The 72,089-nt window shown below is 45.5% G+C and overlaps 1 protein-coding gene across 1 annotated transcript; it reads right to left on the minus strand.

The window, feature by feature from the left end:
- Positions 1–1,113: 1,113 nt before the first annotated feature.
- Positions 1,114–55,273, minus strand: VBP1 (VHL binding protein 1). Its single transcript, XM_069211693.1, has 6 exons — positions 55,143–55,273; positions 35,566–35,690; positions 25,404–25,470; positions 14,420–14,518; positions 2,635–2,773; positions 1,114–1,535 (listed from the first exon to the last, which is right to left on the minus strand). Exons 1-6 carry the CDS (start codon positions 55,218–55,220, stop codon positions 1,465–1,467), a joined length of 579 nt encoding a protein of 192 aa, XP_069067794.1. The 5' UTR covers positions 55,221–55,273; the 3' UTR covers positions 1,114–1,464.
- Positions 55,274–72,089: the final 16,816 nt, after the last annotated feature.

The raw sequence follows: 72,089 nt of genomic DNA on the forward strand, positions 1-72,089 counted from the left end.
CTCGTGCCCCCGTCACCCAATGACTCTTACCCTACTTAGCTTGCTCTGTTTTAGCGCATTTATTTAATTAAATCTTTTAAGATGGTTGCCTTGTTTTTGGTTAGGCCCATGTTTTACTTTTGCGTTATCAGTGCCACCGCGCTAAGGCGTCAATATCAAGCGACAAAGATAAACTGTAGGTGCTCACATTATGTACTTTCCCTCTTCACGTTTGAGGGAATTGTTTATATAAATTACCATCCCAAGCAGGTCTTATCTATTGTTTGGGAACAGACCTCCGTCAGGGGTCCAAGCAGATCTGTATAAGTATTCCTCACTTGAACAGATAGTGAGAGGGATTTCAACTGGATGCCATCGCTGCTACTGATGCTGAATGTGGCCTTGACGCTGAACCAGTCTTCGTGTCCCTACCAAGTCTGAGCTAGAGACCTCATTCCAAGGTAACTAGAGTTGGTGGGCACTTATCATGGACATGGCATTGGCAGATTAGGTTTATCACACCTAGCTCTCTTTCAGGTTAGGTTCACCTCATTAGAGTATTAGGACATATTACACTTTGTGTCATTTCATGTCATTGCAAGATGGTGGAGGTCTTTGTATTAATAACTCTTGTCTTTACCATTCTGTTTCTTGCACTGTTCATTATCCTAATCATTGCAGCCCATGCAACTTATCGCAGATTGCAGTTTTGTTAAATAAAACCTATTGAAACCTTACTGCATCTTCTTCATTGCCTGTGTTTGATTGAGACATGTTGTTCATGTGAGAAAGGGGTAAACTCTGTTTAACCACGACACTCCCTGAGATGTCACACTCTTGGGTCCATGCATAAAGGCTGCAACAAATCAACTTTTACTGTTTGAGTTTTTGGTGACGTGCTGATTGTGAGCCAGAAGGGTTGGGACGACAGTTGCAACTTGTTGTAGGACTGGCATAGTCGCCTACAAGCACAAGTAGTGTCATCCTTAAGCCAGCAGTCTTTCCCAGAGCAAGAGTCCAACTATGACAAGACTAGACTACACAAAAGGGCAGCTCATGCAAGGCGAGAAGATCCATGTTGTCACATTAACCAAAAATTAGTTTTTAAAATGCATTAAGCCAGAAACACACAAAAATGGTAAAAAATGAAAGCATTTATTTAATTACAATACCCACCTACAACATACATGTTCTAAGTTTTCAAAAATGCACATCACATTTCGAACAAACGTTTTGTACAAAGAGATTGAGCAGGCCGAATATTTAAAGATCTTTTCTGAACAAGATCTCAGATATCTTGCTTTCAAATTTATTCTTGTTTCATGAAGTAAACAAATAAATAAAACAGTGATCAGTAATTTGCCATTTTTTTACTTTATATTTTACAATTCTCTTCAAATTGAATAAATTCAGGGAGTATTGGTAATTAATTTAAAATAAAAAAGGTGTCTTGTACATTGGAACAGTACTTAAAATCGGACACAACTATGCTTTGCTCTTTGTGGGGTCTTCCTTATTTCTTCTCTTTACATCCCAATTATAAACTCTGGCCATATCTGGAAGAAAATCATTTAAGGAAAACAAAATCTCTCCAAAAAACAAATACATGATTTACTATAATGTTTGCATAAAACATTTGTACCTTGTTGCACAATAAAGATTGTGTGCTCATGTTACCTTCCAATACCCATGAATATCTGCAATCAAACAAGCAAAACTGCAGGTATTAAGATGACCTGAAAAGGAAAGATTCTAGTTACCTTGTACTGCAGTGGCTTTTCGTTTAGGTTGAGGAATTAAGTTTCAATTAGGAGTGAATCAAAGGTTGAGTTTATACTGCACATACTACCACAGTTTGCTTTTAGCATGCATCTCTGCCACATGTGCACGTCATTCTTAGCCAGCAGATGCATCTGAAACATTTTAAAAAGTAGAACTCTTTACACCTGGAAAAAAACCTCAACATAATCAACTGACTTTTTTGAGCATTTCATGGACAGTTACATGGGACTATAAATAAACCCTTCCTCAACTCATCCAATGCTCTGCTAGCCCCACCCAAACTTTTCTCCCCACCATGGGGCGGACAAGCCTGTAGTTTGCCCTTGGGAATGCTTTTTTAAAGCTTTTAATCTCCCTTCAATAAAGAAGGCTTGTACTCTAGTTCTCTGCAATAATTCTGGGTAAGTTCAGACAAGGACGTTGACATGCTGAAGCATCCATTTAATGAAATCTAAGTGTGATAAGCCTTCTGTTGCTTTTTAACCAAAAACTAAACTGCAATGGAACATTGATTAAGGCGATGAAGAAAAAAAAACGGTCTTAAATTAGAATGAGAATTTACTTTTAAATTCATTGCCAATTAAATACATTTTTAGCACCACTGGTAACCTCACACAACGTTAGGCTTTCTGCCATTATGAATCCTGCAAATATCACAGGTGACTACAACGTAAAAGAAAAGAGAAAAAAGCATTTATGGTTATCAATTACTGTTGTGATTCAGCTACAATTTTTCCTAGTGTAAGCAGCTAAGAGTGATAATCATCTTACATAAATTGTAACTCAAAGTATCTTTAAATTACGCTAATGATTATATCAATGAACACTGGTAGAATCAGAAGCAAATAACAGCTGCTTTACAACAAAGGATACTGACTTCTGTTGTAGTGAACTGATCTCTAAGAAAATCCAGATCCTCTTCTGCTGAATCCAGGTTTCTCGTGGCTGTTGATAAATTCTTCTCTAACAGAGTTTGAGCGTCATCTATATCGTATTCTAGCATCACATTTGCCTTGGATAAAACACACAATAGGTGTAAAAGTAAAAAGAAGAAAAAAAGAAATGGTTGGGATAAACTAGCTAATCTAAACATGGTCTTGACTCAGGTCAGTGTCATTCTCATGCACTCACAAGAGGATTGCACTTGTAATAAAGCTCATGCATAGTATATTATACAATAAATGTAAAATAGGTTACACTGGAATGGATGTTTGAGAAATCTAAACATCTAAAGACTTGCACTCTGAGTTCATAAAACTAATGTGTTACACAGCCCTACTAAACTCGTAGGAACTGTGTATTGGGCCAACAAGAACTTTACAATAGAGAGACTAACGGCCTTATTACGAGTTTGGCAGTCTTGCAACCGCCAAACTTGTGGTGGCAGTCGGACTGCCGCACTTCAGGTGGTCCAACAGCCAGATTACACCACTGACAGTTGGACCGCCGGGATCACAGATCCCAATTGGCTGGCAGGAGTCCGAGTCATCCACAGGGGTACCCATGGCGGCACAGCCGTCAAGATCACTAGCCCACTTACCACCAGCCTTTCCATGGTGGTTTAACCACCATGGAAAGGCTGATGGAAAAGCCAGAGCTGGGGCCACAGGAGGGCCCCTGCCATGCCCATGGCATGGGCAGTGCAGAGGCCCCCCTACCAGCACCCTCAGAATGCACACTTTCTGTGCTGCAGACAGTGTGCATTTGGAGGGTGCTGCTTTGCGATCGTATTGGCCTCGGCTCCCTTAAGGGGAGCAGAGGCCAGTGCTGTGGCACTTTTTCCATCAGGCTGACCGGCAAAAACATCGCAATACAATGTTTCTGCCGGTCAGCCCGGTGGAAACATCATAATACGACTGGGTGTGGGGGCCGCCGACTTTGGCAGTCGGCTGGTCCCACTGCCAAAGTCGCAGTGAGGCCCTTAGTCTACCTATATCATCAGTAAATGTTGGTTTGTTTTAGCAAGCTCAGGGTATCACATCTAAACCCCTAACCTGACCAAGGTAAGACATTCAATAAGTTCAGCGTGAAAGAACGGGAGGATTAGAATAAAAAAAAATAAAAAATCCACTTGTGAAGATTTCATGATACCGGACATTATATTTGTGTATGTATACGGAATGACTTCTACTGATTCACTGAAAGTCTCACTGTCCTCCACTTGGGCAGGCAAACTGTGCTCATAAACCCTTTAGACAAATATATGCATTCTGAGATTTGGCAGAGGCTGCTCCTTGAATGTGTTCCATCAGTGTTGCTGATTAACCGTTCCATTGTAAAGATGTTTCAGTCTCTTTGGTGCCACTGTATAACTGGTGGTGGCTCAGTTTTCTGTGCAGTGGTAAGCTTTGCATCACTCACAGTGTCATAGTAATTGTCACTTGGATCCATGTACACACCTGTATTCTAGAGGACATAAGCTCAACAGTTTAAGTCCCATGTTTAAGGGCAAGTGGTATACCAGTACTCTGAAGGGTCTTGCTCGCTCCCCCCCCCAAAAAAAGGGTGCATTTCTGGGGCATTCTAGCAAACTGGATCAATAGCTATGTAGATGTGGAGTAATGGTCTTGGGGTACACTGCCAGTTAAGAATTTTGTATTATTCTTACCGATTTTTCACACCATATGACATACTAGGTAATCCACTTGAAGCCACTCCCATTCTTTTATCATTAGGCCTATTCAATGTTCTCTCCCACAGTTTCATATATGACCACTTGAGTAATGATGCAATCACTTTGTGGCGTGTAGAGTTTACAAATTAGTCCAGTGGAACCAACTAATTGGGCAATCAGTGATTCAAGCTGGTATGTAGATATGTGCTTCATGCAAGGGTGAAGTATCCAGTGCTGCAACTGGATATAGAGCCTTGATGCTTCTTCCAGGGAATAGTCCAATTTGCACCATAAAAACGATTTTCCACTCTAAACAAGTCAGTTTTCATACTACATTAGTCTTTGATACATCTGTGAGAAAGGGCCAAGCCGCATGGCCCCCATGAAGTCATTATATAAATAGATCAGAGGTTGGGGAGATGGTAGGGTTGTAAGCCCCCAAAGGGGCAAGTCACACAGTAGTGCCAAGATATTTATTAGAGGGACTGACAGGGGCTGCAACAGCGGTCCAACATTACTTAAACCAATCGCTAAGGTTTGGATGGTTCGCTGGCAAAATATTGAAACCGTAAAATATTGTGATACAAAAATATTGTGTCAGAAATATTGGCACAAAAATATCATTTTCATATACATAACTGAAATGACAACTATTGGAAAAAAAAATGTTTAACATATATAGTTAAACATTTAATATTTTAACATGTAAGAGTAATATATTGTGAATTAAATATATTCAAATTTAAATATATATGTATGTATATGTTTACATAATGTAAAACTATTAAAACAATTTTAATTCATATTTTAATTTACTATTTTTTAAATTGACAAGTATATACAACTATGTATATACATATACACAATTAAAAAGCTTAAACTAAAAAAATTAAGATAAATTACAAATAAAGTAAACAGTATAAAAAACATTTTACTAATATATATATATATATATATATATATATATATATATATATGGAAAATGTCACTTACCCAGTGTACATCTGTTCGTGGCATGAGACGCTGTAGATTCACATGCTGTGCATTATCCTGCCATCTAGTGTTGGGCTCGGAGTGTTACAAGTTGTTTTTCTTCGAAGAAGTCTTTTCGAGTCACGAGACCGAGGGACGCCTCCCTTTCGGCTCCATTGCGCATGGGCGTCGACTCCATCTTAGATGGTTTTCCCCGCAGAGGGTGAGGTAGGAGTTGTGAGTATACTAGATGTGCCCATGCAATGGAGTAGGTATGTATGTACATAATGTGTATTAAAAGAATAGTTATTTACAAATTTACAATTTTCATTCAACTAATAACGGCTACAGGCTCCCGGGGAGGTGGGAGGGCGCATGTGAATCTGCAGCGTCTCATGCCACGAACAGATGTACACTGGGTAAGTGACATTTTCCGTTCGGTGGCATATGTAGCTGCAGATACACATGCTGTGCATAGACTAATAAGCAGTAATCTCCCCAAAATGCGGTGGCTTAGCCTGTAGGAGTTGAAGTTGTCTGAAATAATGTTCTTAATACAGCCTGTCCTACTGTGGCTTGTTGCGTTGCTAACACATCTACACAGTAATGCTTAGTGAATGTATGAGGCGTAGACCAGTTGGCTGCCTTACAAAATTTCCATCATAGGTATATTCCCAAGAAATGCCATTGTGGCACCTTTCTTTCTAGTGGAATGTGCTCTTGGTGTAATAGGTAGATCTCTTTTTGCTTTAATATAGCAAGTTTGAATACATTTAACTATCCATCTGGCGATGCCTTGTTTGGATATAGGATTACCTGCATGAGGTTTTTGGAAGGCTACAAACAATTGTTTTGTTTTACGAAATTGTTTCGTTCTGTCAATGTAATACATTAGTGCTCTCTTTATGTCTAATGTATGTAAGGCTCTTTCTGCTACTGAGTCTGGTTGCAGAAAGAATACTGGGAGTTCCACTGTTTGGTTTAGGTGGAATGGTGATATGACCTTTGGTAAGAATTTGGGATTTGTACGGAGAACCACATTATGTTTATTTATTTGTATAAAGGGTTCTTGAATAGTAAATGCTTGTATCTCACTTACTCTTCTAAGTGATGTGATAACTTGGAAAGTAGCCTTCCGAATAGCTAAGTATTGCATCTCACAAGAGTGCATGGGTTCAAATGGTGGTCCCATGAGTCGTGTTAATACAATATTAAGGTTCCACGAAGGTACTGGTGGTGTCCTTGGGGGTATGATTCTTTTTAGTCCCTCCATAAATGCTTTGATTACTGGGATTCTAAAAAGCGATGTTGTATGTGTAATCTGCAGATAGGCAGATATTGCAGTGAGATGTATTTTAATGGAAGAGAATGCTAGATTAGACTTTTGTAAGTGTAATAAATAGCTTACAATATCCTTTGTGGAGGCATGTAGTGGTTGAATCGGATTAGTGTGGCAGTAGTAAACAAATCTTTTACATTTGTTTGCGTAACAATGTCTCGTTGTAGGTTTTCTAGCTTGTTTAATGACCTCCATACACTCTTGTGTAAGGTTTAAATGTCCGAATTCTAAGACTTCAGGAGCCAGATTGCTAGATTGAGCGATGCTGGATTTGGGTGTCTGATCTGTTGTTTGTGTTGTGTTAACAGATCTGGTATGTTTGGTAACTTGATGTGAGGTACTACTGATAAATCCAACAGTGTTGTGTACCACGGTTGGTGAGCCCAGGTTGGTGCTATGAGTATTAGTTTGAGTTTGTTTTGACTTAGTTTGTTGACCAGATAAGGAATAAGTGGGAGAGGGGGAAAAGCGTAAGCAAAATATCCCTGACCAACTGATCCATAGTGCATTGCCCTTGGATTGAGGGTGTGGGTACTTGGACACGAAGTTTTGGCATTTTGCGTTTTCTTTTGTTGCAAATAGGTCTATGTTTGGTGTTTCCCAGCAGAGGAAGTGATCCTGTAGGATCTGGGGATGAATTTCCCATTCGTGAGTTTGCTGGTGATCTCGACTGAGATTGTCGGCTAACTGTTCTGAATGCCTGGGATGTATTGTGCTATTAGGCGAATGTGATTGTGAATTGCCCAAAGCCAAATTTTTTGTGGTAAGAGACACAGTTGTGACGAGTGTGTCCCTCCTTGTTTGTTGAGATAATACATTGTTGTCATGTTGTCTGTTTTGACAAGAGTGTGTTTGTGGGCTATTAGTGGATGAAATGCTTTTAATGCTAGAAACACTGCCAACAGTTCTAAATGATTTATGTGGAGTTGTTTTTGTTGATTGTCCCATTGTCCCTGTATGCTGTGCTTGTTGAGGTGTGCTCCCCACCCCATCATGGAAGCATCTGTTGTGATCACATCTTGAGGCACTGGGTCCTGGAATGGCCGCCCTTGGTTTAAATTTATAGGGTTCCACCATTGAAGAGATAAGTGTGTCTGGCGGTCTATAAACACTAGATCTTGGAGTTGACCCTGTGCTTGTGTCCATTGTTTTGCTAGGCACTGTTGTAAGGGCCGCATGTGTAATCTTGAGTTTGGGACAATAGCTATGCATGAAGACATCATGCCTAGAAGTTTCATTACAAACCTTACTGGGTAGTGTTGGTTTGGCTGTATGCTTGATGTTATATTTTGGAACGCTTGGACCCTTTGTGGACTTGGAGTGGCAATCGCTTTGTGTGTGTTGAGTGTTGCTCCCAAGTATTGTTGTATTTGGAATGGCTGCAGATGTGATTTCTGGTAATTTATAGAAAACCCTAGTTTGTGCAGAGTTTCTATAACGTATTGCGTGTGAAGAAGACACTGTTGTTGAGTATTGGTTTATATTAGCCAGTCGTCTAAGTATGGGAATCCGTGCATGTGCTGTCTCCTTATGTGAGCGGCTGCTACTGCAAGGCATTTTGTGAATACCCTTGGGGCTGTTGTTATCCCGAACGGTAACACTTTGAATTGATAGTGTACGCCGTGTATTACAAACCTTAAGTATTTTCTGTGAGAAGGATGGATGGGTATGTGAAAGTAGGCATCCTTGAGATCTAATGTTGACATGTAGTCCTCCTTTTTTAGTAAGGGAACCACGTCTTGAAGTGTTACCATGAGGAAGTGATCCGACTTGAAGTGATTCGGTGTTCCGAGGTCTAAAATAGGTTGTAACGTCTTGTCCTTCTTTGGAATTAGGAAATATAGTGAGTAGACGCCGGTTCCTTTCTGATGGTTGGGTACTAACTCTATTGCTTGTGTTTGTAATAATGCTTGGACCTCTATTTGTAATAGGTCCAAGTGTTGTTTGGACATATTGTGTGCCCTTGGGGGCCCATTTGGCAGGAACTTTGTGAATTCTATGCAATAACCATGTTGGATAATGGCTAGGACCCATGCGTCCGTAGTAATGTGTGTACAGTTTTGATAGTATGCGGTAAGTCTCCTCCACCCCCCCCCCCCCCCACTGGTGTTAAGTGTTGGGGTTTTGTGACATCGAAGTCACTGTTTGGTTTGGCTTGTTTTAGGTGTTTGGAACTTTCCCCTTCCTCTTGGGAATTGTCCACCTCTATATGAGCCACGAAACCCTCCCCTCTGGCATTGTGCCTGATGGGTGGGTCTGGTTTGCGAGGTGGAAGGCTCTGGTGTTTGCATTCGAAACCCCCCTCTAAATTGTGGCTTTCTAAATGTGCCTCTGCCCTGTGGGGAGTAGAGCGCGCCCATGGCTTTGGCCGTGTCCTTCTTTAATTTTTCAATTGCTGTGTCCACTTCCGGCCCAAACAATTGTTCCTGGTTAAAAGGCATGTTCAAGACTGCTTGTTGGATTTCTGGCTTGAATACAGAGCTTCGTAACCATGCATGCCTGCGAATGGTTACCGCAGTGTTGACTGTTCGTGCTGCCGTGTCTGCAGAGTCTAATGCAGACCTTATTTGGTTGTTGGATATTGCTTGCCCTTCTTCCACAACCTGTTGGGCACGTTTCTGGTGTTCTTTGGGCAAGTGTTGTATAATGTGTTGCATCTCGTCCCAGTGTGCCCTGTCGTAGCGAGCAAGTAGGGCTTGTGAGTTTGCGATCCGCCATTGATTGGCTGCCTGTGCTGCCACTCGTTTGCCCGCTGCGTCAAACTTCCTACTCTCTTTGTCAGGCGGTGGAGCGTCTCCTGACGATTGAGAGTTTGCCCTCTTTCTTGCTGCTCCTACAACCACCAAGTCTGGTGTAAGTTGCTGTGTTATAAACCCAGGATCCGTTGGGGGAGGCTTGTATTTTTTCCTCCACCCTAGGCGTGATAGGCCTTCCTTTAACTGGCTCCTGGAATACCTGTTTTGCATGTTTGAGCATGCCCGGGAGCATTGGCAGACTCTGGTAGGAAGTGTGGGTGGATGCCAAGGTGTTGAACAGGAAATCATCCTCTATTGGCTCAGAGTGCATTGCTACATTGTGGAACGTAGCTGCCTTTGATAGTACCTGCGTATATGCAGTACTGTCCTCTGGAGGGGACGGCTTTGTTGGGTAACAGTCCGGACTGTTGTCTGATACTGGTGCATCATACAAGTCCCATGCATCAGGATCATCCTGCGTCATCATTGTATGCGTAGGTGACTGCACAGGAGGTGTTCCCACCGGAGACAACTGTGGTGAGTGTAGTGGGGAAGGTTGTGGCGAAAAACTTGGTGTTTTTTCTTTGGCCACCTTCGCCTTTGGCTGCATTTCGGACTCTTGAAATGCCAGTTTTCTTTTAGTTTTAATTGGAGGAAGAGTTTGTATTTTACCAGTCTCTTTCTGTATATGCAACCTCCTTTGCGTATGGTCTGGCTCAACCATACCTATTTCCTGCTCAAATCTGTGTTTTTCATGCATTTGGCTGGAAAGTCCTTGCTCTTCTGTGTAAGAGCTTCTTTTCGGCTCCAAAGCCGCTTTTTTCGGTACCGATGTTTCCGATAAAGTCTCTCGGTTCCGACGTTATTTTTCTCACCTTGGGTGAGTCGAACTCTGTGTCGAGATCGTTCGGTGCCGGAATCTCGACCGGAGTCAGAAGTCTTCGGCAAATCTCTGGCCTTTTTCGGTGCCGATGTTTGGTCACCTTCTTTTCGATGGGTTAAGCCATGGCCTGCTGGCGGTGGCATCCCTTTGGCCTTAACAATCTTTGTGTGAGTTTTGGCGGGGCAGTTTTACTCACTGTTTTCTGCATCGTCGTGGTTCGCTCACTTTCGGAAACGTCAGAGTCCGTCCCTAGGATGGAAATTCTTTCCTCCTCCTCGGCGTCGAGTTGTTCTCTCGGTGTCGACGCCATTTGTAGTCTTCTCGCTCGTCGATCATGAAGGGTCTTTAACTGAAACGCTCGACAGGCCTCACAAGTATCTTCCCTGTGTTCTGGTGATAAACACAGATTACAGACCAGGTGTTGGTCTGTATAAGGATACTTCGAGTGGCACTTCGGACAGAAGCGGAAGGGGGTCCGATCCACTAGTCTTCATCGATGGATGCGTTTGGGCCGACCAGGCTCTGCTGACGAGCGGAAGCCCCGAAGGGCTGCCGGAGCGCTTCTGCGATCGGTGCCGATACGATAACACTAACCCGGTACCGAGCGAGAACAATACAGTCGAATTTTCGATAATTAGCCTACTTCCCCGATTCGAAATACGGAGCAAAGAGGAAAACGTCCGAACCCGATGGCAGAGAAAACAATCTAAGATGGAGTTGACACCCATGCGCAATGGAGCCGAAAGAGGAGTCCCTCGGTCTCGTGACTCGAAAAGACTTCTTTGAAGAAAAACAACTTGTAACACTCCGAGCCCAACAATAGATGGCAGGATAATGCATAGCATGTGTATCTGCAGCTACACATGCCACCAAACATATATACATAGATTATATATATATATATGACACATATATAACAAACATTGGTAATTAAAAAATATAATTAAAAAAAAAAAAACACAAACATAATAGATATTTAAAAATATACACAAAACTATAAGTAATACACATATTCCCACTCCCATGTGTGCAACAGTAGGGAAAGCACTGGACACAGGAGGAGTAAAATGTATTGTTCCCATTCCAGATGTTGCAAAAGTAAGGAAAGAGTTGGACGCAGGAGGGGAAAAAATTAAATATTCCCACTCCAGTTGGCTCAACAGTTGAGAAAGTGTTGGATTCAGGGGGTATAACATTTACTGCTCCCACTCCAGTCAGTGCAACAACAGTAGAGAAATCTCAGGACTCAGGAGGGGTAAAATGTACTAATCCCACTCTAGTCTGTGCAACAGTAGGGAAAGTGTGTCACTCCAAACCCATACCTTATTTTAATACAAGTATTCATTTAATAAAATTAACAAAATTAAATATATACATTAAAAAACAATTAAGATTATAATTTTTGAAAAATTAGTATAAGAATTTTTTTTTTTTAATTCTTGAGTTACATTTCCACACTACAGTCGCACATTTGACATAACTAAATAAAAAATTATAACATTTTTACATATTAACAAATAATGTATAATTAATCAATTATTTGAACTCCCCACCCTATACATCTACAAACCCAACCCGTACCTATAATGTAAATAAAAAAGTTAATTACACAATTTACATTATCATTAATAAATGATTCAACTTTCCACCCTATACTCCTACAAATCCATCAACCCAACCCTTATATAAATTAAAAATATATACAAATTACATAATTTACATACATTTCGCAATAATTATTCAACTTCCCACCCTATACCTCTACAAACCCAACAACCGATACATAAAATATAACATACCAAAATATTTACTTAATTTACATACTTAATAATCAAATAAATAACTCGTTAAATATATAACTTTATTATACTTAATTAACTTCCCACCATATACCCTACATCTATATAAATTACTATTTTACAATTACATTAAAAATATAAGAAACTTAAAACTACAAACTATATATTTAAAAACAATAACAATTGCACAAACAATATAAAACATACAATTAAAATATTGAAGAAAAAAAAAAGAAACTTAAACGATATTTGGAACCTTGAAAGAGAGATTCTTGTCAAAGATATTTTTGAACACAATATTTGTGTCACGATATTAAAAACCTTGATATTTCTGCAAGTCGATATTTTGTCAGAATACCAGGCTTTGATCACTCCACTAAAACGTGGAGTTGCATCACCTCTTAGTGCATATGGACACTGGGGAGTGCCAGTCCCCCTCTAGAAGGAATTCTTGTTGCACCATAAGGGGAGGCCTGGGGCAGGAGCTGCTCCATATGAAATTAAAGATCATTTTCTTCAGCTGTAACAAAACCAGATGTCCTGAAAGAGGTATAACAGCAGGATATACATTTTGATCAAATTAAGTCTTGCCACCCACTCAACAAGCATTGGTGTCCATTTATTTCTCCCAGAAGAGTTTGCAAAAAGGGGATGGGAAATAGTCTGCATTGTAAAGATTTGCTACCTCCAGTGTGATTTCAAAGTCCAGATTTCGCCCCTCTGAAAGGGCATTTCCAAGTGTCAATTCTGCATCTGGGCTGAGGGACAAATTAAGGAACTGACTTATTCAGATTTTTTTCTCTCATCACTGTTTTCAAATCTTGTAGGTGTACTCTGGACATTAAAGAGGTGGGGGTCACAGCAGTTGGGAGCACATCATCACTGAACAGATGTTTTTTTATATTCCCTGTTTTCCTGTATAGTTGCTGAATGGCAGAAGGGACAAGACAAAAGCTTTATGCTAAGGGCAAGTAGGATGGGGATGGTGGACACCCCTGTTGAGTGCGTGTCTGATCAAAGAATGCAAGATGGCCACTGAGCAAGCTCCTTGCAGTAAGCATGCACTAATTTGTCATCACTATGGCCACAAAGGTGGTCTGCACCTGATCTCCAAAAGACTGTTGCTAGTAAATTCCAATCTACCCGGTCGAAGGCCATGTCCAGAGATAAAAGTAGGGTCAGGGTTTTCTTTTGTTGAAGCTTTTTCACCAGATGTATTGTGCATTTAATAATGTGTCTGCCTACCTGCTATAAATCCACACTGATCTGCATGGATCAACACCTGCAGGATTTTCTTAAGCCTGGTGGCAAGAATTCTGGTAAACAACTTAGCATTCATCAGCATGGATGTTATCGCTTTGTATTAAGAGTGTAAACCCTACATCTTACTAGGGTTTCTGAACATAAAGATTGGGGCCTCTCTGATAGAAGGACACACTTTCCTACCTCAACAGAATGATTGAGCAGCCCAGTTAGTTTAGGGACCACTTGCAAGATAGATGCCTTGTGAAAATTCTCATTAAATCCATCCTGTCCTGGGGCTTTATTCTTCACATTTGTGATGGCCTTCTGGAGGTCCTCTTCTAAAATAGAGCTAATCCTTTCCTGTGCATTGGAACGAAAGTGAGTAGTTATGACTGCTGTGTGAACGAGTTCCTCTCTTTAGAATAGAGGGAGCCGGAATTCCTATAGTTTCTTCTTCTTGGATTGCAGCAGTGCCCCTATGAAACCTTAATTTCCTTTAAGTACAACCTCTCTTTAAATCTCACTTGGCACACTAAGGCTGCACCCACTTTGTACCAATCCATTTGAAGCACAGCTCTTATATAGAGTAATGCTAGTCCTGACGTATTCAGATGATTGTTTCTCAGTTGGCCTTTTCCGTTTGCTTCTACCTATATAGGTTCAAGTTGCAAGTGGACAAGCATAGTTTTCAGAGGGGCGAGCAGATGTTCAGTATCAAAATGTCCATGTCACCAAAGGTGCATGAGACTTGACTGTGTGCTGCTGTTAATCTCTGGACAAACAGATTAAGAGGATGATGATTTTAGTATTCTAAGCTACAAGCACAATGGAGGAAACCCCTTATGTCCCCATGGGGTTATATAACTTCCATTACAACCATCAATGTAAGTTTTTTTTACAAAGAATACTTATTAGTTCTTAGTGTCAGTTTACAAGAGCGGCTAAATAATTTTTTGTTTTGAGCATTTATCTGGGACTTTTCAAAAGAAACACGCTTACTAGCAAGTTACAGAGAAAGAAAACAGCACATGAAATGTTGAGACAAAGTGAGAAAGTAACAACTGTACTTACCCCTAACCACAAACAAACTTTATCCGTAGGGGGAACAGATGCTTTACAGTAAAGATTATCAGCCAATAGAAACCTTGTCTCCATTGGATCTGTGGATTCCTTAAAGAAAAAAAGACCATGATTTAAAAATAATAAAAAAAATTAAAAAAACACTTTCTGAAAGCCTTCCCTGAAAATGGACAAATATATAAACTTAATCATAAATCTTAAACAAGTACCACCTACCAATATTCAGCTTGCCACCCAGGTTAATGTGGTTTTGGTAACCAGTGTTGTATACATTTTAATTCCCGTTTCTTACTCACTTATAACTTTCCAATCTACTTCAGCATTACAAACTGGCTTTACACAACAGACATGAACAGTGCCTTCATTACATAGGGCCTCATTATAAGTTTGGCGGTCCCACTGCAGGACCGCCAAAGTCATGGGGAGGACGCCAGGGCGACAACATTCCTCTACCCCCTCTGCTTCTCCCCCCCACCCAAAAGCATATTAAAATGTTCCCATCAGGCTGAACATTGTACAATGCATTACCGACGGTCAGTCCGGTGGGAACAGTGCTAAGATATACGACTCAGCTCCCTTAAGGTAGCAGAGTCCTATTCCATAACACAGAAGATGCCGACCAGCACGCTCGTAATGGGCACGGTCTTCAATGCAGACAGTGCACATTCCGATGGTAACGGACAGGGGGGTCATCACCGTCACTGCCATGGGCAATGCAGGGGTCCCCCCTGTGGCACCCGGCACTGGCTTTCTGCCAGCCTTTTCATGGTAGGTTTCCCACCACAAAAAAGCTGGATGAAAGTGGGGTTGTGATCAGATAGGCCATAGCCGAGTACAACCCTGACCGATGTTATCATACTGGGAACTGTGTTCATGGCAGGGACGGTAGTCTTTAGGCGGGTCCGCCCACCAAAGTGGTAATCCGGCAGTCCAATTGCGAGGCTAGCGGTCCTGGGACCGCCAGCCTCCTAATGGGGCAGATAGAATCTATTTGCAAATATTGATACAAACTGTATGTCACTACACTTTATGACAAAACTGAAATTCCCTAGTACGCAAACCATATGAACCTACTAAGAGCGGTTAGCGAAGTGTTTATTGAATCAGATATGCAATGGGGAAACAATTCCTCCATTTGAGTCTGTGTTGGAATGGTTGATGGATAAGTACCATATTCAGAAAGCAGTGTTGACGCAGCTGTCTCAGTACTGCACCCCTACAGAATAGACTGGGATTTAGGGCAGCATTATCTAAACTGAACTGCCAATGCTATTAAAAATCATTTGATACCTGCTATTAGATGCTCCTGTTTGTTGATTGGTGCATCCTTTAGTTGAGAATCTGTGAGCATTAGGCCCTTGCCTTTCTTTGACCTCACGATTAAGAATGCTATAAAGGATGTGGTGCTTTGAATGCTTCCTGTTCTGTTGAGGGCCCTAGAATTACTTGACGGACCAACAGTCAATGACACATGGGGCAAGGAGACCAGGGATTTCTATGTGTAACCCAGAGCTGCTAAACTGGTGTAGTTTGTTCTGCCTAATGCCACTTTCTGTTTTTGTGCCCCGTTTGATGTGTCATATACGTATATATAATATATATTTTACAGATTTGCGATAGAAACTGTGGTGATAGGATGGACAGAGATGGGGATTTTTTGGGGGGGGTTTCTGTCCCACAAAGCTTTGCAGACCTACAGCCCCTATTTCATTCTTGGAGAACTAAGTTTTAGGGAGTTTCGTTAAGGGGTGGAAAGAAAAAAATAAAAAAAAAGGGGGGGGGGGGTCCAAAAATGAGCTTAAAAATCAATGCATTTTCACATAGACATTTGTATTTTGCATTGTGCAAAAACAGTCAGCTGAATTTTGGCAAAATTTGGCAGTGATGCCCAGTACGTGGTGTAGATGATTTTTCTGGCTACTGCCAGCAAAGAAAACACGTAATTCTTTAGCTATAAGCTATATTTTTTATTAGTTATGTCTGTGAGCGCAATGGTTCACCGGTACAACTTCAGTACATCGCGATGACAAGGGATACTATGGCTAGGGAAAGAGGACTTGTGCAACAGTGAAATGTGTTAAATGCTTGAAGATTGTAATTCTAAAGGGACAGAGGTTCTATAGTTAGTTGCCTTATGTGGAGTTGAAAGTTAGTAGATATAGTTTTTTTTTTTTTTTTTTTTTTTTTATGTACGGAGTACCAAGGTCAGATCGTGTGGGACTCAAGAGTGCTGCAGTACTGAAAACATTTTTGTGTGTGTGTGTGTTTTTTTTTTTAAATAAAAGAACCCAAACTAAAAACGTATTCCTGTTAAGTTGGCGCTTAAAACAGCCCTTTGGTACAACTAACTATTGGGAATTTATATATGTTGTATTTGGTAGATTTTGTTAATGAATAGGTCATTGTCAGTTGTAATGAAATGGACACCATCAGCATGATGCAAGGAAGTATCTGAAAACCGAATGTTGAAGTGATACATAAAGGACATGTTGCAATCTTTTAGGAATGCAGTTTTGTTAATATGCATGCAGATTTTTTCATACTTCCAGCATTTTCTACAAAGTATTTTCATTGGATCATTTGGCATTTATTTGAATACACAAAATGGATGTCAGGAAATAAACTCAAAGGTGTAAAAGTTGCTTTCATGTCAATTTCAATTCTTACACCTGTGATGAGACCAATATCACTGTCTCTGCAATTAATAATCACGACATGGGGATGGGGACAATTACGGAGTGATGAAGTTCGAGGTAGGATGTTATTCCCCCCTAAACCTCCTTCCACCAGCCATGTGATTTCAACATTCAGTATACCTAAATTATGTTGTCTTTCTCTTCGTTTGGTATACTATCTTGCTCAAAAAGTATACCTATGTCTAATTATCCACACAAAGCATTTTCCTTTACCACAATCCAATACCTTCAAGAAGCAAGTACTGAATGGAGTCAAGTGAAAATTCTAGACAATCTGCAACACTGCCCAATCTTTGTCGCATATGCTTCTGGAAGAACTATGCTGATTGATTCAATATGAGATTAGGCTGGTAACACAGCCCAAACAGTAGAATCTCAAACCCATTGATTCCTAGAAAGACTATAAAACTTTGAACATACTACTGAGTAGAAACAGCTGGTTCAGTGGAATTGATGGTCATGTGACCATATTAATCAACAGAATGTAGTAACTGAATGATGTTGCTAGCAACATATTATTAAACTTCTAAAACAAGCATGCAGCCTGCGTGAAAAGATGCATGCACCCTTTCACTACAGGTCACTGCACCAGGGCAGGGTGCAAGTACCGGTGTCCAGAGACATAATGGTAACTCCGAACCTGGGCATGTTTGATATCAAGTATGTCGGAATCATACCCCAACAATGTTGCCAGTATTGGTGGTACGATTCCATGCACTCTGGGAGCTCCTTAGAGGGCAACCAGCTTTGCACTTACCAGTTTGCAGGGTTTTCCCAGGCAGCCCATGCTTCTGCCATGCTACAGACAGGTTTCTGCCCTCCTGCTGCTTGACCAGGCCAGGAAGGCAGAACAAAGGATTTCCTTTGTGAGTGGGAGGCAACACCCCCCCCCCCTTTCGAAATAGATGTTACATGGCTTGGGGGGGTAGGGCGGTAGCCTCCCCAAGCCACTGGTATGCTTTGAAAGGCACATTTGGTGCCCTCCTTGCATAACCTGGTTTGCACCAGTCCAGGGACCTCTAGTCCCTGCTCTGGTGCGAAACTGGACAATAGAAAGGGGGTGACCACTCCCCTGTCCACCACCAACCCAGGGGTGGTGCCCAGAGCTCCTCCAGGTGGCCACTTGATTCTGAAGGTTGAGAGTCTTCAGCCTGCACAAGAAGCAAGACTGAATCTCCCTTGGAGTGAAGGAGTCCCTTCCCTTCATCCGCAGGAACCAACTGCAACAACGACCATCTGTGTGAATCTTCTATCCTGTAATAATGCGTGGATCCTTCATCACAGGTGGTGGTCTGGAGTGGTCCACTTGGTCCTCTCTACCAGCTGTCCAACTTGGCAGCCGGTAAGCCCTTGCATCTCTTTGCAGGACAGCACCCCTGTGCACCGCAACTCTTGCAGCTACCAAGGCTTGTTGGCTCTTCTTCTAAGGCTCCGTGTGGCCCAGGCCTCCAGCACTCTTCCCTGCAAAGCACAGGCTCCTGCCTGCTGCCCCAGCGACATGGGACTCCTCTCCAGGTGCGCAGAGTGGGCCTCACTGTGACTTCTGTGCCTGCTGCCTGTGATATGTCTGTGGGGGCTGCATCCTGGACTTCTGTCTCTCCTCACTGCTGAGGATTTCCTGGGACTACCCTCCTGGGTTGAGTCCCACCCGGACCTTCCTGGTCCTCAGTGGCTCTGCAACTCTTCTTCTGCAACTCTTCTTCTGCCACTCTTGCTCTTTCCAAGACTTGTAGGCGGTTTTTCCGTACCACTGACTGACTGCAACTCTTATTCCGACATGGGACATAGACTGCATCACTTCTGGAACTCGCCTCCTGCTCTGCATAGCCAACTCCTGGTCTTCACCGTCAACCTGGTCCTCCATCTCCAGAAGGGTGGGTAGTGGCTCCTGTCCCAACCAGACACTCCAACTGGAACTGGACTTTTTCCCCTTCATTTGCAGGTCCTCTTCTGGCAAGATCCATCTTCTGTTTCTTCTGGTCTTGCACAGTCCTTTTACAAAGTTAGCTTGGGGTTGGGAAAACCCAGGTACTTACCTCTTCTCTCCTCGTTGCTGGGTGGGGCCTCTAATACTTACCTTTTGGGGTTCCTATTTCCTTCAAGTCCCTTCCACAGATTCCACTTTCTTGGGTTGGGGCCTGCCTTTCGCATTCCATTTACTTAGTAGATGGTTTGGCCTCCCCCCCCTAGGGTCTCGATTATCTTCTGTAATTTCACTATTTTCTATTGCTTTCTATGCCCATTCTGAATTACTAATGTGTTTAATAATGTGTTTACTCACCTGCTGGTAGAGTATTGCTTATACAGTATTTTTGTATTTATTTTACCATAATAAAGTACATTTATTTTTTAACACTGTTTTTTTCATGTGTTTAAGTTATGTGTAACTACAGTGATATTGCATAAGCTTTGCATGTCTCCTAGATCGGTCTTGGCTGCTCATCCACAGTTATCTCTAGACAGCCCTGGCTTACTAGACACTGCCTACACCTCATTAATAGAGGATACCTTGACATGGTATAAGGTGATAACACCATAGGTGTTCACCGTAACACCAGGCTAGCTTCTTACAAACTGTATACTATTTCAGTAAATGCTGGTCTATTGTACGTTGTTCCACTGCATGGAATACAAGTGTACGTCACTCTCCTTACTGTATGCTTTTCTATTGTACGGTACACCATTGCACGCCTTTCCACTGTCGGCCACTCTACTGTATGTAGTGTACTTCATTCCTTAGAGGAACTGGACTGAGACATCAGTAATTGCAACAAAGCCTCAACTACTGCATTGGTTTATGCCAAATCTGTGACGTTGATGTGTAACCCAAGCACTGCACCCAAAATATTAAACCGCAGTGTGCCCAAAGACTCTGGAGCTGCAACCAGTCAAGGCATGACCCAGAACTGCTGTATGACCTAAGACTTTGGCGTGTCTGAAGCAGTGATCCACCATACAATCAGCAAGAAAACGGAGCGTGCATGGCCACCCACATCTGGACCAGAACTGCCCGAGACTGGCTACACCACGCACACACTGAACCAGCCGTGAGAAGATATAGCACTGCCCTGAGCAGCTGTCCCTGACAGCAGCTGCAATACACAGACAACTGGTGAGGAGGCGGAGCAAATACAGTCTTGTGATCAACCCAGAAGAGGGTCAGCGTGCATAGAAGGAACCAAAGAGGACTGACACCGCCCAAGAAGTTCCAATCCATTTATGAACAGAAAGACTCATTGGGTGAGAACCAGTGAACAGAGTTGGAGATTCTGCGTGAAGGAATGAATACAAGGATAATTTGCCCGAGGGCCTATTCACATTGGAACAAGAGCTAAGGAGGAACCACCTAGAACACAAGGAGGTACTGGGGTCAACAGTGAAGTAGTGTTTACCCAATCTAGCACTAGGACACTGAATAGCATTGTTTACATTTTCTTCTGCATATTATTTAGTTCAAGTGTAATTTTCATCCTGACTCTCAAGCTCTGATCTTGACAATCCTGTGGGTTTGCTGAGGGCGGAGATCCCACACACTACTTCTCTAAAAAGCCTGCAACCCCTTCACCATTACTACCACAGAGAGTGAAGTGTTAACTGGGTTGTACTTGGTCCAGTTTGCAGAGATACAGTATGTCAAACCCCAGAACATCAGAGGTAGACAAACTTTACGCCCTCCCTTCCACCCATTTAAAAAAAAAATTAGAATTCAGTAAAAACTTAGGAAGCCTAATCTATATTTGCAGTCATTTCTGAATAGCTATGACAGCACCAGGTATGTTTCAATGGTTGCTATTTGAGCATTAAATCTCTTGGTATCCAGTAAGATACTTGTGGTCAATCCAGATGGATTTATCATATTCTATTTTAGAAAGTGCCAAGAATTTTACTATTTGTCTTAAGTTATTTGGGAGGGAGATAGGGTGCGAGTTTAACCACATACACAAGGTGGCTTAAGCCATGGAAGGCCACGGAGATGATGATACATCCAGAAGTTCAGAGTAAATGTGTAAATGTGATGGAAAACCCATCACAGCTAAGTTCCACAAGCCACTCTACATGTATTTAGAGTGAGATTGAGACGTTGGAAGTATTCAGTGTTAAATTAAAGAGATTAGTAGACATACAATTTTTAATATATTGAAGTTATCTTTGGAGAGGAAAGGTCTTGTTGAGTACAAACGTTCGAGTAAATCCGGTTGTGGTGAATTTACTGGTGAATGCCAGCCCTTTACTCAGCCACCACAACGTTCAACAGATCTATGTAAAAATTAAGCAGCACAGGGATTAGAAACAAACCAGTTGAGACACCTCAAATTAATTGGGTGCACTTAGATGCATTATTCCCAACTACAACCAATTGCTTTCTATTGGTCAGGAAGGAACCCAAGTACCTGACCTATAATGCCCCCATTGGTTTCCAAAATCTGCAGCAACATGTGATAGACTGTCAAATCATGGGTGTTGGGTGCAGGATGTGTAGGCAGCAGGGATGCTGACTATCCAGCACACAATTACGGTCTTTGTATTTTCTGGGCGGCAGCTTTTGTACTGCATCTGCTAAGAAAGCCAGGTTTTCTTATTAGTGTGATTTTATAACAAAATATATAATAATGCATGAAGAACAAGTTACTTACATTCACTAGGTGCAATGTATTTGAAAAGTAGGGTATGTACTTTAAGTTTTACATGTCCTGGTAGTGCAAAACTCATATTTGTTTTAGACTACTGCAAGGCCTACTTCTCCAATAGGATAACACTGGAGTTACCTTATTACATCTCATAAACTGTAATAGCCAAATGGGAACACAGTACCAGTTCATGTTTGGTGTCTTTGGGACTCTAATTAATTTATGGTAAAGTCGGATTTTAAAGTTACATTTTTAAAATGTCACTTTTAGAAAGTTGTCATTTTCCTACCATAGCCCTATGGCACCTGTCTCAGTCATGTGACTGGGTGCAGTGGGGCTTTGTGTATTCCTCCTAGACAGCCACACACAATAGGGAGCTTAGGGTTTCCTGGATGGGCCCTCACTGGGAGGCAGGATTTGAAAGCAGTCCCACTTACACTTGAAAGGCTGTATCCTGCCTCCACCCAAAGGGCTGCATACTCCCTATAGTTAGTCTGCAGCCAGGACAGGGAAGATAGGATGCCTGGGGACTTCAAAAATAATTTCTAGAACCTTCTCCCACCTTCCAGAGGAAGGGCACCAGGTATACATACTCAACCTCAGACACCAACTCTCCAATATACTTCTGGACCTGTGGATACTCTGCCAGGAGGAAGGACTGCTGTGCTGCTGAAAGGATTTCCACTCTGCTGTGCTGACCTGCTGCCCTCTTGCCTGGATGAGAAGGAATGGACCCACAACTCTTAGCCCAGGACCCCAGAGTGACTCCAAGAGCTAGTTGGCTGGTCCCCTTAGCAAAAGCCTCATGGCACAGAACAGGATTTCAACAACCTTGAACCTAGCACCATGTCCCAAATGGTGCCACCCCAGTCCTGGGACCTTTGAAGAGGGTCTGAAGGTGCTTTTGCCAACCACAGCTGTGAACCTCATTGAACCGACGGCAAGCCCAAGAAAGCCTTACTGCACAGCTGCCAGCTCATTCAAACTGAAAGTGACTCTAGGCCCCGCCAAGCTATGCCACACGTCTCCGGAATTGGCACAAAGCCTTGCCACACACCTATATCAGAACCAATATCGGAAAATGCTAAGTCTCGCAAAGAAACGCCACACATACTTTGCACCAGTATTTAATGTAATGTATTCAGCAGACTTAGATGGGTCCAGGTAGCCAGCATACACCTGAACTTGTAACTTTGCCCCCGTCTGGCTCAACCAGATATCCACAGCTGGCACTTTCTGCTTTTTGGCGCGGTTCATTAAAATATTTAAAATTGCATATCTCGGGTTCTGATTGAATTTTTGTCGTTTTTGGTCTTGCTTTATTTACTAAGAATAACTGGTTGGGGAACGGTTGATGGCGGTATGGACTATCAATCTCACAAGAGTAGAATGCTGCATAAGGAAATCATGTACCCGTATAACAATTGTCCTGTGGGACTAATTTTAAAAGTGGTACCTTATGTGTCTTAGAAGGAACCCAGAGTTACTCACATATTCATCAAACCAAAATTAATTACGAAGACCAAACACAGGACTAATATAGTTTGCATCTTGTAATGTTTCGATTCCAATCAAGTGTAACAATCAACAAAATAAGTGCTCATAGTGCAGACAACATAGTGCTCCAATGATTACTATATGTCTACAAAGAACATTTTGTAAAATTCCCAATAGTTGTATTCATTGATTGATTGATAACATTCATTACAGGGTTTGCATACGAGTGTGGAATCTCAAAGTTAAATTACATGCAACAACTAAGAAGAAGGGTTTGTCAATGTTTCGACCCCGTGTCATTGTTAGGGTCTCTTCAGGATGTAGTCATCTGACCAGGACTATCCCAGTCAAATGCTTTAGTGTTGCGGCGTATTCTTTAAGAGCCAGTACCAATCCTCTTCATAACAAATGCAGCAAATCTGGTCACAGACAGGTCAAACCAGTGCCAATATCGAGGCAAAATAACCCATATTGTCATTACAATTTATTCTTCAACAAGAACTGGTGGAGCTACCCTCGCTCTGTTCTGCACCAATGAAGTGTTTGGTATGAAGAAGACTGGATAAGGCACTGAGGTACTGCAGATGTTGATTAAGTTCTGTTAACTATTGTTTTCTTTGGAAAAACAACTTTGTATTAAAAGAGTTGTGTGGTTAAGTGCTTTTCACAGGGAGATTCGGAGGAATCAGTAACTTGCCAGACCATTTTACCACTATGTGTAATTGACACTAAACTGACACCATCAACCGTTTTTGATTTGGAATGGATGGGGAAGTTTGATGCTTGATTAAGGTTAACTTGATACATGCGCTTCATAGCTGCTAGGCCATTGGATATCAACAGGATTTTTTGAATCAATGACTCCTACTCTGTGATAAAATGTTTGGTGGGATTTGCGAGGGGCGGTGCAATTTCAGAGGTGAAAGGGATGTTGCAGTGAATGAGATGTTTAGCCTTTAAATGGCTCAAGTGTAGTGTGTTTGTAAGGAACACGGTACAGTTTATGCTAAACAATGATCAGTGTTGCTTGAATCTAGAAGGGTGATGTGTCAAAAGCAATCAGTGTTATGTGATCACCAGATCAGCGTAGCTGTTGCTATACATGCCAAGGCAATATTGTTCCACGAGGTTGCTTCACAGCACTATGAAAGTCAGTAATATTAAGCTAGAGGGAATTCCAGCTTTACTTTGTCTTTTGTGGAGTATACTCTAAGCTGAGCAGTGCACATAGATGGTGACAAACAGCTGTGTGTACCCCCATAAGATGGATCCAAATCAGGGACACAGATTTACACCAGTAAAAGTGATTTGTAACAAGTGACAATCACAGGCACCATCTCGATATAAGCCTTAGAAACCTTTGCTAAGTATGAACAGTCTGCTGCAGTTTTACCATTATTTCCTGTGTGTTCATATATCACTGTTCTTCATTGCAGGATTCAACGATATAACCAGCAATTGCATTTGTTAAGAGTGACTCAGGATCAACTGGCATCAGGTAACCTAGGTGTGCCAAGACAATGCATGCAACCTTGAGAGGAATTCTATGTAAATAAGGATTTGCCTTAGCCTTACTGATGGTTTGAACTTTCAATAGGTTTTATACAGAAGTGACAGAATAGGATTGGAATTCAATCAAAGAAATATTCCATGGTGTGTCAATTCGCCCGTAATTAACAAACATTGCCGGTTTTTCACCCTATCTTTAGTGTTGGTTGAGGAGAACATTCACAGGGGCAATATGGAGCTGAAATGTGCAACACAGCAGCAAACTGTAGTTACTATAAACAATATATAGTAATGATTTAATATGGTCACCACAAATGCGATGTGCATTGCAGAGGACATGCTCCGCTTTGGCATTAAGTGCATGTACATGTCAGAGACCCAATTAATTAGTATGAAGCAATCTTTCCACAGAATGGACTAATCCGGAGTCTAACAGTTTAGAATAGCACTTAAAACTTGACTAGACTAGTGACTAAGCCATATATAAAACAAACCTCCAAAAAGTTACTCACTCGAAAAATCCCAGTGCTGCGTGCTCTGGTGATTTAATTATATAATCTTAAATATACAAGGAACATGGCTAGAAAAACAGTTAAACACTTTCATATTGAGTTAAGCAACCAGGGAATGGAAATGTAAATTTACCTTTTTCTTCTGCATGTGTTTTAAGATTTCTAATGTTTGCTTAATTTCCGGAATCTGACTTTTTAGCCTGTTGAACAAAGAATATTCCTGTTACAACTTCATATCACAAAACACAGCAACCTGCTCTGCATTTTAAGAAATAAACTCTCGTAATGGCAAGTTAAAGAATGTAAACAAGATGTTAAAATATCTTAAAAACTGCATCTCAATCGTGTGCAGATGAAATGTCTAAACCAAAAAAAAAGTTAGTAAAAAAAAAAAAAAAACCTGACCCGCCCCCACACAACACTTATCCACCACGATTCCAATGACTTTACCAAAGTTGCTTAAATTAAGATTTTCTTTAATATCAGAGGTAAATAATCAGTTACCAACCTCTAACCCCATTTTCTCCAGTGTTGGTATTTTTCATGGATTCACATGCTTGAATTACTCCATGTTGTGAGTGTAAGAATCCAATGCTTTTAAAATTGCAATAAACAGGGTTAAACGACCTTTAGGCCCAACAGTGGTTATAGTAACACACCATCTCCATGGTACCAACTAAAACTTCAATCAATGAATTGAAAGTGCCAATGGACGTAGCCACTACGGATAACCTATCTTGAGATGAAGCTCAAGCCACTGCAGCATCCTTTAATAATCCTGTCCCAACCATCCCTCACAAGCTGCAGCACCCACTATGAACAAGGTCCTTGAAGAAACCAGAGGATCCCACAACATCACTAAATAACCAACACTAACCCTGCTCAGTGCCAGTTTGACAATGGTGCCTGACAGAAGGCCCATCACTAAAGACAGCAGCCAGGCTGCACTGACAAAGGCCCGAGACATCAGAGCCTCTACTGTACCTAGAGGCTGCTGCTCAGAAGCCGGGGAAGGACTGTCCATGGCTGGAACCAGCTAGGCAGCAGGTCCAGATTGCGCCAGGAAAGGCTTTTGGGCTAGATGGAGCACACTCGGTAATTGGCAATCTTCAATAAAATTAATATATTGACCGAGCCCTCGTGTGGAGAGGAGGGGGGGGGGGGGGGGGTTAGAGAGTTTCACAAAGCTATCTGAAGCACTGAGCACCTCTGTAGGGCACTTGATTTAGGATAGCTATTGAGGAGTAAGCAGTATATGTATTGTATTTGTTGGGGGATTAGAGATTAATGAGTGTCCCTGAGGACTGTCTTTCCTCTATCCCATTTAAGTGATCCTTTCCATGTGACCTAGAGACAAGCCTTGATGATTAGGGAGTGCTGTGTTCCAGACGTCATCTTTCTGGATGCCTGGCTTCATTGTTCTACTAATCAGGCCCCAGCTTACTATGGGAAACACTGGGCAGCATGTTCTTGACATCCAGAGATACAGGATGTTTAAGCCCAGAACTAGTGCATCTCCACCTACCAAGTCAGCTGGCCAATACACAGCAGCTTCATCTTATCTCCCTTCGGTTTTACTGCATTGGCACACATGCATCTGATCACTGAAGTCAAACAATCATGCAGGTGCGAGGCACCAATGAGATAATCTGAGTATCATCAACATATGACAAACGATTCTTCGGTCGCTTTACAGGCGAGTGTAGATTTTCAGCCGGGAAGCCGGCGGCGTGTCCGTTTTCCAGTCGCAGATCGGAGTTGGTCGATCTTTCCCCTGCATGGCGTTCTGTGCGTGGATTTCTTCCTCTTAGGCGGCCAGCTTCTCCTTTCAGGGTCCCAGGAGCTGGATGGGCACCACTTGGCAGAGTAGAAGTCTCTCCAGAGACTCCAGGTGCTGGCAGAGAGAAGTCTTTGCTGTCTCTGAGACTTCAAACAACAGGAGGCAAGCTCTAAATCAAGCCCTTGGATTTCTTCAAGATGGAAGGCACACAAAGTCCAGTCTTTGCCCTCTTACTCTGGCAGAAGCAGCTACTGCAGGATAGCTTCACAAAGCACAGTCACAGGCAGGGCAGCGCCTTCTCTCTCAGCTCTTCTCCAGGCAGAGGTTCCTCTTGGTTTCCAGAAGTTTTCTAAAGTCTGTGGTTTTGGGTGCCCTTCTTATTTATACCCAATTTCTCCTTTGAAGTAGGCCTACTTCAAAGCAAAGTCTCTTTTGAATGTGAAATCCTGCCTTGCCCAGGCCAGGCCAGGCCCCAGACACTCACCAGGGGGTTGGAGGCTGCATTGTGTGAGGGCATGCACAGCCCTTTCAGGTGTGAATGACCACTCCTCCCCTCCCTTCTAGCACAGATGGCTCATCGGGAAATGCAGACCACATCCCAGCTCCCTTTATATCACTGCATAGTGTAAGGTGCAACCAGCCCCAACTGTCAAACTGACCCAGACAGGGAATCCACAAACAGGTAGAGTCACTGAAATGGTATAAGTAAGAAAATGCTCACTTTCTAACAGCGGCATTTTCAAACACACAATCTCAAAATCAACTTTACTAAAAGATGTATTTTTAAATTGTTAGCTCAGAGACCCCAAACTCCACATGTCCATCCGCTCCCAAAGGGAATCTACACTTTAATCAGATTTAAAGGTAGCCCCCATGTTAACCTATGAGAGGGACAGACCTTGCAACAGTGAAAAACGAATTTAGCAATATTTCACTGTCAGGACATTTAAGACACATTAGTATATGTTCTACCTTAAGCATACCCTGCCCTTGGGGCTACCTAGGGCCTACCTTAGGGGTGTCTTACATGTAAGAAAAGGGAAGGTTTAGGCCTGGCAAGTGGGTACTCTTGCCATGTCGAATTTACAGTTAAACTTGTACACACAGACACTGCAGTGGCAGGTCTGAGACACGATTACAGAGCTACTTATGTGGGTGCACAACCAGTGCTGCAAGGCCACTAGTAGCATTTGATTTACAGGCCCTGGGCACCTCTAGTGCTCTGTACTAGGGACTTACTAAGAAATCAAATATGCCAATCATGGATAAGCGAATTACATTCACATTTTGTAAAGGAGCACTTGCACTTTAGCACTGGTTAGCAGTGTTAAAGTGCCCAGAGTAACAAAAACAGCAAAATCAGAGTCCAGCATACATCAACAACCTGGGAAACAGAGGCAAAAAGTTAAGGGAGACCACGTCAAGGATAAAAAGTCCAACACTTATCTTCGGTGAATACGCCAATCACATATCCGCATCTTTTAAACCCCCTCAGGTGCTAGACTAGATCGTGAGATTTCTCAGCATTGCTGCCGCATGCCATTGGGTGGCACTGTGTAGTTCCATGTTGACTTGACTCCACTCCACTGGTGAGGCTGGCCCCACATATGCACCACCCCTGCATGTTGACATCTGTTTCTTTCTAGACACTGTCCTTGCGGAACACAGAGCTTACAAACTGATCAGATAAAGTATTCATCATAAAGAGCATTACTGAGGAAAAGTAACTTGTTCTTCTTGTGGATACTTCTAACTACAGAGTCCATGCTTTGTGGATAGATACTTCAAGTACTTCTCAAAATGGTGGGTCTGTGGAACGGCTCAAACCAGAAAATTCTGCAGAACTGGTCGGGCATAGTGCCCTTCCCACTGGACAGCGAGGCAGAACTGCTTTGGGAACCTATAGAGTGACACCCACATTGCAAACTAACAGATACCCATAACAGCCTATCCGTGCGCCAACACAGAGGTAGAGTGTTGGCTCTATCCACCTTAATATGGTTCTCATCTGACCTGCCTTACCATTATTCCCTCCAGTAAACTCCACAAAGTGCTGACTGTCCACCCGACGGTCTTTGGTATGATTGGTTTAAAAGCTCAAGGCTCTTTTGGGGTCCAAGTAATGGAATCTCTCCTCCTATTGTGAGAAAAGGTGTAGAAAAGTCTCTGCACAAATACCACCCTACATCAAAACACAGTTTGTCCAGGAAAAAGGTGATGTGCGGTTGATGAACGTTTTGAGAGTTGGTAGATGCAGACAGCTGTACATCATAAGTTAAGGTCCCACTGTGGCAACACAAGGTTTTGTGACAACATATGGACAAGACATCTAAGAAAATGTTTCAAACAGGTAATTTAAAAAAAATAACAAATGACAGCTGGTCCGGTAAAGGCAAAAAGACCGAAAGAGCTGAAAAATAACCATGAACAGTGCCCATGGGACTTCCTTGATGGGCTAAAGACAGTACAAAAAGCAAAACATTCAAGAACTTTGCCTGTAATGGGTCTGTATGGTGAGAATTACACCAGCATCCAAGTGTCTTCATGAACAGTTTTCACAGAAGGGCGCCTGGCCACCAGAACAACATCCACTACATAAGGAGAGCGAACAAAAGCTGTTAACTGTCACAACTCAATCTCCATGCATGGATTTGTAAATCTCACAGGCTTGACAAACCGGGACAGACGATCTTCCCAAAGAAGCAGCCTGATCAGAAGACAGATACCCAGACATTCTGGGTACCACACTCTTTGCCCAGTCTAGAGCCTACTGTAATATTTGGGCTTGGCTTTAGAAGTGAAGCAAGGAGAAGTAGCGATGGGTAGAAATGAGAAGACAAGAGCCCAATGCCACTCTAGGCAGAATGCATCTCCAAGAGAGCCTTCATGGCAATTCCAGCATTCAGAACTGCAGACTGTCAGCATTCTCTAAAGTGGAGAAAACATTGAGCCAGGGTTCTCCCTATTCCTGGAAGGCAGTCTGTACCACCAGCAGGTTTTGCTGACATTTGTGATCCGCAAGGTGTCACCAGCCGAGTTTGTCCACCCTGGCGTTCTAAGACCCCACCAGGTGGTTCACAACGAGAGAGGCGCCCTGCTGACTCGGCCAGTTCCAGAAGTGTAGAGCCTCCTGGCGCAGACCTAAAGACCTGCTCCCCACTATCTGTTGTATTACCACAAGGCACTGGTGTAGTCTGCGAGAAGATATACAAGTCTCCCTTTGGAGTGCAGTAGGAAGGCCTCAAGCTCCAACTGAATAACTCATAACTACAACAGCTTAATGTAGAAATAAGACTCCGCCAGACACCGGTGTCTTCTGATCTCCACCTGTTTCATGGGCCAAAATGATCTCCATCACCATGCTTACTGTGTTCGGAGTCTGAAGTGACCAGAATGTGAAGTATTCTAGATAAAAACAGAGTTTGAGTGTCTTTAGGAAGCTGGCTCTTTATACAGTGGACCAAAATGAGGTAGTCTGTGCAAGGAGTCCAAGCAATCCCCAGCGGTATCTCAGAGGTACAAATGACATCCCAAATGCTCTTTTTCGGTAGTGTGGTTGAGCAGTTAGGCATATCAGAGAGTATATGCTAAGAAACTCATACAGTGAGACACACTCGAAGAAATCCAACACCAATTTATAAAAATAACACATTTTTATATGAACTTTGATACCAAGATCACCAGAATCAGGAGAGTACTTTGAAATACAGATTTTCAGTGTTTTAAAGAGTGCAATTTTCAGATCCAGTAATCTTTTCATACAATGAGTTACGGGAAAATCTCTCGAGCTTAAGGCGAGTATGGGCAAGGTCCAAGGCCACTCCAACAGGTCACCATGGGAAGCTCGGGTGCGGATGTGTGATACAGCGTCGGGTTGTCCCATTAAGGTCTATGGAATTGCTCTGGTTACAAAGTTGCTTCAGGGCTGGACGGGGAGATCAGTCCTGGGGAAACCACTGGGAGAGGGGGCGGGGGAAATACATTCAGTCCACTCCTCCTTGGGCTGTAGGGTGCGGGTGCAGTGGTGTCTTCTGTGTCGGGTCCAGTGCTGGAGTTCCTCGTGGTTGTAGAAGGGGCACGCAGAAATAGTCTGCAGGTATGAAGTGGGGGTCCAGTCCAAGCAAGCCAACAAGTGGGCTCAATTCTCAGGAGGCTGGGAGACACCCTTGGTTCTCTACTCCACGGCCACGGGCTGACAGCTGCAGAGGACCCGAGATGTCAGGTTTCTGTCTCCTAGTCAATTGCAGTTTTTTTTTGGGGGGGGGGGGGGGGGGCAGGGGGGGGCGAGAAGAGCAGCGTTGGAGCCAAGTCAGTTGTGCTCTTTGGCTCTCGGGTTTGGTAGGCTTCTTGTCCACTCCTTTTGTGCCAGCAAAGATCTGAGGTCCTGGTTATCAGGAGGTCCCCCAAATACTCAATTTAGGGGGTAAGGGGAGTGATGGGTAGTAGCCAATGGGCTAATACCCCTGAGGTCCCTACACCCCCTAGATGACCACTTCTTGTGATAAGTGGGCATTACCCTGTCCAGAGTTCCTAAATTCCACCACTCGCAGGATGGTGGAATTTCCCATGTTGTGTCCAATTCAGGCTGGTTCCCCTTGGGGTGTACAGTCTGGAAATGTGACATACCTCCTGCATAGCTATTTTTCCCACCTGCTCAGGTGGCAGATTGGCCCTGTGGTGGAGGTGGGTTTGATTGCCAAGGTGCATGGGCACCTTCCTCTGAGGAAGGCCAGATCTGTATACCAATGGCGGTGGGCTTCTTTGAAGCTCCCTGCCTTGGAGTGCAGGTCACCCTGTGGGGAGGGGTGTTCCACACTGCAGCCCAGACAGACTTTTGTTTCTGACCTCTAGAGAGTAGAGGGTTGCACCCTGGAAGGCCAGATTCTCATCTGTTGGTGGCAGACTGACCAGAACCAGTCAGGGAGCTCACCAGTAGTTGGTAGGTTTTTGAGGGGGCACCTCTAAAGTGCCCTCTGGGTGCATGAATAATTAAACCCATCACTGGAATTAGTGAGGGTTTATTAATATGAGATGTTTGATACCAAACATTTCTATGTTCGGAGAAGCCATTATGTAACTGGGGAACTCATATCGACCAGTGCCCAGCACATGAATTAAAAATGGCTTCCTTGCACACTTACTATGTATAAGAATCAACAAAGACATAGTAGGGGCATATTTGCTCATGCTTATATGTCCTCACTTGTAATTTAATGCACCCTTCCTTAGGGCAGGAAGGCCTGCTGTAGGGGTGACTTACAGATATTACAAGCAGCGCTTAGGGGGCATGGCACACAAATATGTGCCATGCTGTGTTTTCAATTTTGACAGAACCTTGTCACACGGTCCCCATTGGCAGTCTGCATATGTTTGGTGCTGGGTCCCTTATGGTGGCACAAGCTGTGCTGCATCTGAGGGGCCCTCTTCAGTACCCATGTCCTAGGTACCATTTACTAGGAACGTACACAGGTGCTAAAGGGCCTGGTCATTTAGGGTGTGTGTGTGTGTGTGTGTGTGTGTGTGTGTGTGTGTGTGTGTGTGTGTGTGTGTGTGTGTGTGTGTGTGTGTGTGTGTGTGTGTGTGTGTGTGTGTTCGGTCTGTAAGCAATGAAGTTCAGTGTACTTCCTCCTCGCAGTAGCACAGTAGGCATAGTGTATATATATGCATCATATCACTATCCTCCAAACAAAATAATATGAGCTTACGAGAGTCAGCAGCAGCCCGCTACTGCTGGGGTACACTTTGAATAAAGCTACCACAAGTGCAAATGCTACTCAAGCTGATGGAAAACAAACTTTAAAACCAGAATAAGTACATGGGGTTTTACAGACAAGGCCCTGTGTTAGGAAATTGAAGTACATTAAAACAAGGATCCTCATCCATAACATTTGGCTGAAAAAGAGAACTGGCGAATATGCACATACACTCAGAGGATGATGATGTCCAGTACATTATAATATGTGTGCAACACATCTTATTTAGTAGCTTTTGAAGCAATTTCCTGGCCACACCTTGGCAGGGTAACGAGAATTCCTAGGATGGGAAAGAGACAATGAAAGAATACCACTAAGTTTCCCCGATATCTGCCGCAATAAAAGCGCAGATAGCTAGCAATCTCTTGAAATAGTGGCAAAGGTTAAAGAAATGCGCTATAAACCTGTCAGCATATTATTTGTTTTGTCTAAACTGATGATTCCATTTAGAGAAGAAAAAAAAAAAAAACTTGAACGAAATCATGAAACTTCACCTGTTAGGTAAATAAGTAGATTGACTACTGCAATTGTTTGTATTTGTCAATTAACTGTATGTTACTGTACATACGTGTTTTAATGTGTATGCTTTACAAAATGTATAGCAAAAATAAACTGGTGCAACTTCATTAACACATTTGTTTTTTATTAAAGTGCCTGAACACTTCAAATAATTTGCCACACAATAAAAATGGTTTAGCATATTGTTTTTATTATTTATCATAAACCCATATTTGTTTAAAAAAAACCTTTTATACTTGGTGTGTAATTTTTATACTGTCTGCGTCAAATTTACAAAGAACTCTCGCAACACAGCACTGGTGCACTGTAGGCTGCCTTACGTAGCGTACACCACAGGGCAAGCATTGATGTCAAGCATAGGTTTTATATTGGAAATGGGATACTTCCAGTGGAAAATAACTGTGCTTTGACATATTTTTACACTTATTTTTAATGTGTGCTGTACTGCACAGAATAAATGGAAATTTAGAAAAGATTTGACAAAAGAAACTTTTTTTTATTTATTTTTTTAGATAAAAATACACATGCATCAAGGAGGTGTAATTTTTCTCAAATCTCTTGTCGATAGAGGTTTTTGGCAAAAATCTATGCAATGGATGTCCATGTGGCTCTTATTGTATGCCCCCTTGACACAAAGTCATGTTAAAATTTGTTTGAGACTAACTTACAGCACAAAACATGGTTTGTGCTAGAAAGTTAATTCCAAAATCAACAGTCAGGCTTACCTCCCAAAAAGGGGCACAAACTGTTGATAAATTTGTTCCTCTGTCCTTATAGTTACTATCTCAACTTGGACTTTCTTTAAATTGAGGAAACCAGAGTGCTACTATTCTGTGGTACGAATGAGGTTGGAGTTTAAAGCTATTCAGCTGTTGCAACTTTTAACTTAAATGTTGGATCATCCTGCTGTAGTGTTGGCAACGCTTTCTATGTCGTACACAGTGATTGGCATGTGCCTGTTATCTATTTACATTTACGGTCTCCTGTTTGCGATTAGTCATGATAGGGAAGTGCTTCAGTGGTTTATTGTTTTGTACACTATGTGCGGGTTCCCCAGAGTGCAAAATTGAGGGGCCAGGGTCAGTCTTATCGTCACTATTCATGCCTCTGTCATACACTGTGCATTAGGGAGGGTGACAGAGTGTTGCTTTGATTGACCAAACCCATATTGTAGAACTATAGCAAGATAAATCTTAGCAAGCACTGGATTGTGCGGATAAACTCAACTAAAAAAAGAATGTCAGTAGTACTCATACAGTCATTTTTCTTTTTAGTTCTGCAAGGCTCTAGGTTCTTCTCTATGCACTGTGATGCTTTCAGCTTCGGTCTTTTTTTGTACCCATCACCTCCTCTGGTTCAGAGGTAGGCCTGGGGGAGATTATCAGGCCATAGTCAACAATTGTTTGCCAAATGGAACTGCAAGGTTTATAAATATGGTACCCGTTTTTTTATTAGCACTGGGTTGCATTAAGTGGCCCAGTAGGCAGCCTACATGTGTGTGAAGATTCACTTTCCCTGTTAAGGACTCAAAGTATTCCGTTAAGCCCTCTGTATAGGTTCATTCAACCAGTAGGGTACCAGAACACTGTAAGACGGAAGTATTGAATCCTAAGTATAGTTTATGAAAACATCACTTACTGGAGTCAATAATAGACCATGTACAACTAACAGCACAATATCTTAGTGTGGGGTATTTAAGACAATATTTCTGTCTGATGATATTTTGTGTAACAATATTATGACATACTACTTAAAGCAAAGAACTAGTGAGCTACCACAATTCTGCAGTTAGAGAAAGTTTTGGGAAGGTTGATCTATGTTGCACACAGGGTCAAAATGAAACCACAATGTACTCTCGTGTTAATCACATACACTTTAACACAACTTTCACATATGCCTCTTCATTATAAAGGCACGTGGGAAGAGAGGCAAGATGCCACATATGTGGATATTTGGGGATGCTCTTTTGAGAGGAGACGCTTGCTCGGCTATCCCCCAAAAAATAATAAAGATTTTAAAAAGTAACATTTTGAGCACTGTATTTGCAGCACAAATTCTGCAATAAATGCAATTGCGTGCTGCAACGTTTCCATTTTTATGCTGCAATTGTTTTTAAATCAATGCTGCAATACCCTACTGGGTCTGTCCAATAGATTAACTGGACTTGGTGAACGTTAAAATACATCAGAATGCTTGCAACCATTAATTGAACAGTATGGATACTCACAAATTTAAAAACCTACCTCCGCTTTTTCTGAACAAGGTTAAGTTCCATGAATTTATATTTCTGATACTGTTCATCCAACTTCTTGAGTACTAGATCTGCTGTCTCATTCCCTGGTTGCTTCATGTAAGATTCAACATCTTCCTTCAGGAAAAGGAAAAAAAACGCAACACATTGTGGGGGTAACAATCCATTCTGTTATACTTTTACAGTTGCTGTTTCAGAGGTTTCCTGTACATGTTAAAATACAGATCTTCACAACATCCAATCTAAGGGCAGGAAGAAGATCTATTTACAGTATTGGCTAAATCACCAGCTGCCATTTAACATCTGCCACCCCCGCCACTCACAGGAAAGCTATCAGGTCCCCACCCCTCTCCCGAGGAAGGGGGAGTGGGGACCTGGAAAACCAGGAGGCAGGTTTTAGAAACTGCCTCCTGGTTTAAGAATTTTCAGAAGGAATTCAATGGGGACAGCTTAAAAGCCTTAAAATATGTTTTTTCTCCAGAGCAACTTCAATTACCCTTATACTTTCAGTTTGACAGACAAAAACTGACGAACAGTTATTTACAGGCCAACCACAACTTCTCAATCAACATGCGTTTTTAACTGTCAAAAGTCTCTGATATTTGGCAGTATCGGCGATCACAGTTGAAAACAAAATGTAACATTTGCTGCAAAAGTTCTGCACAAAAAAAAAAAAAAAAAATACGTAAGCAAGAAGAACCCAAAAACACACAATACAGAGAAGAATTTAGCTAAAACAATACTTGCACTATGTTTTATTACATCTATAATGTATATGCTTTACCTCCTTTGCCCAGATGCGTGTTAACAAGGTGGGTCTCACTTGCTTGAGTATGTAAAAGCACAGCTTGCCCATTAAATAATGTGCAGTAACACTGCTTTCATCACAATGGTGGCAGTGAAAAGTAAAACATAACCAAACCAATGCTATCAATGGAATTTTGAAACCGTAAGTTAAACCATGCACTATCAAAGCCATTCGTTTTGCCACCAGAATACTGAAAAGGGCTTCTCAGGCTGTCTTAACATAAGTAATGGATGAACTACGACAGCAGCAGAGCAGGTTTCCCTCACATATAGAGCAAGTAAAAGTAGGTGTAGTACGAACAGCAGCAGCCATGTAAGCATCCCTCCCAAGATATCTGCACAATATTCCCACAGCCACAAAACAGATATAATTTCCCACCTATAAAATACACTCCAGTATGTTACAAAACAAGACTCAAAATGCTCCTATGGTTTTAAAATATTCTTAAGTTTATATTTTAGTATCTGATAGGTTTGAGGCTTTGGTGCAAGTTTCACTGCAAGTACAACAAGCCAACAGGTCTCACCTTTGTGGCCTATTGTTATTGTCCATGGACACAAAAGTAAGCGAGGGTGGTGGAGAGGCCTCGAAAGCAACAAGAGGATGGTGGGAACTAAAGCAAAACAGTGGTTACGTGAAAGCAACATCGAGAATGCGGGTAGCAATGGAGAGAAGCATATGGGTGAGCGCAAGAGGGAAAATGCATTAAGAAGTAGTCAGGCAACAGAGAGCAAGGGGGTGTAGGGGAGATCGGTATTAAGGAAGACAGATCAAAACCAAACACTCTAATGGAGTGTGTTATACAAAAGAATACAATGGTGCTTGAAAAGCAAGCAGTGAAAGCTGCGATGCCAGCCAATCTGTTTGGCATGTGATCACACTCTGGATATCCCCTGGTTGGCATAGATAAACGAGGTCGTCACATCCCTTGGTCGCCCAGAAATGTTTTACGCCCCACAAAGTTTAATATGTACCGATAAACGATGAGCAAAGGAAAACTTTTTTAAAATTCTGGGAGCAAAAACGGAGCCACAAGTATTAACCCCTTCGCTGCCAAAATCCTAGAGATTGTAGAGGTACCCAGAGTTTGTGGGCTCCCCTGAAGGAGATCAAGAAATTAGCCAAATACGGTGAAATGTTTTTTTGATGGGGAAATGGGCTGCAGAAGGCAGCTTGTGGCTTTTTTCCTGAAAATGGCATCAACAAAGGGTTTGCAGTGCTAAAATCACCATCTTCCCAGCTTTCAGGAACAGGCAGACTTGAATCGGAAAACCATACTTTTCAACACAATTTTGGCATTTTACTAGGACGTTGATCATTTTTACTATTTTTTTTTTTGTGCTTTTACCCTCCTTCCAGTTGGTGACCGAAATGGATGTGAAACCAATGCTGGATCCCAGAAAGCTAAACATTTCTGCGAAAGTAGACAAAATTCTGAATTCACCAAGATATCATTTGTGTAGATCCTATAAGGATTCCCTATAGAAAATAACAGCTGAAATAAAAACTTTTTTTTATTTTTTTTTATTGAGGTGAAATAAAAAAACTGCCATTTTTCTCCAACTTTTTCCTGCAATATCAGATTTTTGAAAGCAATATACCATTACGTCTAGTGGACTCTTCTGGTTGCGGAAATATATAGGGCTTGTAGGTCCACTGCACCTTGCAATGGGTTTTCCTTATTTACAGCAATTCATTTGGTGAAATATAGAGTGAAAAATAGGTATCAAGGAAACCTTTGTATTTACAAAATGAGCACAAGATAAGGTGTTGAGAAGCAGTGGTTATTTGCACCTCTCTGAATTCCGGGGTCCTCATACTAGTATGTGAATTACAAGGCATTTCTCAAATAGTTGTCTTTTTTTTTTTACACACTGTCTTACATTTAGAAGGAAAAAATGTAGAGAAAGACAAGGGACAGTAACACTTGATCTGCTATTCTGTGTTCCCCCAAGTCTCCCGATAAAAATGGTACCACACTTGAGTGATTAGGCCTAAAACCCTCGACATGAAGTGCTAAATGGACACATCACATTTTTACATTGAAATCTGAAGTGCACCTAGGGAAACCAGTGCATTTTTTAGGACTAGACACCTAGGGGAATCCAGGATGAGGTGACTTGTGGGGCTCTCACCAGGTTCTGTTACCCAGAATCCTTTGCAAACCTCAAAAGTTGGCACAAAAAAAAAAAAAAAATTATTTACATTTCGGTTATAGAAAGCTCTGAAATCTGAGAGAAGTCACAAATTTGCTTCCACCAAGCATTCCCCTAAGTCTCTTGATAAAAATGGAACCTCACTTGTGTGGGCAGGCCTAGTGCCCGCAAAAGGTAATGCCCCAAAACCCTACGTGGACACATCAAAATGATCAAATACAAAACTACCTGTTTTCCTAGGGGGGGGGGCTGCGTTTTTTGTCCTTGGCTCAGCAGCCATATAGGGAAACGTACCCAACGTAAACATTTCTGAAAACTAGACATCTGAGGGAGTCCAGGGAGGTGCGACTCTTATCCAGAATCCTCAGCAAACCTCAAATTTTTCCTACATGTGTGTGTGGGATCACCGCACCAGGACATTGTTCCCCTCAGTCTCCCGGTAAAAATAATACCTCACTTGCGTAGGTGGGCCAAGTGCCTGTGAAAGGGAAGAGCCAAAAAACATGTCAAAATTGAGGGGGGAACCAAAGCAGGTCCAAAGGGGCAGTTTGAAAAAGAAAAAAAAATCATTTTTAGGCTGACAAGTGGGGCAGAATTTTTATCGGTATAGATGCAACAGTGCTGGGTGGTAGGAATTTTGTGGATTCCGGAAGGTTCCATCACACAAATGTGGGGAAAATGTGTGATTTCCAGCAAAGTTGGGGGTTTGCAGGGCATTGTGGGTAAGAAAACGGAGTGGGGTGCATGTGAAGCACACCACCCTGGAATCAACCAGATGTTTAGTTTTCAGATGTGTCTAGGTCTTGTGTATTTTTCTACATGGCAGCGTCCTAAAGTCAAAAAAGTGCAGCCCTCACCATTCAAAGTGGGATGATTTTGGAGAGTTAGACTAGCTCTCAAGGCCCAAATGCAAAACCAAAACAAGCAAATGTCCTCTTGCTTCCCGTGGGATAAGATGTTTTAGTGTGCAGGGGAGAGCTGAAAGACTGTTAACCCCTTCAGTTGGGGTGGGGGCATAACCATGCCCATACTGGTTGGTAGCCACCACCTGACTTTTTTTTTTTTTTGTTATTCCCTGGCATCTAGTAGGCTTTCTGCCCTTCCCCCACCTCCGGGGAGTGGATCGTGGGTATTTGCCCCATTTGCCCACTAGTGGGCAGAACAACTTTGGCCCCATTTATTTGGGGTTGTGATATGGCCATACCGCCACCCTCTTTTTTTGAAGAAAAAAATAATCTTCCCTGGTCTCTGGTGGGCTTTCTACCCTCCTTGGGGGCAGATTGACCTTCCAAAAATAGGCTGATCTGCCCCCAAGGGGGGCAGATATGGCCAACAGTAATGTGTCCCCCTGGGGAGCAACCCCCCCCCCCCCAAACAAAACACACAGGAATCTCTGGTGCCTAAGTGATTTTCGCCCCCCCCCCCCCAGGGTCAGATCGGCAAAATAGAAATAGGCCCATCTGCCCCCAAGTGGAGCAGAAATGGCCTAAAATAAATTTGCCTACCCCCACACTTCCCCAGCGGAACAACCCCTGCCCAAGGGGTTGCTCCCCTTTCATGCCTCTCTCGCCCCCTCCACGTGATCGGAGGAGAAATGATAAGCACTGGAAGCTGAGCTTTCAGCGCGGAGGGGGAAGCCTCCGATGACATCATCAGACGCCACAGGGGTGGGGGAGGTCGGGGTGGAAGGGGAAGCGATTCCCCTTCCATCCCTGCCCAGGGGAGGGGGGTGCCAGGCACTCGGGAGGAGCGCTAGCACCTGAGGGGATAAGGAAACAAAACAGTGAGGGATTTCTTAATGCTAAAGGAACAGGTGGGTCCGGAGCTGTATCTTTTGATGGTACAAAATGTGTGGGAAAGGTCACTCATTACTCGCTTCTGATTAGGAGAAATTAGAAGTAATTTGTGCTTCCCGCGTGGGGAGTACGATTTGAAATCCATACAAACTTGCCTGTGTGATGGGGTGTCCTTACAGTCTTTAAAACATTGTACCATATTTTGTGACTTTTATGCACCGTTTGGATGAAAATGTTTACTCCCCCTACTGAGAAGAAAGGGTTTCAAGCAGTACAGCCCAGCCTATTTGTAGTTGCGTATGGTTCCGGATGTGTTGGTGTGTCAGGGGTGGGATCCTTTTTCAAAGGAGTTACAAGTTGGCGGAACAGTGTAAATTCTTTTTAATTATTAAATATTTGTATTTTTCGAATTTTGACTGTAAATGAAATTTGAAGCTTTAAGATTTTAAATGTGTGAGTTTTTTTTTTGTTTTTTTTAAATATTTTGTATTTTATAAGTTATGTATTTATGTGATTTATAGTGAATTGAATTGGAACTACTTTGTGTTATTCACTCTAGTTTGAGGCAATTAAAAGCGCATGCCCTCCAGTAAAAGGGCTACAAATTTTGCTCTTTTACTGGGCCGAACCTTATGTCCAACGTAGCATGTGAAAAGTAAATATGAAGGTGGTTGCACTGCCTAACTTAAAACTTGCAAATAGTCTCATTATATCAGAGAACTGCATATTACATTTTATGGATCAAATCTGTATATTGATTTAAACATATAAGGTACAGCACATCGCAGCATGACAGGTAGAATGCACCACCACGGCAGAGAAGCTCCAGATCGGCATACAGGAGTCCCTCCATGGAATCCCTGATCTATGCCCAACGGGACCTCGCCACCAGCCTCCTCCTTGCGATCCAATGAGCATGTGGCTAACGCACAATAATCTTTTAAGCTGCGAGCTCCGTGTATGGTAAAGCAAGCATACATATAACTAATAACACACCAACAGTGCTTCCCTTCAAGAGTCCATGCCATTCTCTCGTCGCTCCGCTCCCCCGCCCCGTCCCTCCCACATAGCCCCAGTCCCCTCGAAGGTCTCCCCAAACAGGCACCCTGACCAAGGTTCAAGTCAGCCCCAGAACCCTCAGATAAGCCGGGCATGTCAACTCTGTAAATTCTGTGGATAAAATCTGGAAAAACGGCCTCCACTGAGTGGTCAAATCACCCACCCGTTGGCGAGAGGCCAAAGTAAGCTTTTCCATTGCCAGGATAAACCACAGCTTCTGAAGCCAGGACACGTATGCCGGTACCCTATCTGTACCCCACAAAGCTAGAATCAGTTGCAGCGCCGCATTGAGGGCCAGGGCCATCTGCCGCCCCTTTAGTGAGCTCAGGGGAAAGGTGAGGGGGTTGGGCAAACCCAGCAGGACGTACGATGGAAATCTAGGGATCCTTATATGGAACGCTGTATCAATATCATCTATAATACTCTCCCAATATCGCTGGAGCTTGGGGCAATGCCAGAGTAAATGCACAAGTGCACAGGTGCCACCACACCCTCTCCAACAGAGGCTAGACTTGCTGGGGTCCCATGCGTGTATCCTTGCTGGGGTATAATACCAGTAGGAGGCCACTTTATATGCTGTCTCCGTCCCTGCTGCATTATAGGCCGTATGGTGTATTCTGTATAATATACTGTCCCACTCCTCTACCGAAAGTTCCCTCTCAAGCTCCCTCTCCCATCTCAACTGCCCCTTGGACTTAGGCGGACGCCCCTCTCCCTGGAGAAGCCGGTGAAGTTCTGAAATTACTCGTTTGTCATCCTTCTTCATCAACAGCCAGTTCTCAAACGGCGTAAGAGGCCTATCTATTAATGCTCTGTTAGCCGGCAACAGGGCCCAGTGCCGAATCTGATAGGGCATCAGCCTATCCGCCTCTGTCAAGCCATATGCCTCCCTCATCTGATCAAATGACATCACTCCTTGCTCATCAAAAGGGGCACCCCACCCACTTGCAGCCCCCTTCGTACCACCGTCTCAAGCCTTCTACCCGGAGCCCAGGCTCAAAATCAGGATTCGCGCCTATGGTGGTCATAGGAGACGGAAACGACGTAAGCCCCGATTGACAAGCTACTGCATCCCAAATATGTAGCGTTGCTCCCGTGATCGGGGAAGAGTAGGGTCCCCCAGCCCTGTGCCGACACCGGAGCCAGGGTTCCTTCCAAATATGAGAGCCCGCCACCGCCTGATCCATAAAGCACCAATGTTTCTCAGTAAGTGGGCGACTCCACTCTAAAAGAAAACGCAGCTGCGTTGCCTGAAAATATCTCAAAAGGCAGGGAATTACCAGCCCCCCTCCCCCTTAGAGCGATATAAAACCTGTCGCGGGAGACGCGCCAGCCGACCCTCCCAGACAAATTTCAAGACCGCCGATTGAAGAGTTGCTATCGTCCGAGGCAGTGGAGTCAGAGGAAGTGCCTGGAACACAAAGTATACGCGGCAAGACTGTCATTTTCACCGCCGCCACCCTACCCAGCCAGGACAGTTTGTGTTTCCCCCAGGACTTCAGGTCTCGCTGCTCTTCACGAACTAACTTAGTGTAATTCAAGCTCGCCGTCTTTGTAGCAGAAGGTGCCAACTCAACCCCTAGATAGGAAAGCCGTGAAGACGGCCAAAGAAAGGGGTATCTAGCTCTCAGGTCTTCCTCATGCTCCGAGCTTACCGACAGACCAAGGACCTGGGACTTCTGCATATTCACCCGGAAACCAGAAACCTGGCCAAACTCAGCAACTATCTCCTTAAGTGCAGGCAGCCAAGTTGTGGGCTCCGCCAGGGTAAGAATCACATCATCTGCATACAAGGTAATGAGATGATGGTCACCGCCGAACTTCACACCGAAGACCAAGGGGCTGTCCTGCAAAGGCTGCGCCAGCGGTTCCATATATAGCGCAAACAAGAGGGGAGACAGTGGGCATCCCTGTCGAGTCCCACGCCTGATAGGAAACAGCAAAGAAAGCATGCCATTAAAACGGACCGCCGCCCTAGGAGACCGGTAGATGCATCAGATCCAAGACCTAAAACCGGGGCCCAGTCCGTAACGCTCCAGTACCTGGAAAAGATACGGCCAGTGAACCCTATCAAACGCCTTCTCCGCGTCAATAGAAAGGAAAAGTGCCTCCCTGCGGGATCGACCTATTTTGTCTAACACGTGCAGAAGACGCTTCGTATTATCACCACATTGTCGGTGTGGTATAAAACCTGACTGATCCGGATCGACAAGACCCGGCATATAGAGATTAAGGCGATGGGCGAGAATTCCAGTGAGTAGCTTAGCATCTATATTCAGGAGCGAAATCGGCCTATATGAGGCGCACTCCTCTGGGTCCTTCCCCGGCTTATGGATAACTACAATGGTAGCGTCCAACATACTAGGCGCCAGGGCCCCCGATGTCCGAAAGGAGTTGAAGAGCCGCACCAAAAGTGGCACGAGTTCCACGCAAAAGGTCTTATAGAAAAGTGCTGTAAAACCATCAGGGCCAGGGGACTTCCCAACCTCTATGCGTGAAATCGCCGATATTACCTCTTCCAACCTTATCGGTTGGTCCAGGAAAGACGCCTCGCTCTCGCCGAGAGGAGTGATTGCTATGCCCTCCAGAAAAGAATCCAGAGCCACACTGTCCCGCTCATCGGCCACGTATAACCCCGATAAAACTCCGCAAACGCCTCTGCAATCTGATCACTCGTGCGCGCCTCCTTTCCCGAAGGGGAACGGACCAGTTTTATCGTCGACTCTGCGCGCTGTGCTCGCAACCGGTACGCCAAAATCTTCCCACACATATTGCTCCCAATGTAATATTTACGCTTGAGCCGCGCTACCACATACTCCGCCCTGTCCCAGTCTAGCCGTTTCAGCTGCTGCCTCACCTTCTCCAGTTCCCGCCAGATTCTAGGTGCGCCAGTGGATTTATGGGAACGCTCCAGTACAGTCACCCTCCTCTCCAGCTCTTCCCTTATCTCTCTCCTTGCCATCTCTAGTAGACAGCGCCATCACCTCGCCCCTCACCACTGCCTTCAGAGCCTCCCACACAGTCTCTAAACGGGTGCTCCCATCGTCATTAAAACTAAGATAGTCTGTGATCGCACGCCGGAGCGACTCCACCGTTGCCCAACTCTGGAGCAAGGAATCCCTAAAGCGCCAGCCTGGAGAACCCACCCGGCCTACATCCATGGTAACCTCTACAGTAATAGGAGCATGATCAGTCAAAGCTCGAGGCTCAGTCGTGGTCTCCCTAATCCGGGAAATTAACTCCTGCGAGGCCAGAAAAAGGTCGAGCCGTGCATATGTCTTGGTCGCCGCTGAATAAAAGGAATAATCCTGAAGCGTAGGATGCGCCTTCCTCCATACATCCTCCAAACCACATTCAGCCAGCCACTGGCGCCCCGCCGCCGACAATGCCCCAGTCTGTCCAAAGCGGTGACCCGAACGATCAAGCTCATTTTCCATCACCAAGTTAAAATCTCCTCCCACCAAAATGGCGCCGTCTGGCGAGTTAAGCATCGAGGAAACAGCCTGCCTCAGAAAGGTTTCCTGCTGGGCATTAGGAGCATACAGGGAAGCAATAGTAAAGGAGAAGGCCCCAACTCTTATTCTAATAGCCAAAAACCTGCCTTGCACCTCATGTATTTTCCCCACTACTTCCCCAGAAAAGGTCCTCGAGAGGAGTATTGCCACCCCCGCGTGTTTCGTAGTTGCGGAAGACCAGAATTGTCTAGGGAACCACTTTGAACGCATGCAAAATGTGTCCTTATGCAATAAGTGTGTCTCCTGTAACAAACAGATATGACTCCCAGACTTCGAGACCTGACAGGATCGCCAGCCGCTTAGTCGGGCTGTTAAGCCTGCGGACATTCAAGCTTAGACACTTAACTGCCATGCATCGCAAGGGGACAATCGCTCAGGAGGGGGGGAGCCCTGTGGAGGGACCAAGACCCAGAACAGCGCCTCAGCCGATCCGGACCGCAGGGCCAAACCGCTAAGCCACCCAAAGACCAGACTCCCAGGGAAGCACACCAACGTAGAACCATTGTGCACAACAGGTGCTCACAACAAATAAGTCCACTCACACTCATCTCCAAAGAGGAAAAAGTCTCAGCTGGGCCGTAGAACCCCACAAGTTCATCAACAAGGTCCAGCGACCTCCACCGCCCAGGCCCCTCTCAAACGCCCATTAGGCCTGCGATAATGCGACCCACAGGTGTCCAGCCGTCCCACGCTTAAGTACTGGTCCCAGCTGCCACGCTGCTCACTGCCGATTGCCGTTCCGACATCTGCTCCGATGCAGTAGGTCGTTGCTGCTTCCTCCTCCTCTCCTTTCTCCGCCAACGCGGACGGTCCACGCCAACCGGGCCCACCTTCGCACCCAGGTCCTGGCCATCCCCCTCCAGACCCAGGATCCTGTTCGCCTCAGATATTGACTTCACTTGGCAAAGCTGATCCTGCCATCGAAAAATAAGGCAGAACGGGTAACCCCAGGAATAGGACACATCACAGGTGCTCCGTAATGGGCTTAAATTCACGCAACCGCTGCAGAGTCCGTACCGAGAGGTCCTGAAATAATTGCAGCTGGTGCCCTCTAAAGTGGACCTGTGGGAGATTACGTGCCCGTTGCAATATACTTTCTTTGAGCCCATAGCTGTGGACACATGCCAGAATATCCGGCGGACGGTCCCCGGCTCCACCAGCGCAGCCCACACGATGGACTCTATCTAGTGTAATCTCCCGGGTCTCCTCTAGGCCAATAACCGAGCGGAACAGCGCCACCACAAAGTTTCCAATGTCCTCCTTCTCAGCCCCCGGCGGCACCCCTCTAATGCGGATATTATGCCTGCGTGACCGGTTCTCCAAGTCCTCCACCGCAATCTGAAGGAGATCCTGCTGCTCCCACAAGCGTATGTATTCCTGTTGCAGGTCTGCCAGCTCCTCACCACGGGAAATCTCACCATCCTCAACCTGTGCCACCCGCTCGCCCAGGGATGTGACCTCCTCTTGCAGCTCCTTCACCTCTTGAGAAATGTCCCTACGGAGTTCCTGCAGATCGCTCCGGAGCGAATCGAACAAGGAGGTAAGGAAGCCCTCCGTGACAGGAGCCCCCTCGTCCATCTCCCCCCTTGCTTCCGGGGACCTCGCAGCCGGCGGCCTCTCAGGCACCCCACCCGGCACTGGGCGTGCTCCGGTCAACATGTCTCTTACTGTCCGATCCCGCTTGGGCTTAAAGGCCGCCATCGCTCCAGCCCTCCTACTGCAACCGTGCAACCAGCTCAGCCGGGGCCTCCTCACGCATTCACCAGGGGATCAGGCACCACAGGCCTTACGCTCCCACCAGCAGCCACTGACCTCTCCACTCCGCTGCTTGCCTTAGCTCAAGTTAAGGCCACTGCGGGCCGTCCGCACCGCCGACTGGTGGCCTCAGCCCCACTGCGTCACCTAAGGCTGCACTGCTCCGAGCCGCCGAAGCGTGCCCCGGCCCGCTCGTCGTCCCATCCAGGGGCTCCCCTCTGTAGTGAGCCAAGCAAGTCTGCCGCGACAGCCCCCAGGGGCCCCGGCCCTCAGCTCTGCGCCAGGCCCCTGACGCGGGCCCCACCGCACTGCGGCAGAGCAGCACCCTCCTGGGTCTCCGCCACGTCACTGCACACAACCAACAGGCCGTCGGGCCCAGGGCCCACCACACGGCCCAATCCGCCACTCCCCACATCTGTCGGCAACAGGCACTGGCGCAGGCCGCGCGGTTCTGCGCCTCCGCCGCGGTTGTCCCCGTCTCCCTCGGGACACCCTGTGCCCCACAGCACCAGGCGCTATAGCAGGGCACCACGGACCATCCGATTCCGGGGTCGCAAAGCGATCTTGCAGGCCCGGGCAGCGGAGCTTGGAGCAACGCGGCTGCTCACGCCGCCATCTTGGCCGCATATTACATTTTAGTTAAACAAACCTGCAACATTGCTCTGCTTATCTGTACTGCGAGCACAAGCCCTGCACTAAACAGGACGGCCTTTCCGATGGCCGGATAGAACTAAGCAATAATACACAGATGGCTGCAATGCCTACATACAAGCACTTCTAAAATGATTTATAAGCATCCTACATTTTGTAACAGGAATAGGCCAAACGTGAATCATGATGACTAACTGGTCATATTTTTCCAAACAAATCCTTTTATAAAAGAAGAGTATACATTTTCTCACATTTTACCAACCTTACAGTCCAACTGTGCTTTAAATACACAATCTGACATTACTGTTGTCCAAAAAAAAAAAAAAAAAAAAAATCAGTGCTATTTAAATTGTTTCATGCTGATAAAATGCTATTGTCCTTGAGTGATTCTATAACCCTTGTTCATACTCCAATAATCATAGTCAATCTGGTTAGGATCTCAAATTATAGTTGATAAACTATTAAGTGGCCAGGCAATCTCTTAAGGCATGTGGTAGAGGGCGAGTCAGAAAATACACTGGAAGCAAATTTCGAATAAATTAATTTTTCAAATAAGCAACTCCTCCTTCTTAAATATGTGCACGCTTCTCAGCAGTAATCAACCAATACTACCACTAGAAATGTCGTACATCTACGTAACTAGCGTATTCTGGTCACCAGAACATGCTGTGATGGTTTATTTCACCAGTTACCCAATTTCTTCACACTGGTAGCTCTGGGTCTAGCTCACTTGTCCAAGGTCTGGGACGCACCAGGAAGTAGTAAAGATGGAGAGTTTTGTTTTCTCGTAAACATGGGTGGAGCCAATGTAAAATGGACAACTGGGCTGAGGCATTGCTATCCATCGACAACCAACCTTACCTAGAGACATTGGATAATTGCTCACCACCTGCATAACTGTCTTGGCGCCATTCAGTTTTTATTAAATGTTAATATTTGTGTAGTGTGACAGAACTCCAAGAAGACACTCTAGTGCTGTCTCTTGACGCACAGATGGCCTTCAACACTGGAATGGCCCTTTATGTATGCACTCCTAGAGAAACTGGGGTTCGGCCCATACTTTTTTTCCTGGCTATGGCTCTTCTACTCTGATCCCTTTGCTCAGGTAAGGGTAAATGGGGGCCCATCCACACTGCTCCAGCTGCAGCGTGGTACTAGGTGGGGTGCCCGCTCTCCCCCCCTACTTTTTGCTCGTCTTTGAACCACTGGTGGCCTGGATTGCAAGCAACCCCCGATCAGAGGGCTGAGATGGACTGCAGACTGGGAAGATAGCATCTCCCTTTATGCAGATGACATTCTGCTTTATGTTGATGACCCAACCACCACTCTCGACAGAATTACGCATATATTCATGTTGTTTCGTCGATACACTAATAATTGGAATAAGTCTCTGATCGATATCCTTCATGGAATGGTGCCGTGTCTACCTGGAGACTGTGCGTCTAGAGTGGTCACAGAAGGTTTCTGCTACTTAGAAGTCATCACCCAAGAGCCACATGTTGTTTACATGAGCAATCTCGGAATGCTGCTCACAAAATTACGGGTGGATGTTCAGCATTGGACAGTCTTGCTTCTGTCCCTTTTAAGGAAGGCAGTCTTATTTAAAATGATAGCTCTGCCCTGTTTTTTGTATGCACTTCAGAACCCACCTTATCCCATCCTGATATCCTACTTCCAAGAAATAAATGAGATGGAGGATCCCCCCCCCCTCAAATAGCCCTTCAGAAACTTACATGGGGCTGGTATGACGGCAGAAAAGCTCTCTCAGACTTCAAAAAAAATTAAAAATAAAGTATTACTGGCGGGCACAACTTATCACCATTAGCCACTGTGTTCATCTCTCAGATGATGACCCAGCATACAGGATGTATATGAGGAATACCCAACTATCGTAGAACCATCTATGGGGGACCACACCGTTCCTAGCACTTACGCGATCATGCTTAACCTTCGGCACACTGCACTAAAGGCATTGGGTTGGAGAAACAAGATTACATGAGCCACTTCCTTGTCGGATACGGCGAAATTGGGCACCCTGGCCACGCAAAGGGGCTTTGATAAACGGGATTTAATTGGCCTTCCTACAGTGGGTGATCTGTGGAAGCAAGGTGAAATACTTTTATTTGCAGAGCTACAGAGGGAATACCAATTGGTGCCCACTGATACCTATCAATATTTACAAATACGCCACACCCTACAAAAGATATTACCAAGGGGTGAAGACCTCCCTGAATCCTTCCCAATTGAAGATAGATTGGCTGTGCATAACTGAATGCCCTTGCATGTTAAAACTAATTGTAGGGTCTGTTAAGCTTCAAAGTTTCCTACTTACTCCCTATATCTGGCGAAGAAAGTACTGGTCGCTAGTGATTCTAAGGTCATAAATACCTCCGATCTAACCTGTCTGTATAAACTGTGATCCTCCCCAATTTAAGTTAGATTGCAAGATGATTACTTGCCTAGACAGGTGATGTTTGCTTACTTACAGCAAATTGTTACATAACTCTCTTAACTCCTTGACCCATTTGCAAGACTTGGGAGTGTGCTCTTGAGGGCCTGGAGGATGAGTGGCCGGAGGCTTTGGCCATATGCTCCAGATTTCACCTAGTGCAACTAAAAATCCTCCATCAATGTTATTATGCATGTACAACACGGGTTAAAATGGGTAAAGCAGACACTGCACTGTGCCTTAGGAAATGTGATCAAGGGGGAACATTTTTTCATGTGATATGGGGGTGCCTGGTACTCCAGTGATATTAGGAGGCTGTGACTGCCTGTCTCAACAGTGTTTGTGGGATCGACTAGGGGTTATCAGCAAAATGGTGCCTCCTAAATATCCAGGCTGGAATGGACCTCACCTGTATGGACCGCCTCTGACGGACACTGGGGTTGAAGGACCAACACCTGAACGAATGGAAGAGGGACATGGATTGGTGTATGCAGGCCAAAGGCGTGGTCTACGAAAGTAGAAGTTGTCCGAACAAATGGGCTAAAATATGGGGAAAACTGAATGCATATCATGGGAGCTGTGCTCTCCCATTATGGGTACAACTCAAGATGTTCTGCAGCAATAGTCGTCTGGATTTTGCCACTGTGTGAATTGTTGGAAGGGCAATTTTTGGAAGGGGGGGGTGGGGGGGAGGAATCCAAAGTACAGCTGGGAGTCTGTTACTGTATGTCTGGGTCTTATCATTACCTTCTACGCTGCCTGTTGTCACTGCAATTTTAATTTCATTGTATTCAATATATATATATTTTTTTTAAGTGTTCATACTTGTATCTTACATGTCCAACTCAGTTGAGGATTTCCATTCTTTCATCGCGTAATATTCTCTCCATTTTAGCACCACTGGTCCGCTCACTTTATTATTCTTGATACGTCCCCGTCTTTCCAAATACACAAAAGTTTTTCAGGCTTTTGACTATCAACTCTGCTGCTGAGGCTTTTGTTTATCTGGTCTTCAACCCACCATCCAGCCCATGGCTCATACGAACCTGGGCAGTCATACTACATTCGTCATTATATCAAGCCACACTCCAATGCCCTCAGAAATCAGCTATGGCCCTATGTAGGTATTTTTTTAAATGTATCGAAACTGTTCATGTTAACAGTTTTGACTGTGCATAACTGAATGCCCTTGCATGTTAAAATTAACTGTAGGTTCTGTTAAGCTTCATCAAAGTTTCCCGCTTACTCCCTGTATCTGGCGAAGAAAGTACTGGTCGCTAGCAATTCAAAGGTCATAAGTACCTCTGATCCAAACTGTCTGGATAAACTGTGATTTATAAAGTACCGATTTTCCAAGCATGATTTTTTATCCGCTGCACCTTCTGTGCACTGTCTACTTCCATGGATTTAGTAAAGCGTTAATTTCTCGTCTGGTCTGTGCTTTGGGATTTCTAAAAAAATAAATCACTGTTTTTTTAAAGCACTGCATAGCTAGGATGTGACATAGACTTGAACATATCTCACTGAGTGTATGTAAGTTTATGGAAAACACATGCTCTGTATAGGAAAAGAGAACTATGACTTCTAATCATGTAGAGAAAACTTTTACAGTAACTAACATGTCGTTTAATACTGTGCATCTCTCTTTTACTCATTGTATCAAAAGTATTAAAACAGAAAGCAATGCAAGGTTACATGTAGCTAAAACAGATTATTTCTGTATTCTATGATCTACAAAACAATGAACACACATTTACAATATAAAACTCTGTACCCTGCCCTAACACCCCGACCAGTACTATTCACAATTATTAAAAACAACCTGCTCGTTCCCCCCACACCGAACTACGAAATAAACAGTTCAGCATATCATCAAGTTTGCCTCTTCAACACTTCTCCTGCATAATCAACAAGGAGTTCGGCGAGCATTAACCAATATTAATCTCGAACAATATTGCTAGCCCAAGCTTGTTCTTAAGAATTTTGCTAATTCACAAGCCACATCTAGAGACTCCATTTTTGCAAAGGGTGCCGCAGTACCTCATTCTGATGACAAATGAGTTCTACCTGAGCCCAATTCTGATGGTGCAATTCCTGGAGGATTGCAAGTAAACTACTGGGTATAGCCGGCTGTCAGATCTTATCTCATAGAATAGTACGATCCACCAGGTGAAAGCCTGAGCTCAAAATCAACAAAAACGATTCTGTTGTTCCCACTGCCTCCTGTCCAAGAGCCCACAAACTAAAGCAATGGTTTACCTTGTTTAAAACCATCCTGTTCCATATGGATGAGATTACTGGTCTCAAACCAATCTTTCAGGGACTGTAAGATCACTTTGGAATACAATTTAGCTCCAACGGCGAGCAAACTTATCAAACGATCATTTCTTGGGTCATACAACTCCTGCATGAACAGGCTTAATTATTGCTCCCACACACAGCGAGGAGACAAAATACCCTTCCTTGTTACAATACAAAAAAAAAGTTTAAAGAAAAAACGAGCCCACCACTTAGGGTTAGATTTTATAACAATGGTGGGTAAATTATCTGGGACTAATGTCTTTGTTAGTTTTAAGGAGTGTATCAGTTTCACTAAGAAAGATTCAGAGAAGAGCACCAATAAATCATCCTCCAGATTGGACCACCTTTCTCTCACATATAACCCTCTGGCCATGTAGATATTACTTAGGAATGCGACCCAGGTACTTTCTGGCACCACACACCTTTGGGGTTCCTTTGACTTACTGCAGCCACTCGAAACAACTTCTGCATATCTTAAGTCTGGGGAGTTTGGATCATCAAGTCTAAATTTGCCAGATTATAAGCAGGCTTCTTTCTTCTGATCAATGCTGCATATTCCTTTTTTATGGCATCGATTTTTTTTTTCCCCCATAGAGCCCTCCAGGAGACCCCTCGACTGTCTAGCGTTCCTCAAGCAATTCCCTAAATCCAAACATTGTTTATCAAAGCAGGTCTGGGTGAACGTCCAGCGTGGGCTTTCTTTTAATACTCAAGATTACACTGCCTGACTATGGGATCAAATATTTGACTACCTCTACGATAGTCTCAGAATACCAAATCAATACATTAATAACTGCCCCCAAGCGCATTAATATCTTGAAATTTCTTTAAATGTGCAATATATCCATAATCAATCCTGGTAGTCAAGCGTTTTGGGAAGAAAAGTTCCATAAGGATCACCATATCTCTATGCTTCGGGACATAGAGGAGAAACGCTTGTAAGCCCCCAATGATTGCTGCCCATAATTCCTACCACCTTGAAGCCTGTGCAGGCCTCAAAATGCCATGTCTGTGTAAACATATAGGCACTCAGGAAGCTCTGGTTACCATACACAAATGTTTGGGATGCCGGCATATCCTCCCTAAAACATCCATTTAGGCACACAAAGACTAACTCGGAGAGGAACCTAGTTATTGAAGATCGTACTTCGATTAGGTACACTTTGGGAATGAGGCATAAGGTGTTGCATAACTTTCCAACATGTCCCTAGAACAGGCCTCTTCCTGGACAGGCGATAAGCGATAATTAAAGTTGCCCATTAATAGAGTAGGTGGAGCACCGGGGATCTCCATCAGAGATGCCAAATCACTAAATAGTTTCAAAATTTCCCTCCGACCCTCACCTTGATTTATGTACACATTTAGAATTAGCAGGCTGCTGGTTGAGTGGCACCCTTCCTGTAAGTGAAAGCAGCACGCCAAAAGCCAGTCACATCTTCTCTGGAAGATACTTGACGTTTTGATACATTTAGTCAAAACCAGTGTCAACAAACCTGCGGATGCCCTGACCCCACTTTTGTTGCCTACTTTATAAACTGCATGGATCCACTTAAGTATGTTAGCTCTCCCGCTAGCTAGGTTTCCTCAAAGCAAATCACATTCTCGTCCCTGATTTGTTCAAGGTCTGTTGTGTTAAATATTCCAAACCATAAACAACCCATGAGAAAACACTCAGGCTGGCGGAAGGGCCATCTACCTAGTCCAGTTAACACCCACCACAAGGAGGAGACCCTCTCCAAATCAACATTCGGACACACAAATCTATTGTGGAGGGGGACAGAGTTCACCACCCCGTCTCGTAAGTGGCTTGCTAATATTACCTCTAAGCTACCATGCTTATATCCCACTAAACAAGAGTGGTGGGGGGTTAAGAACCCTTCTGCTCCAATTACCAAATGTACTTGCTGCGAATTAAGGCCGGCATGGTTTACTAATAATGGCATCCTGGGCTGGAGAGCCACAACCTCCCCTTCTGACAAAATTCGTAGCCCTAAATCCATGACATCATTACCAGCTTCTGCTACCAAATCAACAAGAACTGGTGAAGTAAAGCTGATTTTTGTAATTTCCCTCCCCATTGCGGATTCTCTAACGGGTTTTGCTCTAGGAGCCCTGATCTGAAACACAATCAACTTGACTATCATCATTATCAAGAGGTGCTTTGAGCTCCCTACTCTGCCAGAAGAAGTAATTATATGCCCCCCCCCCCCCCCCCCAACCAAACTCTCCACTCCCCCAATCCCCTTGCTTTCTTTGGCCCCTAGTAATATACGGGAAACTCCTTAATCTATTTAATTAAAGTAGGTTCCGATAAGCGCAGCTCATTCTTCACATTAAATTATTATGACCAAAAGAAAAATTAAGCACGTTTTTAAATTAGTGATGGAACACTTTAAAAAATGTTGCTGTTATTGTGGTTTACTGACAAAATGCAGTTAACCATGCAAATCTGAAATGTTAACAAAAAAGGTTCGTATCGAGGTAAAATGAGAATCATGAATCAACGCTTCACAGTACTTCTAGCTGTCTTCAATGGTTATTACTAGACATGAGTACATGAACGCACATGTCTCAGTCTATCAGTTATGAGACAGCCTCCTCCCTCATCGCCACACATGGTGGAATTTTACCTATGATCAAATTATAGTACAAACACATCGATCTCGGTTTTGGAAGGTCGGATTAAAAAAAAAGGTTACGTTCGTATCAGCCACACCGTCCTCCAACTGGTCGGGCTGATAGCCGGGCACCTAACATTAATATAATGTCAACTTGCATTTGGATAATGCACTGGCCCTAAGGGGCAATTTCGAGGAGAGGAATATTCAATAAGTATAAAAGCAACTATGAAACACCAAGGTCAGCCACCAACACAAACGCGGACACCAAACCGCTATGTGGAAGGAGGAGTGCACCTTTTAGGACCACAGCTAAACACATGCAGTCCCTGCCATACCGGGCGCCCCTTGTAAGGAGACAGCGGAGCAACATATAGAAAGCTGCTGAAAGGGTCTGGACTGCGGCTCTTTCGGAACGCCCCTGGTCCGCACTGCCATGAGCGGACAAACTGAGTCCTTACCACGAACACTGCCTCGGGAATGCCCAGGTGCACCCTCTTTAGCCCACCAGCATTGCAGCTCTCAGTGGCGGCTGCCATCTTCCACGCCCTGACGACGACGCCTGCGTCGCTCAACAGTCGTAAAACGTAGAAAAAAAATATCGCGTTGCGCGATAGCTCCGAAGTCCCGCCCTTCGCCCGCGCTGATTGGTTGAGAGAAGTGATAGACACGTAACGAGGAAGCACCACTATAAATGAGAGGTAGATGGTGGCACAATGCTGCTGGTGAGCCTGGGTTTCTGGTGGTGGTTAGTTAGAACTGGCTACTCAACCAGGCCCGGTCAGTTATTTGTACCCAATACAAAAATTAAATAGTACTATCTAGGGGAGAAGCACATGCACTTTAGCACTGGTTGGCAGTGGTAAAGTGCTCTGGATCCAACAACATAGCTGCAAAGGTTTCAGATTGCTTGTGTGTGACATTTCTTTGATTCAGTGTGCTTGTGCGTAACGTGTCTTTGCCTTTGAGTAACAATATAGAAAGAAGCAGTTCTTTCTTGTGCCCCATACCAAGCATAAGCTGTGCAGAAATGGCTGTGAGTGCTAGCATGTAGGAGTTGCATTACGCTGCTTAAGAAACACATTTACATTAATTATCTATAATAAAGAACATTATCACATTAACGTGCATCAGCAATACATCACTGTATGATTTGACTTCAGGCATTTAATGCAGCACTCCCCACAAGCACTGCCTTGATATGATTAACAGCCAATCTGCCAGTGAGAAAAGTGCAAGTACAGGCCCCAGAATATAAAGTGGTTTTGGCTGTAAAAGTAGGTCTGGTAGGCTGTATTAATCACACACCTCACTACCACATTTACTTAAACATTTTTTGGAAAAAAAACATATGGACCTCCAAATATCAAATTCATTGTCCGGCTTCAGCGAACGTCTTCCACTGTAAGCAGTTCAAACGTTTGACATATGCATTTGCTTCAGCATTACGCCATGATAAGCATGAAAGTTGATAACTCATGTGTCATCATTATGAATTAGAACTTTAGCCAGCCGTGGCTGTTGTAGCCAACCCCTTATTGAATTCTCAGATTTGTAGTTTTACTTTTTTTGCTATGGTCTGTTGCCTAAATAAAAAGTAAGTACGTGCTCAGAGTATATGAAGTTCATCTCAGCCTACATAGGTGTTACTAAACTTCAAGGCCAAGAAATAGTTCAATGGATGTGTGACAGGTATGCACCACCACCAAAGGACCTTTCAAAAACAACCCTGTGTAAAAGCTACATTATGCCATTCCTGATTTGCTATTCTGATTTAATGTGCTTAAACACTAGCATATCTGCAATTGCATGGCTTGTGTTTGATGGTTTTGAACACTGAAAAGTAAAGACATGCATGGTGTTAGAAATTAGGTCCCTAGCTGGCAGAGTTATACACACTTGTCCAAGTAGGGCCCACAATCCTAGTCAGGATAAGGCACAACACAACCCAAATTATCCTGTGCTCACCCTCTGGTAGTGCTGCAGCGCCACAAAATCCTAGTTATTACCTTAAACTGAATAGTGGGTTCTGCGCAAGAGGTCAATGGATCGACGCAACAAAGGATTGAGGGGATGTCATCAATGACTAATATGATTATCAACAGTAATCAATATATTCAAAATTCTGAACCTCAAACAATAACCAAACCAGTTTATTAAGAAGAATTTATGTTTTTTTCCCCCTAGATTAACAATGCTAATGTCACGAAAATAGCTCTCAAGCACAAATGATAAGCATGTAGAATCAATAGTGGCTGATTAGAACATCTGATATATCAGAGTTTAATCAAAACAATCAAGCAAATAATCTCCAGTATCATAACACCAGAATTGGCAATAAAGGTAAAGTATACATTAGTACAAACAATCAAAGGGTGTCAATATGATTTTTGAGCATTTGAAGATTAATTCCCTCACTAACCACAAATTAGCATCAACATGTTGGATTTCATGTAAAAGAATTTAGAAACACAAATTTAGAAAAACACACTAACTCAGGTTTTAAAAAAAACATATTATTGTTATTATGCAGCATTTAAACTATATGTTGCAGCTGGTACCTGCAAAGCAAAAGAGACACATATATCCAATACAATTTCATACAATACCCATTAAACAACAACATGCAGTCTACTTCAGCAAAGGGACACCATCAGGTAAATCTTCGGAGAATCAGGCCTATCGACAGCTAAACCCACAACGCTAATATGACTCGACCATCATAAAGAACTCGAACTAAGAATCTCAGAATCCCTCTCTAGAGTCTGTTACTAGAAAATCCTACCCAGGTTGTTATAATAATCTTCAAAAAGTTTATGATTGGTCAGTACATGGGGTGGTTTACGATTCAACCGATAGTCGCTCTAATTGATAACCTAAAATGCAATGACATCAATAATAACCAGGACACATTCATAACCGTCTCGTCTGTGACTCCATTGTTCCATCTCATCTAAACTTCTCTTCTCAGGAGGAAACTTCTCAACTCAAAACATTTACTTCCATCCTCGAGGAAGAAACCATGTATTAGTGACAATTTCAAACAATAGAGCATTCAACTCGTAGTATGATTTTCTAAATCTGACCTTGTAAGAAGTAGTGCAGCAACCCGCTAGGGGTAGCTGTGTACACATTCATTAAGCTATTTAGCACACACGTTTATGAAAGCATTGAACAACAGAAAATAACCACAACTTCAGTTAGAATTTTGCTTAGCCAAAGAACAGAAATTAACTATGGCAACCATTTTCAAAAGTCACCTGTTTTATCATTTTTATTCGCTATATGATTAATACATTGAAATCATCACTAAAATGTATTAGAAAATTCACACTCTCTGACAGAGTCCAGGTGTAGGTCCAGAAGTATCTGATTTGGTGGGGTCAGAGACCCAGTTTATATACCCCAAAATGCCTCTGAAGTGGAGGAAACTTCATAGAGTGGTTTTGAAGTGCACAAGTTCCACTTTCAGTTCAGTCCTGTCTGCCAGGATCCCTGTGGGGGGTTATCAGTCCTTTGTGTGAGGGCAGGCCACTGGCCTTTGAAATGTAAGAGGGAGCCCCTCCACGCTTCCTGTCCCATTCAGTATGCAGATGAATGCAAATGTGACCGAGTGTCCTGTGTTTATGGCTGTCTGGGTGGAATGCACAAGGGGAGCTGTCAGCCAGCACAGGCCAGACATGGATTGGGGACAGGCAGAAAGGCACAGATGGCAGTAAGTGCAGAGAAATGCCTACTTTCCAAAAGTGGCATTTCTAAAATAGTAATATTAAATCCAACTTTACAAGTAAGCAGTATTTTCTGTTACCATTCTGGAAATACTAAACATGACAGGACCACTCCTTCCAAATCAGAATCTACCACTCAAAAGTATATGAGGGCAGTTTTAATGCTAGTCTATGAGAGGAGCAGGCCTCACAATAGTGGAAAAATAATTTATGAGTTTTTCATTACCAGAACACATCAAACACCTAAGTACATGTCCTGCCTTTTACCTACATAGCACCCTGCCCTATGGGTTACCTAGGGCCTACCGTACGGGTGACTTATATGTAGAAAAAGGGGAGTTTAAGACTTAGCAAGTGGTTTTAAATGCCATGTCGAAGTGGTAGTGATACTGCACACACAGGCCTTGCAATGGCAGGCTTAAGACATAGCTAAAGGGCTACTTATGTGGGTGGCACAATCCGTGCTGCAGGCCCATTAGTGGCATTTCATTTACAGGCCCCGGGCACATGTAGTGCACTTTACTAGGGACTTGCAGGTAAATTAAATATGCCAATTGGGTAGGAACCAATGTTCTCATGTTTAGGGGAGAGAGCATATGCACTTTAGCACTGGTCAGCTGTGGTAAAGTGCACAGAGTCCTAAAACCAGCAAAAACAGGGTCAGAAAAAATGGAGAGAAGCAGGCAAAAAGTTGGGGGATGACCACCCTAAGGTTGTCAGGTCTTACACATGGTTCCATTAATTTGTCCCTTAATTGGCCTTCTGCTGTTTCTGCAAACAGTTCCTTGGGCTGGAGGTTTGCTTTCCAGTCCCCAAAGGCAATTTGTCAGGGTGACATTCTTGATTTACCATTGCAGTTTCAGTAATATAGTCAATGCAGAGCCATCAAGCAAATACTGTACGAAGAACACCCTAAAATTACTTTTCTTACCTAATACTGTCCATGCCACACTCTGGCCTCGCCGAGCGGCAGCACGGGTCCTTTGAGGTCCTAATCTGCCCTTGCCAAGGATGCCCCCAGCCTGCTCAACAAGCATATGTAGGCCTGTGGGGCAGCCATGGCTCCACCCATTGTGGGGGTGGCCTTTGTGAGCCCCAAGCAGATGTTGCTGTATTGAGGTCACAGCTGATCATGACTCCATCGGTGACTTCAACACCGACACCTTTGCTGAGTGATGACAATTCTCAAACAGGCCGAACTATGAATTGATCATTAGTGTTCTGCTCAGATTATACACCACAGATTTCAGAACCTGGTGTGCAACGGTTAAAATGCACATCATAATGATACAGACAGATGGGTGATATTGCCTAATCCTTATGCTTCATATGATTACCTGCTTCTTTTCCCTTTGAGCTGCGACGAGCCTTGGAAGTTCTTCCACCAAGCTGGACACTGGTGCAATGGGCTGCAGCAGAGGTACCAGTTCTAGGTTTATTTCAAGTGGGCAAGTGTCTTACTCTGTCTGGCATTTGGCAGTGCCACTAACAGTATTTGAATATTTTATGTGTGAACATCACACTTAACATCACATTATTTTTTCTGCTCTCGGAGGCCATCTGCTCCAGCCAGAGACCAGAGGAAAAACAGCCCACTCCATGACATTTAATTTAGCAGCCCCACCTGTGCCAAACATCCAGCAACAACGTGTGTATCAAGAGAGGCTGGGAGGGGCTGACAGAGGAAGCATATTCTGTGTTCGCAGCACAGAAAATAAACAGTGTATTCCACTGGCAGGTAACCATAACAATGTGTCTTCCAGGCCTGGTGCTGGCAGGTTTAATTTATTTGCAGGCAGAGCGGCAGTGCAGACATTGTGTTGCACACAAGGCTGTTTTTTGAAGCACAGCACGAGCCCCGGAGCATACTTAAGAGCTATGTATGCGTCTCTATTGCATTTTAGGGCAGTGATGCAGACACCAGCAATAATGCATTAGTCTAACCCCTGATGCGTGGTAGTTGGCAGGGCTGCAACAAAAAGAATCTGCAAAAATATGAGGCAAGAAGGCAAAAAGTTTGGGGGAATACCACTCTAAGGCTGACAGGTCTAAGACCTTGGCATTATGTGTCAGAAAGCCAGCATCAGTGGATTAACATATGCACCTACCTAAATGTGCAGGCCTGCACATTTCTTTTGCACAGCTATCTTCTGATGTAGCATTTTACACTCAGGTAAATGCTTTGATGAGGTCAACAATCTTTCCACCCAGCTGGAAGTGAGAGGTAGTAGCATTCACAAATCTGCAAAACACATTTGGGGGGTCATTACAACATTGGCGGTAAAACCCGCTTACCGCTGTGCAGAAGACCGCCAACACACCGCCGCGGAATACCGCCACAGCTATTATGACCCACATCTCGGAATCCGACAAAATTCAGACACCCACACAAGTCCGCCACACCAAAGGTCAGTGATAAACTGTCGAAAACAAATCCTCCAACGTCACGCCAACAGAAATACGCCCACACTATCACGACACACGAATCCACGCGGCGGTCTTTCAACCGCGGTATCCCATTGGCGGTACACACCGCGCGCTCAAAATACACACACTTCTACAAAACACAGCCACATTAGACAATTCGAAATACACACACCTGATACACATGCACACACCACTCCCACACACCCAATACAATATAAAACACACACCCACATCACCCAAAAACCCCTACGTCCACAATTACAGAGAGAAGGCCAGAGAGAGACACTACAAACTACTACCAAGCATCCACAGGCACACCACACCATCACCCACACTACTTCCACGCACAAAGCACCACACACCACTACATATCACCACACATATCACCACATACACCACCCCACACATCACCTACACCACCCCATGGCACGGCAAAGACACCCAAGGTTCTCGGAGGAGGAGCTCAGGGTCATGGTGGAGGAAATCGTCCGGGTAGAGCCACAGCTATTTGGAGCACAGGTGCAGCACACCTCAATTGCAAGGAAGATGGAGCTATGGCAAAGAATAGTCGACAGGGTCAACGCAGTGGGACAACACCCAAGAAATCGGGATGACATCAGGAAGAGGTGGAACGACCTACGGGGGAAGGTGCGTTCTGTGGTCTCAAGACACCACCAGGCGGTCCAGCGGACTGGCGGCGGACCCCCACCTCCTCCCCCACAACTAACAACATGGGAGGAGCAGGTCTTGGAGATTCTGCATCCTGAGGGCCTCGCAGGAGTAGGTGGAGGAATGGACTCTGGTAAGTCAAACCTTTAACTACTTCATCCCCCACCCTACCTGCATGCTATCACAGACCCCCACCCTCGCCCCCTCCCCTATCACTCCAACTCCTCACTAATGTACTAATAACACAAACCACACATCCCAACACCAAGACCTGCATGCAACACCAAAGCATGGACACCCATCACTAAAGCATGCCCACTGCACATACCCATAACACCCCCCTAAACCATCATCACACAAGCCCCCACACAGGAATGCTAGCACTGGGGTACAGGGTCACCCACCCATTGCACACCATGACACACACAGATGCAATAATCATGCTTTTACACCCCTGCAGGACCACTACCCAACGTCACCAGACAGGAGGGTCCAGACATCTCCACCCCACTCACAGAAGAGGCCCACAGTGATGACAGCAGCTCTGTCCAACTGGATCCAGATGACCAGCCATGACCATCATGGGCCTCGGGACAGTCGGTTCCCCACACCCAGTCACAGGCCACCACAGAGCTTCCACCCTCTGGTAACACCAGCACAGCACCCACCCAGTGGGCCCATACCTCCGTCCCCAGGACACGTCAATCAGCTGTGTGTCCACCACTACAGGGAACCCAGGATAACCCACCACCCCAACAACAACAGGGACCTGGGGGCAGTGGTAGTGGGCACACGGTCCAGGGGACGGAGGCCCAGGAACACAGGGGAACTGGGAGGGCTGCTGTGCGACAGGGGGCGGACAGGCCAAGGGAACCCACTCTCCACGAGGCCCTCTCCTCCATCATGGGAGCATACCACCACTCCCAGGAGACGATGGCAACGGTCCTGGCCAAGTTTCAGGAGACCCAGCGCATGCAGGAGGAACAGTATTTGGGGTTCAGGGAGGAACTCAGAACCATCAGCTCCGCCCTGGGCACCATCGTAGGGGTGCTGAAGGAAATACTGAACACCAGGAGGGACACTGTGGCACTCCAAGGGGCCCCTGACACTAGCATGGACGATGAACTGCCCACCACCTCCGCCGGCGCTAGTGGACAGGAGACACCACCACAGGACCACCACACCAGCACCCCACCCCCTGCAGACGGAGAACCACACCGCAAGCGGTCCCTGAGATCCAGGAACAAGACACAGCACGATGCCAAGACCCCCACCAAGAAATGAGACCACCCTGATTGTCATCCCACTGTCCCACTTTGTAACCCTGTCCATTTTTAAACTGCCCCAGCTCCACTTCCTATGCCCATATGGGCAATCCACCTGTGAGACTAATAGACTGGACTCTGCCATGGACATTCCTCCACCATCACCCCTCACCATGTTACAACCCCCCTCCAATATTTAGCACTTGAATAAACACCCTTGAAGCACAATACAATCTGGAGTCAGTCTTTGATTCAGAAAATGTGTATTATCAATGACAGTGACAAAATGCATTTTCAAATGTAATGTCAACATACCTATGTCACACATCTCAAGTCCATGAGGAATCTAAGCAGATGACACACGTTGTAAACCACCCCTGTGAAACCGTAAGGGAAATGTACAACTCAGTTACCATATACTGGTTGAAATCGACAGACAGGATAGAGGTAGAAGTGTGAAAGTACTTGTGGTAGGCAGGAATGTGTTCTCACCTGTGTGTCACTGGAAATATTGCTGGATAACTGAGTCCCTGTTGTCAATGTCTTCTTCCTCTGCTTCCTCCTCATCACTGTCCACAGGCTCCACAGCTGGCACAACACCGTCATCTGGACCATCCTCCTGCAGAAAAGGCACCTGTCGTCGCAAAGCCAAGTTGTGAAGCAGTACACCTGTTCACTCCTGTGGGGGGGGGACCAGAGCTACATGGGTCCCATCAATGGCACCTATGATGTTAGGGATATGTCCAAGGGCATAGAAGTCACCTTTAACTGTAGGCAAATCCTCCACCTGAGGGAAAACGATGTAGCTCCGCATGTGTTTCAGCAGGGCAGACAACACTCTGGACAACACCTTGGAAAACATAGGCTGGGACATCCCTGATGCCATGGCCACTGTTGTTTGAAATGACCCACTTGCTAGGAAATGGAGCACTGATAGCACCTGCACTTGAGGGTGGATCCCTGTGGGATGGCGGATTGCTGACATCAGGTCTGGCTCCAACTGGGTACACAATTCCTGGATTGAGGCACGGTCAAACCTGTAGGTGATGATCAAATGTCTTTCCTCCATTGTCGACAGGTCCACCAGCGGTCGGTACACCGGAGGATTCCGCCATCTCCTCACATGTCCCAGCAGATGGTGCCTAGGAATGACAACAGCGACCACAGAGTCAAACAACTCAGAGGTATGTACCCACAGTCTGCACAGAACACCATTCATACACAAAATGTGGCCTGTATTTGTGTTGTGCGACAAGGCCTAGGTCTGTGTGACGCAGTTGGTAATTAGGGCATGTGGGCCCCTGAAATGGCAGCTGCCTGACCTCTAAAGTGGGACAATGGGATGTGAGGTAACTGCGCTGGCGTTGTACACCGTCGCGGTAGGTGGTCGAAGACCGCGGCGCAATGCTGCATTGGTTAACATTGGACCCTATGGGTCCCAGGAGCCAATGACGATGTACGCCGGCGGTGATGGTACGCACCGCCGCGGACGTGACCACCATTTTCTATCTGTTCAATCACTCGATACCTGATCTTCGACAGGAGAGGACCTACACTGCAAGTGCTGCTGTGACCTCGGTCTGGAAGAGACAATGGCTCGTGCGTCTGGGGAAAGGGCCCCTGCCTTCACTGCAGAGGAGTTGGAGAAGCTCGTGGACGGGGTCCTCCCCCAGTACACGCTACTCTACGGTCCTCCAGACCAACAGGTAAGTACAAAGGGAGCATGTTGTATGGGCTATGCCTGTGTGGAGAGGGCTGGTTGTAAGAAGGAAGGGGGCACAGTTCTGCGTGCATGAAGGACTGTGAATGCATGTGCCACATGGCAAGGGTAGGGATGGGGGCCAATCACTTAGACGGTGCAGTTGTTAATGACTTCTCTTCTTCCCCTGTACATGTCATGTAGGTCAGCGCCCACCAGAAGAAGGACATTTGGCGTGCCATCGCCAAGGACGTCCGGACCCTGGGGGTCCACCACAGACGGAGCACCCACTGCCGTAAAAGATGGGAGGACATTCGCCGCTGGAGCAAGAAGACGGCGGAGGCTCAGCTGGGGATGGCCTTCCAACGTGGGAGGGGTGCCCGTCGAACCATGACCCCCCCTGATGTTCCGGATCCTGGCGGTGGCCTACCCTGAGTTGGATGGGCGCTTGAGGGCATCACAGCAGACACAAGGGGGTGAGTACACTATCATTCAGCGGACTTTGAGCGCAGTGAAGGTGTCTGGGTGGGGGAGGAGGGCTGTGGGTTTCCCTAGGCCAGGGCGAGTTCCATAGGCTAGGCCCCTCCGTAATGCAGGCCATGTGGCACCCCAGCCCACCTCTGTAGAGTGCCAAGTATAGGTATTCATGCCCCTGTGTCATCTATGTGTGCAGATGTCGACCATAGCCATGTAGGCCATATCCCAGGAATTGCATCTGTAGAGCCCAACAGCGCGACGTAGTGCAGGGGGCTGCTGTGTCTGTATTGTCCGCCAACGGTAGCGGTAAGCCATGCACTCAACCTGTCTTTCTTCTGTCGTCCCCCCCCTTTTGTGGTCTCCCTGTTCTTGTGTGCATCAGCATCATCAGGCGGAGGTACAGTGGCACCGGAGCACGAGGGAGCTGCATCCCACATGGCCATGGAGGCCCACACCACGGACTCAGAATACACCAGTGGGACGGAGGGCGAGGGGAGCACCACGGCGGTCACAGGATCTGCAACCAGCGACACGGACTCGTCCTCCGATGGGAGCTCCCTTGTGGTGGCGGCAAAATCTGTGCCCCCCACTTCTACAGGTACAGCCGCCACCCCCCTACCAGCACTGCCCTCCCAGCAGCCCCTCAGCCTTCGCCCCGTGCCCGCTCACCCAGGAGGGTGGGCATCACCTTCGCCCCAGGCACCTCAGCCCCTGCCCCAGTCACCTCTGCTGCCCTCATTGAGGAGGCCATTGACCTCCTCAGGTCCCTCACTGTTGGGCAGTATTTTGAATGTCATCCAGGGTGTAGAAAGGGAATTGCAACACACAAATGCATTCCTGGAGGGCATTCATTCTGGTCAGGCTGCCCTTCATCGAACCCTGCAAACTCTGGCCTCAGCACTGATGGCAGCCATTGTCCCTGTCTCTAGCCTCCCCCCTCCAACTTCCTCCACCCGACCCAATCCCCTCTACCTCTGCCTATCCCAAGCACCCTTACAGACCAGCATGCACACACATCAACACACAAGGGAAGCTCAGGCAAACATAAGCATCACACATCCCACAGGCACTCACGCAAGCATCACACACATACAGACACACCAACATCCACTGCCTCCACTGTGTCCCCCTCCTCCTCGTCTCCCTCCTCCCTCCCAGTCTTGTCTACACTCACACCTGCATGCACTACCACTACAGCCACTACGACCCGCACCAGCACACCCACCACCTCACCCCACTCACGTGCAGTCACCACCCCCACTCCCATTTACACGTCCCCTGTGTCCTCTCCCAGTGTGTCTGTGACGCCCCCTCCCAAGATACACAAACGCAGGCACACACCCACCCAACATACACCCACCTCACGACAGCATCCAGCCCATGCACCTGCACCCAAATTCACAAAACTCACACCTCCTACAACCACCACCTCTTCCTCAACTCCCAAACCCCCTCCATCTACCCGTCCCAGTGTCTCCCAAAAACTTTTCCTGGCCCCCCTTAACCTATTTCCCACCACCCCCCGTCCAACTCATAGGTCCCGTACTAGCACCTCAGCCAAAAAATCTCTGGGACCAGTGGTGCCTGTTGTTACAGGTATGTGGAGTGCACCGGCCACCAGGCCAGCCAGTGGGGCACGGAGCCACAGCACAGCCAGTCCCATCCCTGTGAAGCACCAGAAGTTGGCCAGTGCCCGGCGGGAGAGGGGGAAGACTCCAGCCAGCAAAGCCGCTCACAAGGGTCCCGGGGGGAGTGTCGACTCAGCTGTGACTCCTCCCAAGGTGGGGAAGGGGCAGAAGAAATCTCCAAAGTCTGGGAGGAGCAGCACGGCGGAGAGGACCGCCATCATCCCCGCTGCCCACGAGGCCACAGCCAGCCCCATCGTCTCTGGCCAGGAGGCCACCGCCTGAGTCACTGCCCAGGAGGCCAGCCCCATCGTCACTGCCCAGGAGGCCAGCCCCATCGTCACTGGCCAGGAGGCCACCGCCAGCCCCATCGTCACTGGCCAGGAGGCCACCGCCAGAGTCACTGCCCAGGAGGCCAGCCCCAGAGTCACTGCCCAGGAGGCCAGCCCCAGAGTCACTGCCCAGGAGGCCAGCCCCATCGTCACTGCCCAAGAGGCCAACCCCATCGTCACTGGCCAGGAGGCCACCGCCAGCCCCATCGTCACTGGCCAGGAGGCCACCGCCAGAGTCACTGCCCAGGAGGCCAGCCCCAGAGTCACTGCCTAGGAGGCCAGCCCCATCGTCACTGGCCAGGAGGCCACCGCCAGCCCCAGAGTCACTGCCCAGGAGGCCACCGCCAGCCCCATCGTCACTGGCCAGGAGGCCACCACCAGCCACAGCCCAGCTGGCCAGGAGGGCCCCGCAAGCCACAGCCCAGCTGACCCATGAAGGCCCGCCAGCCACAGCCCTGCTGGGCAATGAAGGACCGCCTTGGCAAGCAACGCTGAACAGGGCAGGGACCGCTGAACAGGGCAAAGACCGCCATGGAATGCACCGCTGAACAGGTCTGACACTGGAAACGCAAGCACCGCTGAACAGGGCAGGGACCGCTGAACAGGGCAAAGACCGCCATGGAATGCACTGCTAGCCCATTTGCAGCAGGGGCAGTGACGCAACTTGGACCGTCATGGGGTGTGTGCTGCACTCTGGGCACAATGCCCCCTCCAGAACCAGTGGAGACTGTTATCCACTTGAGAGACTGTGGCTTTGCACTCCCCAGGATATAGCAGTGGGCAAACCACCCACTGTAGAGACTTGTGAGACTGTGGCTTTGCACTCCCCAGGATGGTACAGTGGGCAACCCACCCACTGCAGAGACTTGAGAGACTGTGGCTTTGCACTCCCCAGGATGGTACAGTGGGCAACCCACCCACTGCAGAGACTTGTGAGACTGTGGCTTTGCACTCCCCAGGATGGTACAGTGGGCAACCCACCCACTGCAGAGACTTGAGAGACTGTGGCTTTGCACTCCCCAGGATGGTACAGTGGGCAACCCACCCACTGCAGAGACTTGTGAGACTGTGGCTTTGCACTCCCCAGGATGGTACAGTGGGCAACCCACCCACTGCAGAGACTTGTGAGACTGTGGCTTTGCACTCCCCATGATGGTACAGTGGGCAACCCACCCACTGCAGTGACTTGTGAGACTGTGGCTTTGCACTCCCCAGGATGGTACAGTGGGCAACCCACCCACTGCAGAGACTTGTGAGACTGTGGCTTTGCACTCCCCAGGATGGTACAGTGGGCAACCCACCCACTGCAGAGACTTGAGAGACTGTGGCTTTGCACACCCCAGGAGACATCAATGGGCATGGAGCCCCCTCGTGGATCTGGCGTGGTGCACTCATCCGGCTGAGGTGCCCCCCCTTCCTTTCCCCCTGAGGTGCCTGTTGTATTTCTAGCTGATGCCCCAGCAGTGTTCTCTCCGTTTTGATCAGGTATCTTGTGTGGGCCTCACCCATGCATTTTGGGCCCAGTGGTCCACGGACAATGAATGGTGCATTACCTGCACTACTAATCGTGGTGTATATTTTGTTGATAGTGTATGTATGTATATATTTGCTTCCTGTATTTTGATATATTACAATGGTTCAACTCATTTCCTTTTGTGTTTGCATTCTTCCGGGGGAGTTTGGGGGGGTGTTACTGTAATGTATAGATATGCATTGGTGTGTGTGTTGTAGTGGGTGAGGGTCGGGGTGGGGGTTGGGATGTTGGTTGTGTGTGTCCCTGTTTTTTGCCTCCCCCCTCCCCTATGTCGTAGGTGCAGTACTCACTGTGCTCTTCGCCGCCGGTGTTGATGATCCTCGTATAGGAGCAGGAAGACTATCGCTGGTAGAATATGGAGTTCCGGCTCCATGGTGACCCTCTTCCTCGTGGAGTGAGTAGAGGTGAGCGTTTTCCCTTTGAAATGGCTGTTTCCGCCGTGTTTTTATCCGTGGTGAATCCGCTCCGTTAAAGGTGGCGGATTGGTAGGTTGTGATACTGTGGGCGGTACATTGTCTTCCGCCTGTCTGTTGGCGGTGACTGCCGCGCTGTTTGTCTGTACCGCCATGGCGGTTGGAGTGTTAAAGTGGCTGTCTTTGTTGGCGGTTCCCGCCACGGTCGTAATTCAATTTTTTTTACCGCCGGCCTGTTTCCGGTTTTACCGCCACTTTAACACCGTCCGCCAGGGTTGTAATGACCACCTTAAATTACGGTATGACCAATGTGGCCACACAAGGAGGACCAAGTCCGAAATAAATGTTAAGGGTTTTATTACAAACTAATACACAAATTTATGTAAACAATTCTCATAAATAAGCTATTGAGATACAGGACCACAATAGGGTGTCCAAGAAATAAAGCTTAATCAGCATTAAACATACTAAACATTCAATGCAAGCAACACAAAATGATACCAAAATAATCTGATGGTCACTGAATACACGTTGACCAGCTCTCGTCAACATGGAAACAATGTAAATGTATCAACATTAGTTGACAAACAAATGGGAAAATCCCTACGGGGACAATGTCACTGACTGACGTACTAGGCAATCAGATTTCAGGACACAGCTTCTAGGTGTGGGAAAACAACATCTAGAAGCTTGATCAAGAGTCTTCACAAAGGGTCAGAAAAACCCTGAGTCTAATCTTTCAGCATTTAAGGATGGTTTAAGGAAAAAGGCACTGAGATCTGTACCTCTTAGAGTCCATAGAAAAGTCAATGCAGAAGTCACCAGCAGTAGTGAGAAGGGGCAAAAGGATAAAGTAACAAAGGGTCCATGGGGAAGAGCAAATGGCAAGGGGCTCAAGCAAGCCAGAAGGAAGGGGCTTGAGCAAGGTAAGATGAAGACTGACTCCGAATCCATTAGGGAACAGTAAGTAAAAGTTCAAAGAACGTTCTGATTCTTTAAAGAGTTCATAGGTTGAAAATCATTCCATTATTGTAGGAAAGTACCATCTTGCCTGGCAAGTTACCCCCATTTTTACATGTACGTCAGTTTGTTTTTGCCTGTCTCACTGGGATCTTGCTAGCCAAGACCCCAGTGCTCATAGTTGTGGCCTGAATGTGTGTACCTGTGTAGTGACTAACTGTGTCACAGAGGCTCTGCTAACCAGAACCTCAGTGGTTATGCTCTCTCTGCCTTTAAAATTGTCACTATAGGCTAGTGACCATTTTTACCAATTCTAATTGGCACACTGGAACACCCTTATAATTACCTAGTATATGGTACATAGGTACCCAGGGTATTGGGGTTCCAGGAGATCCCTAGGGGCTGCAGCATTTCTTTTGCCATCCATAGGGAGCTCAGACAAATCTTACACAGGACTGCCACTGCAGCCTGAGTGAAATAACGCACACGTTATTTCACAGCCATTTTCACTGCACTTAAGTAACGTATAAGTCACCTACATGTCTAGCCTTCACTTGCTGAAGGTTAGGTGCAAAGTTACTAAGTGTGAGGGCACCCTTGCACTAGCAAAGGTGCCCCCACATAGTTTAGGGCCATTTCCCCGGACTTTGTGAGTGCGGGGACACCATTACACGTGTGCACTACATATAGGTCAATACGTATATATAGCTTCACAATGGTAACTCAGAATATGGCCATGTAACATTTCTAAGATCATGAAATTGTCCCCCCATGCCAAATCTGGTATTGGGGTGCCAATCCCATGCATTCCCGGGGCCCACTATGGACCCCGGGTACTGCCAAACCAGCTCTCTGGGGTTTTCTCTGCAGCTACCGCTGCTGCCACCCCACAGACAGGGTTCTGCCCTCCTGGGGTCTGGGCAGCCCAGTCCCAGGAAGGCAGAACAAAGGATTTCCTCTGAGAGAGGGTGTTACTCCCTCTCCCTTTGGAAATAGGTGTTAAAGGCTGGGGAGGGGTAGCCTCTCCCAGCCTCTGGAAATGCTTCGAAGGGCACATATGGTGCCCTCCTTGCATAAGCCAGTCTACACCGGTTTAGGGAACCCCCAGTCCCTGCTCTGGCGTGAAACTGGACAAAGGAAAGGGGAGTGACCACTCAGCTGTCCATCACCATCCCAGGGGTGGTGCCCAGAGCTCCCCCAGTGTGTCCCAGACCTCTGCCATCTTGAATCCAGAGGTGTGAGGGCACTCTGGAGGCCTCTGAGTGGCCAGTGCCAGCAGGTGACATCAGAGACCCCTCCTGATTGGTGCTTACCTCACTAGGTGGCCAATCCTCCTCTGAGGGCTATTTAGGGTCTCTCCAGTGGGATTTTCCTCAGATAACGACTTGCAAGAATTCACCAGAGTTCCTCTGCACCTATCTCTTCAACTTCTGCCAAGGATCGACCTCTGACTGCTCCAAGATGCCTGCAAAACTGCAACAAAGTAGCAAGAAGACTACCAGCGACATTGTAGCGCCTAATCCTGCCGGCTTTCTAGACTGTTTCCTGGTGGTGCATGCTTTGGGGGCTGCCTGCCTTCATCCTGCACTGGAAGCCACGAAGAAATCTCCAGTGATTTGACGGAATCTTCCCCCTGCTCCAGCAGGCACCAAACTTCAGCGTCACTGGTACTCTGGGACCCCTCTCATCCTGACAAGCGGGGCCCCTGGAACACAGGTGGTGGACCCAAGTGACCCAGACTGTCCAGGAGGCAAGTCCTTGTCTCCCTTCTCCAGACAGTAATCCTGTGCACCGCGTAAACTGCAGCCGCTAGGGCTTCTGTGCTCGTTTTCCAAGGAATCCTTTGTGCACAGCCAAGCCCAGGTTCCCAGCACTCCGTCCTGCATTGCTCAACTCCCTGAGTTGACCTCCGGCTTCGTGAGATCCTCTTTTGTAGTGTTGAGACAACCGCCGTGCTCAGTCATTTTGAACCCGTGTTCAAGGATTTCTGCGGGTGCTACCTTCTTGTGTGTGGGCTCTCTATGTTGCTGAGGGCTCCCTCTGTCTCCTCTCTCAAGTGGCGACATCCTGGTCCTTCCTGGGCCTGGGCAGCACCCTTTTCCCTCTACCCCAACCCTTGCATCTAGCAAGGCTTGTTTGTGGTCTTTCTCCAAAAAAACAACTCTGCATCGTTCAGCACTCCATGGGACATCTTCTGCATGAAGGAAAAGTTCATAGCACCTTTCGTTGTTGCAGAATCTTCAGCTTCTTCCATCCGGAGGCAGCTATTTTGCACCTTC

The sequence above is a fragment of the Pleurodeles waltl genome, chromosome 2_1 (assembly GCF_031143425.1).
Source record: "Pleurodeles waltl isolate 20211129_DDA chromosome 2_1, aPleWal1.hap1.20221129, whole genome shotgun sequence".
NCBI lineage: Eukaryota > Metazoa > Chordata > Amphibia > Caudata > Salamandridae > Pleurodeles > Pleurodeles waltl.

Excerpts from the sequence above, each read along its gene's own strand:
- VBP1 (XM_069211693.1), bottom strand. The coding sequence starts at position 55,220 with ATGGCAGCCGCCACTGAGAGCTGCAATGCTGGTGGGCTAAAGAGGGTG. Across the intron at positions 14,519-25,403 it reads AACACATGCAGAAGAAAAAG|GAATCCACAGATCCAATGGA; the intron begins GTAAATTTACAT and ends TTTTTCTTTAAG. Across the intron at positions 2,774-14,419 it reads AAGTTTGTTTGTGGTTAGGG|GCAAATGTGATGCTAGAATA; the intron begins GTAAGTACAGTT and ends GTTTTATCCAAG.